General features: G+C 38.8%; 3 protein-coding genes and 1 non-coding gene across 4 annotated transcripts; 2 read left to right on the top strand and 2 right to left on the bottom strand.

Moving 5' to 3' along the window:
• Positions 1 to 35,031: 35,031 nt before the first annotated feature.
• Positions 35,032 to 37,179, bottom strand: LOC106417657 (transcription factor bHLH80). The gene is made up of 5 exons (XM_013858436.3): positions 36,592 to 37,179; positions 36,031 to 36,165; positions 35,863 to 35,928; positions 35,426 to 35,494; positions 35,032 to 35,254 (listed from the first exon to the last, which is right to left on the bottom strand). Exons 1-5 carry the CDS (start codon positions 37,021 to 37,023, stop codon positions 35,201 to 35,203), a joined length of 756 nt encoding a protein of 251 aa, XP_013713890.1. The 5' UTR covers positions 37,024 to 37,179; the 3' UTR covers positions 35,032 to 35,200.
• Positions 37,180 to 40,883: 3,704 nt separating this feature from the next.
• LOC106361247 lies at positions 40,884 to 52,239 on the top strand. Its single transcript, XM_048740246.1, has 6 exons — positions 40,884 to 41,791; positions 41,891 to 41,959; positions 42,053 to 43,248; positions 43,384 to 43,806; positions 43,932 to 44,315; positions 44,412 to 52,239. The coding sequence occupies exon 6, from the start codon at positions 45,741 to 45,743 to the stop codon at positions 46,851 to 46,853; it is 1,113 nt and encodes a 370-aa protein (XP_048596203.1). The 5' UTR covers positions 40,884 to 41,791; positions 41,891 to 41,959; positions 42,053 to 43,248; positions 43,384 to 43,806; positions 43,932 to 44,315; positions 44,412 to 45,740; the 3' UTR covers positions 46,854 to 52,239.
• Positions 52,240 to 56,691: 4,452 nt separating this feature from the next.
• On the top strand, positions 56,692 to 60,143 carry BNAANNG23210D (O-fucosyltransferase 9). The gene is made up of 9 exons (XM_013859379.3): positions 56,692 to 57,306; positions 57,377 to 57,514; positions 57,609 to 57,697; positions 57,851 to 58,048; positions 58,424 to 58,628; positions 58,730 to 58,897; positions 58,984 to 59,151; positions 59,421 to 59,611; positions 59,713 to 60,143. The coding sequence occupies exons 1-9, from the start codon at positions 56,932 to 56,934 to the stop codon at positions 59,873 to 59,875; spliced, it is 1,695 nt and encodes a 564-aa protein (XP_013714833.1). The 5' UTR covers positions 56,692 to 56,931; the 3' UTR covers positions 59,876 to 60,143.
• Positions 60,144 to 67,318: 7,175 nt separating this feature from the next.
• On the bottom strand, positions 67,319 to 67,424 carry LOC125578751. The gene has a single exon (XR_007316834.1). It is a non-coding gene; the product is annotated as a small nucleolar RNA R71 (small nucleolar RNA).
• Positions 67,425 to 72,089: the final 4,665 nt, after the last annotated feature.

The raw sequence follows: 72,089 nt of genomic DNA, 5'->3' as shown, positions 1-72,089 counted from the left end.
GGGAGCTCGGTTCCAGGGAGCGAACTCAGGCTTCCTTCTAGCGAGGACCTGGAATGTTCCCTTATCTAGGACCCGAGGGTATGGGTCCTGCCTGTAGGCTGGAGGAAATGATACTTGAGTATTTTTCCCCAATAGTTTTCCCCTTATTTCTCGATTTTGCCATCCAAGTCGGGGAATAACCTGTGCACTCAAGTCAACCGGAATTGTTCATTCTCAGCAGGCTCCCCTTAGGCAGAACCCCGTTCCGCTGTGCTTACTAGCCTGGGTTCCACTCAGGCCGGAACTCATTCTGAACCCAGGTGAGGATCTTTCTTTCGTTTCGACCGGAGTCTAGTAGTAGTTTCTCTTGTCTTCTGGAGATGATGAGGTTGGAACTCTGATGTTAAGCTGCGCGCAGGCTGGAGAGAGTCGGAGGGATGATGTTGGTAATGAGTTCTTCAAGGTTATGATCCTTTGCTTTGAGGAAAAATATAGAAACATTGCTTCCCTTGGCGCCTTTCCTTTTTTCAGGCCGACCTTTCTTCCGAAAGGGATTCTTCTGAAGATTTGGAAATATCTGATTTCCTTTTTCCTTGCTCCAAAAAAGAAAGAGTCAGGCATAAATTTGGGGTGCCTGATGCGTAGAGTTTCATCCATCTCTTATTCCAGAAGATGAACTATGATCTTCCTGCTTCACTCGTGGGTGGCCGCGCAAGACCTTGCTGTCTGTTTGCTGATCCTTTCTCCTCCCCTGTTGCTTCTTTCGGAGAAGTTTCTGAAATAAATAGCGAGGTGATTCCCAGCGCGCCTTTGAAGCAACGCGGTTTCCTGGTTTTCGACGATGGTCGTCGTTCTGAAATTCAGGAGGGAGATCTTAAGGCGACACGGAGGAAGTACGGGATCCATTCTTCGGTGCAGATGAGGAGTTCTTTGGATTTTGAGCGCGCTCCTGATGGGGGGCCAGGCGAGATAGCTGTTTTTGAGGCGTATCTGATAGCAGGTTTCCGGGGGATCATCCCTTCGCTCATAGCTGAAGTATCATCGTTCTTGGGTTTCTGTCCTTCTCAACTAACTACTTTATCTTGGAAGACTTTAATGTCGATCCAGGTATTAGGGGAGCTTTACGGTCTTGATGCCGGGGTGCACGAAGTTCTATACTCCTACTACTTTGCCCCATTGACAGTCATGCATGGGTTCAACCACCTTCAGCCTCGTGACGGCGCTCCCTTGGTTAAAGAGCATTCGAGAGGTTCCCGGGATAATTATCCTTTTGGGGATAATTGGACCAGTCGATACTTGTTTATGAAGATCCAGGAGCCCTTCCATTATCCTACATTTTGGCGTACTGTCGGTAAGTCTCGCTTCCGGCGCCTTTTCCTTCTTTGGATGTTTGATCTACTGACAACTGATTTTGCTTTCAGATGTGTCTCACCCGGTATCCTTTCTTGGGGAAGCAATGTTTGATCCCTCGACGTTTCCGTGGAATGCACTTCTTGATGAGCAAGGTGGTCCTGCGTCACAGTCTTCTTTGGGGTAAATTTCTGTTTCATGGTCCCTTCTTAGTAGAACCTTGTCCTGATGGGGTTTCATCTCTTCACCTTTTGCTTCTCAGGGAATATTGTGAGACTCCCTTCTTCTGTCCTTTATGAAAAATATCAGCAGGCTGGAACGCGGAGATGGTGCCCCTTATATGTTCCTCCACCTCGTTTGGCTAGGGCAAAACCGCCAGCTGCCAGGATTAGGCCACTTCCTTCCGGGACCACGATTGGAGATGCATCGCTAATGGGCATTCTGAAGAGGCTTCTTACTGAGTTGTTCCTTCTTCGTAACCGGGTGCGGAATATGGCAGCTCAGCGTGATTTATTGATTACGCAGGTGAGAGCTTCAGCTAGATGGGAGCTTATGAAGGAATGGCTGGAGGGAAGAGCGGAGCACTGGGATCCCGAAGAGGAATATTTCCGTCATCTGCTTTGTTCTGAGGGATTGGATCATCACTTTGGAGGGTGCCCTCAAGTGGGTTCGGGGTCTGCTGACGGAGTCTTGAATCTCAGTCTGTCCACCTTTCTAGATGTTTGTTGCTTTTTGTCGAATCTGTTTTTTTTTTTGAATAATGACTCCTCTTTGCCTTTCTTGATTTTCCTTTAGAACAAGTGCTTTTTTCGTAATGAATTTCTTCTCCTGCAAATCCTGTCTCCCTTCTTTTTTTGTAAGTTCGGAATTGAGAACTTAGCTCTGAGGACCCGGAGGTCTTTTGGGACCCGGAGGCTATATCCTTGGATCCTGAGATCATAGTCGGGCCTGAAGTTTAAGAAGAACATGGAGGTTTACCTTTTCCAGGCCCTGAAGAAATTTGTTCAGGACCCGAAGACTGTATGGGGACCCGAAAGTTCTTAATAACCCGGGGGCATTCAGTTTTACTTTTAAGAGACCGTATTCTGCCATCCTAGGTGAGGCTACTACCGGTACCTGTTGAGATTTTGAATTCTACCGCTCGGAAGCTGGTCAGCATCGAGTTCCCGTGCTGCATGCTGCTTTCTGCAGAAAGCCACTATCAGACTTAGGGTGCTGGTGTGGGTGAAGACCCAGGTGCCAGGCTTTGCTACTTTCCACGTTTGGAAAAGTAGAGTATTATGTGGTGCTCCCGGACTTTAGCACGTAGCGTTTTAATACATATACTTTTACATGTTTGGTATTTTTGTTTGGGACCCCGATATGCCTGAGGCTATACAGGGGTTTTAGGTAATATCGAAGGCATACTCAGGTTTGCGCAGATCCATTCCTACCTTATGTCTCATACCCGTTTTGTTTTTTTGTGGTCATACCACTTATCATTAAGGGTTGGCCAGGACCGAAGGTCTATTGGACCTGATCCAGCTCATTTGCCCCTTTAAGTATTATGGCATTCCTACTACTCTTTTATAGTCGGAACTATTTTATTATATAAGCTTTGTCCGGAGACGTTTCAGCGTACATAGGAGTAGGGAAACATAATGCTTAAATAATAGATAAGATAATTAATAGAACTCATGGTCCAAAAACCTAGTTTTGTTACAAGTTTCATTGGGAGAGAAGATCACTTGTGATTGAAACTCCTTGTTTTCATTTCTTTTCATCTATACTATGAGTTTCTATTCCTTTATTTTTATGAATTGCTTTGCTATGTCTGAGTAGTTCAATTATTAGATCCAGGGTTCAGATAGGTTTGTGGGATTAGCCCCAAACTATAGATCTGCCTTGTTGTGATATTCATGATAGATTTGTATTCATTGCTTGTTTTAGCCTTGCTAACTAGAACTTGATCATAGGATTGCATACTCAAGCAACCTTGTTATCCCATCCTGACATCTATCTATCATATTAGGACTGCTAGAGAGGGTTAACCGCCAATTTAGTATCTTAATAGGGCATTTCATACTCGCGCATAGGCCTGGCTAGAACCCGTCGATCAATGTCCTCAACTAACAATCGATCGACGTTGGCAAAGGTGTATCGGTCGACGTCTTAATAGACCATCGATCGACACTCTCTCGTTGTCGATATACTAACCGTTGAGACACGAGATCTAGTCTGTTAACCAGTGAAACATGCGACAGCTGATCACTGAGTTAAGCGATTGAGCTCTAATATATCATGCATGCAACAGTTAGGCATCTATAGGTATTATAATCTCAAACACCTGAATAGTGGCCCTGCATCTAATATCATTTCCAACCAAGTTACATTTATTATTTACTCGCTTGTTACTATTGCTATTTCATTTAAACCTTTACAACCCTTAGAATTAATAAACACTAGATTTAATTGTTCCCTAGCTCCTTGTGCATTCAATCCCTAAGTACTACATCTGAACCTCTTTTGATGAGAGTAACACTCCTTAGGGTAATTTGAGTGGTATCACTTGGGCATGGATTGGTTATCAGGCTACCGGGCACAATTAGATTGTGGGAAAGGTCGTATTTTGTTAAAGGAGAACGGGCAACGACAAATAGTGTTTTATGGGATTTGTCCAAGCAAGTTTGTGTCTTTAGTAGCTGCCTTGAGAGTGGAAGATTTGCTTAAGGATGGAGAAGCGTATCTGGTAACAGTAACTGCTAGTGAAGGACCCACTAGCAATGGAGTTGAAATTATGGATATTGCGGTAGTACAAGAGTTTGAGGATGTGTTTGCACCGTTGAAAGACTTACCTCCACCTCTATTAACTTGGAACCTGAAGCGAAGCCGATAGAAAAGGCTCCCTACCGCATGGCACCTGCGGAGTTAGCAAAGTTGAAGAAACAACTTGAAGATTTAATGGAGAAAGGTTTCATAAGACCTAGCTCTTCACCATGGGGAGCTCCGGTCTTATTTGTCAAGAAGAATGATGGTAGCATGCGACTTTGCATCGATTATCGAGGAATCAACAATACCATCATCAAAGATCAGTATCCTCTTCCGAGGATAGACGAGTTGTTGGATCAGCTAAGGGGAGCAAGTTGGTTTTCGAAGATCGACTTGGCGTCGGGTTATCATCAGATTCCAATTTCAGAAGGTGATGTCATGAAGACTGCATTTAGAACTCGTTATGGACAATATGAGCTCGTCGTAATGCCTTTTGGCCTTACTAATGCACCGGCGGCCTTCATGAGATTGATGAATGAAGTCTTCCATGATTATCTCGACAAGTTCGTGATAATCTTCATCGATGACATTTTAATATATTCCAAGACAGAGGTAGAGCACAAAACACACTTGAAGCTAGTGTTGGAACGGTTAAGAAACCAAAAGCTGTATGCCAAGTTCAGCAAGTGTTCTTTCTGGAAAAGAGAGATCGGGTTCTTGGGCCACCGAGTGTCTGGAGAAGGAGTTTCCGTAGATTCGGAAAAGGTGAAAGCCATCGAAGAATGGCAAAGGCCATCAACGGTAACCGAGGTAAGAAGTTTCCTCGGGTTAGCCGGGTATTATCGAAAGTTCGTCAAGGACTTTTCTTCGATTGCTAAGCCCCTAACTAAGTTGACTGGAAAAGGATTTCCGTTCATCTGGGGAAAAGAAACGGAGGAAGCATTTCAGAGACTGAAGAAAGCTTTGACCACTACACCGGTATTGGCATTACCTGAACAAGGTAAACCTTACACTGTGTACGCAGATGCTTCTAGGGTTGGGTTGGGTTGTGTGTTGATGCAGGAAGGCAAAGTAATTGCTTATGCATCAAGGTAACTCAGGAAACATGAAGAGAACTACCCAACACACGATTTAGAAATGGCGGCAGTGGTGTTTGCGTTAAGGATTTGGAGATCTTATTTATATGGAGAAGTCGTGGAAGTATTCACAGATCATTAGAGTCTCAAGTACTTGTTCACACAGCCTGATCTGAACCTCCGACAAAGGCGATGGATGGAGTTTGTGGCGGATTACGACCTAAAGATTCAATATCATCCAGGCAAAGCTAATGTGGTTGCAGATGCACTAAGTCGTAGAAAGTTAGCGTCCGATGTTGGAAAGGAAGTGGAAGCATTATCAAGTGAACTCAAATTGATGACTTTATGGGCAATTGAAGGGGAGCCAAGTGAGCCTTTAGGCATGCGTGCCGTAAACCTGGCAGGTTTACTCGCACGGATCAGACAGGAGCAACAACGTGATGAAAATTTGAAAGGGATCATCGCAGAAGTTAAAAATCAAGAAGCTCCAAACGCAAGTGGCTATCATGTGGCGGCAGATGATACCCTACTATTACTTAATGGGAGGATATCAGTACCACAGGGAGAAGGGCTACGAGATGAGATTTTGAAGTCGGCGCATCACTCGTTACTCAGTATCCATCCCGGGAGTACGAAAATGTATCGAGATATCCGAAGGTATTATCATTGGCCAGGAATGAAGAAGTCAGTGGCGCGATGGGTGGCTAAATGTCAAACTTGTCAACAAGTCAAAGTCGAGCATCAGATTCCAGGAGGGTTGTTACAAAGCTTACCAGTACCTCAGTGGAAATGGGATTCCATATCCATGGATTTCATCACTGGGTTACCCCCGGCCCGAGGAAGATCAAATAATGCAATATGGGTGATTGTCGACAGACTGACGAAGGTGGCCCACTTGTTACCTATGAGGGAAACCGATAAGGTAGAAATATTGGCAGAGATGTACGTGGATCAGATTGTGAAGTTGCATTGTGTGCCAACAGATATAGTCTCAGATCGAGATCCTAGATTCACCTCAAATTTTTGGAAGGCGTTACAAGAAGCTGTGGGAACTAAGTTGTTCATAAGCACCGCGTATCATCCCGAGACGGACGGCCAAACCGAAAGAACCATTCGCACCATAGAGGATATGATGCGGATGTGTATATTGGATTGGGCGGGAATCTGGGAAAAGCATTTACCATTAATCGAGTTCTCCTACAACAATAGCTTTCATTCTAGCATAGGTATGGCACCATTTGAGGCGCTTTATGGGATGCCATGCAAAACACCTTTATGCTGAACCGAAGTGGGAGAAAGAGGAGAGTTTGGACCCAAAATTGTAGAAGATACGATGAAAAAGTTGGAGATCATTCAAACCAATATGAAGAAAGCGCAAGATAGACAAAAGAAGTACGCCGATCAATCAAGGCGAGAAGTGGTGTTCAGTATTGGTGATTGGGTTTACCTGAAAGTGTCAGCTCAAAAAGGAAAGGACCGATTTGGGAAGGTCGGGAAACTAGCGGTAAGATTCATTGGGCCTTACCAGATTATACAACGAATCAGAGAGGTAGCTTATCGTCTCAACCTACCTGAAGAGATGCAAATACATCTGGTATTTCACAATACCTGCGATATGCGCATGCGAACCGACATGTAGAGGCCCGTGTATCGCGATGCATGAACACCAGACATGCTAAAGGACAAGTGAAGGTGTCTTCTGGAATGCCTAGAGAGCATGCAGCAGGGCATCTGGACGCCCATGTGTCGCCACGCATGCGACCAGAAGCATGCACGACGACACACAGGCGAACGGGTGGCTCATTTTTATTGGCCGGCAACTTCTATATATACCCAGCTACCCTGGTTCACTTTTACTCATTCCGACACCAAGGACACTCCAAAACGTGGCTAGAGAGAGAGAGAGAGAGAGAGAGAGAGAGAGAGAGAGAGAGAGAGAGAGAGAAAGAATTGAGATGCTTTAGAAGTATAGACATTTTCGAAGACCGATAAACTGCCAGGAAGTTCCGAAAGGCGCCCAGAAGTGAAAGAATGATCTTTCCGAGTACTGATAAGTCCAGACCAGTTCATTCAAGACATTGAGGTTGGATTTTGGGATTTAACATCACGGTACCAAGACGACGATTTGGAAGGGAGAAAAAGGGTTTGGTCAACATCCGGAATCAAAGAGTCGAGCCACATCACCTAATCACTGTGAGTCACGGTTAATTATTTGTTAACGAATTTTTAATGCAGGTTCCTGACATCGGAGACAGTTTCCGAGCTATGATAGCCGGACCGGTCTAGGTGTCAGTTTGTGGATCCGAGGCTTGAGACGATGTCTGGGCTAAGTGGATAGCAAGACTAGTCTAAGCACCCGGAATATTGTGATTGTGTGATTATTATATGTTGTTATAGTGTGTACCTCATTTTGGTACTGTTGTGTGAGAACGTCGTGGTGGTTCTAGTAGTAGTTTGCAGGTCATTGCTTCCTCAAATGGTCGTGGTACGGAAAGTGGTGGGCTCGGTTTAGCTTGGTTGATCACCAAGGCCGAGTGTCACACGTAGATGTGACAGCCCCCAACGAGTCCGATTGAGGACCGGGGCACGGCGATTCCGATTGAGGACTGTGACCGGGCGATTCCCGAGCGCCAACGCCTGTGTGGTGTAATAGTGAAGGGATTGCCGGTGTCCCTTATGTGGAGGAAGAATGATTCTGTTGGGCCCTAGGAGTATATCTATATATACATGGTTGATTGATATGACACTCATAAAGAGTGTTTCGATTTATTATGGTTTAATGGTTTATTGCTTATCCGATAATGCTTTATGATCTTGAATACTGATTGTTGAACTACCCGTCTTGCTTGTGTTTGGGGTGGGGTTTAGAATGACGGGTTGTTGTATATGCTAGATAGGGAACCCTGGCTCACTGAGTGAAACTCGTTCACTCACTCCTCACATCCTTTTGCAGGTGACCAGTAGAAAGGACCATAGCGCTGGTGGAACTGTAAGAGCTGGTGTAGATTGGACATCTTTTGCTAAAGACTCGTTTTCAAGATATATAAATGTATGTTTTACTTTCGACTGCGTCCATGGACGATATGTATTATATTTTTGGCTTGTGAACTTCATGTTTTATGGAATAAAGTATGTTTTATATTCGTGACGTGTTGAATCTGATATTAGGTTAGTCCAACCTAACACAACTCTATGATCTGGTACGGGTTGCAAAGCCTTAGGTCGAAGATTAGAGGAAACGAGTTTTGAATGGATATTCTGGGTTACAGAATTATGTTTGTGACTTAGATAGTCTATTCTCAACCCGTTGTAACACTTCCGGACTTGGCAGAGGAAAATCGTTTGGGCATGTTCTTGTTTGATTGTTGCCTGAATGGTTGACCAATGTCTAAAAACGGGTCGGGGGTGTTACAAGGTTCACACCCGTTTCTGAGTTGGGTGTCTCCAGAGTCGATATGGGGCGGACCTGAGCCTGGAATTAACGCTTCTTGTTACTCGCCGTGTTGAGGGCTTGTTTTTCGTCTCGAAGGTTAAGATTCTCCGATTTTAGTTGGCTGAGCTTCTCGGCGCTCTGCTCCAGTTGCTTGGAGTGTTCATTGAGATTCTCCTTCAGGCTCTGGACTTCCGAGGAGAGCTCGGTATTAGCCTCCTCTCGAGTTTTATGCAGCTCGGTTACTTGAGTTTGCAGACCATCGATTTGCCTCTAGAGTTTGGCTTCTCTTTGGGTAGCTTCGGGTAGCTCGTTCTGCTTATCCACCGCCATTATCACATAGTTTAGATTACTCCCCTCATTCTAGCGCCTGGTAGGGGATTTTGTGTAGGATATTTGTGAGTACCACAGAACGATGGACAAGGCTTAGAATTCGTATTGATTTACAAGTAAGAAAGTAGAAAGAGACGTTTTATTAGATCCAAGAGCTAGAACTACAACAGTTTTGAGTAAGAACCCTAGTTCTAGCCGCCTAGATCTAATTTCTAAGTCTCAAAGTGTCGATCCCTTACTTTATATAGTCTTCTTAATGCGGGCCTTAGTCGGTTGGAGTAGGTTAAACTCTTCCATATTCGGAAATATGGAAGGTTCTTCTTATCGGAAGTTTTCCATTTCTCGGGGGAAGGGGGCGGTCTTTGGGACCGGACCCGGGGTACTTCGTAGCGGGGACCCAGAGGCCGGTGTCCTGCCTGGGGTCTGGAGAAATTCAATACCTGAGTATTTTTCCCCAACATCTGGTGGGTTATCTGAAGGTTTGGGTTTGGGCATAAGTGCATTTAGACGTGCAACATCTATATTTGGCATATGCACACGGTATGTAAGATGTGCTCGTCGATCGATGGGTGTTGGAGATTGTTTTATGTTGTTTTGCAAAAAATATTGTTTCTCGTAATATTAAGTTATGCATGAAATATTGTTTAATGTTGATGTGATCTTGGCAAGCAAAGGAACTGATGCAACTAAAGAGATAGAACAGCTTGTACCAGAACTTTAGGAAGTCAAAGAATGCGACTCGGTGGATGCTACAGAATGGATGCAATCCAGTGGATACAATTCTATGGATGCAACCCCGTGGATGTCATTCTGACGATTTAAACGTACCACTTGGTCCGATGACTAGGTCTAAGCAAGCAAGGTTCCAGCAAGCTCTTCACCAACTCATACACACTATCCAGTACAGTCTACAGTGTGCTGATCCAACCACACTGGTTGTGATTCAAGCCGCCTAGTTCATTCATCATGAGAGGTGCTGTGACTTGCACTCTTTTCTTTGGTTTGGTTTTGTCCTACTGGGTATTCCAAACAAGGTTTTTAATGAGGCTTGAACACAACACTACACATGAGCCTCTTGATGAAACCATGCCCATTTCTTGTCCCATTTTCGTCCATGAAGAAGGATCCAGAAGTCTATCTTTTAAATTTGAACTTTAGTCTTTGTTTTCATTAATTATGTTGAGTTTCCAAGAAGTTGTGCATGTACAGTCTTCTTCTCTATATATTATGGACGAAATTCCTCAATAAGATTGTCAAACTCTTTTCTTTTCAAAGCATTCTCTGAATCTTGTTTGATCACATCTTGTCTAGTGTAATTCGGATCTTTGATCCTTACATTACAAGTTAATCCGATAGTCTGAGAGCCAATTCCGCAATTCTTAGAAGTATCAAATCAATCCACTGCATATTTTCATCATCACAATCATTGGAGAGCATTCAGGGAGGTGATCATCTTACCCAGGATCACTTCAAATGTGCTATATTTCTTTGATATTATATATATATTGAAATCTGTTTGTAAATTATTAATTCTTAGTAGTCTGATAATATATATATTTTTAACTTTGAAATCAAATCTTAATGTTTACTAACATAATGGCCATGGTTCCATGAGCAAAATTTTTAAATAGTTCAAGGTAATATATATATATTTGCAAAAATGTGATTTTGTAAGGGATTTAATCGGCTGAGAAGTATAAACAAATGCCGGTGTTGAGTCAAATCTCTAATCTTGGTTGCACTTCTCTTTATTAAGACAAGTATTTTATTTTTACGCTTTATACAAAGGTTTATTAGTTGCTTAGATGAAATAGTTTGCATTTAAGTTGACACACATGAGATGAAATTTATTTATTAAATTGATTGATTGATCAATCCTTGTTTAATTGCATGAAAATAGGGAACTAATACATATAATTAATGATTACTATGATAGTATTATTTTTTTCGTAATATAATAGATACTTATGATAGTACATAGTTCTATATTAGTATATTTTATTATCATTTTATACATGGGTTTAGCTTTAAGGCTTGACCATAAAAAACCCATAAATTTTGGAGAACAATCCAAAGAAAGTATAATCACCTGAATATGATTACATAAAGCACATTATATATTTCATATATCTCAATTATATTGGATGTTAAGTTTAAAAGCGAAGAAATTTTTAATGATGCATATTAGAAAGAATCACTCTTATCGGCCAAGAGCTTACAATGAAAAAACAGCTCAAAAGCTCAACAAAATGAATACACTCAGAGATAGTTTTTAAGAAAAATCGCAATACACATTTTCTTAATGAATCTAAAAACTAATATTCTTCCTCTTTTAAATGGTATGTTTCCTCCCCGTAACAAACTTCTCCAACTGCCTCTTCATAAGCTGACACGTTTCCCTCTTTATTGAAACTCCAACGACCTCTTTTTGAGCTGACACGTGTATCAACTCCTTTCCTATAGCAAATGTATTGGAAAATATATTTTTGACACAAGTAATGTTGTCCAGCAGACACATATTAAGAAAAGAGATTAAAAAATTTATACTTGTATCTTGTCTCTTTGAGACTCAGAAAAACAATGAGCTATTGATGTAAGGTACCAAAGAGTTTTTTTTAGAACTCATATTCTCATTTGAAGTTGAGAAAATAAAGATGGTAATAAAGAAATGATATGATTCAATCATCTAAAGATGAATGAAAATTATTGTGAGTACAATACAAACTAGTATAAAGCTTATAGAATGTTCAAGAAGAGGATATATGAATGCTCCAGAAGTGTATATAATATTACAGCATAAGAATTTAAAATTCTTAATGCATTGTATTCTTATAAGTCTCATAAATTAGAAAGATCCAAGAAAGAATACATGACCCAAATAGGGTATGTTGTTGATTCTAAAATGAGATTCAATTCTAGATTGATAAACTTATTGTATTACATCTCGAGGGGTGTTGGGGTCGAAAACGGTTACGACGAAGTTAACGTCCAAATCTCCGCAAAATACAAGTATGTCTTTCCGCAATAAATCGTGCTCGGTCAAGAAAACATCACAACGTATGTTCCCAAGATAAAGCTTCGTTCAAATTCTATTAGATCAAGTATAAGTCATCGGAAACATACCCAAAACCAGCTACGGATGGGTTCGAGTATGACGATCAGAACACGGACAAACTAAGCTCGGTCGTTATGTAACTACCGCATATGCACTCGCTACGTAGCGAGCCAAGCTCGGTCGCTGCATAGCGACCGAGTGTGCATTTTGTTCGGTCGCAACGTAACGACCGAGCTCTTCCGAAACATCGATACGATACTAGTCCATGCTTTCTTTTCAACCCTTCGATGCTATCTCCCGAAGACCGTAGCGAACTCAATTCATGTTTTTTGCCATTTTAAGTAATCAATCAAACTTTGCAGTAAAAACCGCGGAAAGTTTGTTCTTTATCGAAAGAAGCCGTAGTACACGTGTCGAGTCAGAAGACGGCCCGAAGGGACCTAAGACATGACTCGAGGCCCAACTTACGATTTCTTAACCAACAGCCCGTAAGCCGTATGACGGTTTACGCTTGGTCCGCAAGAAAAGATAAATTTCAATTTTCCGCGGATAAATACGAAATTTTGAAGATAATTACGAAGATCAAAAAAAATAGAATATCTCTATTTTTATGCTATGACGGCTTAAGGGCAGAAGAGGAAAAGCATAAACCGACCTAGGAGCGAGTATATAAGGAGTCTTAAGCGAGACGCATAGGAGAGATTTTTTTCAGAGCAAACTTAGCACTTAGAGCAATTAGGCAAATTTCCGTTTTTGTTATTTCGAGCTGTGATTCAATTAGGTTTAGCCGTCTTAGGGTTGCTAGAACTAGAAATCTCGCCGACAGCTCTTGAGCCCAGGCTTATACTTTGTTGTAAACGCTCATACGCAAATTCGGGATAAGACTTCTCTTTGCTCTCTTTATACGATTTTTATACTTTGTCGTTCTTATCTCGTGTTTTGATTGCTTAACATGTGGTATTAGCAGATATCCGGGACCTCTGGGAAATTAGGGTTTTCCAAGTTTCCTAATTTAGAGGGAAATCGACAGTGCGAATTTGGGTTTCCATAAGGGGAAGCGTTAAAGAATCTCACATTTTATAATAAGTGAAACATCTAGAAGATTATGTTTCCACTCAAATTGAGATTGATGAATCTTCTTAAGCTAAACCTATAGCATTATCATCTCGAAGGAGAGAAATACAGAATCATATCCTTAGTTAGTGGAATATCCATAAGTATGTTCAAACTAGACATAGACTTAAAGAGTCATTTATAAAATAACCAAGGGATTTGGAATATAATATTGTTGAGAAAAGAAGTAAAGGGAAATGTTGAATACCTGCAATCAGAAGTATTGCAAAAGAACTATTGTATTGTACTACACAATGCTAATGGAAATAAATGTAATAGTAAACCAGAAGTTTCCGGAAAGTGTAATATTTGGCAAACCGGTTATGCTATCCCAGTTTAGTAATGATGCGAAAGATAATTATATGGAAATTCGTTGAAGAACCAGAAAATTCTTACTAATGATGTTCTATATGCTGCTTGCTTACAAGGCAATATAAGAATATGATTTTCACCAGTCAATAGATTTGAAATCTATTGATACAAGGAGATGTTTGTGGGCTTGATCACCCATTGGTGGACTGATCATCTATCATCTGTTTATAATTAATGCATCAACAAGAACGTCGTGTGTATCCTTGTCATAGATCTGAAACTTGATGTTTGTGAGACTAATTGGTAATATTGGTGAATTCACAAGCCTTTAATGATTATTTTATGCATGTGGGATACATGATGGACATCTTGTAGCTAATGTTCATATGTAAGATGCAGCAACATTAATTCGCATAATGCCAAAGAACAATTAAACACTCTCCCCCATCAAATTGGTTTTGGATCAAGAACCAAAGATCCACAGCTAGAAAATTTGAATAAGTTATAGTTGCTCCAGCACACCCTAAAAGATGGGACCTCAAAGGAGGTTATAAATATGTTGGATATGATCTCCATTGATGTAGATTTTATAAGATTCATTTAAAGACTCAAAGTTAGTCTATCCAACATTAGGGAGAAAAAATAACTAGCAGCTGGAGAATGAATGAGTTGAAATAAATTATCATTGATCCTCGGACTAAAGAGCATGAATAAAAAGTCAAAAATGAATGTATGGAGATAATTCTATTAAAAAGATTAGCATATGAATTGCCATACTCATTTACTGACCCTAAGAAAGTGATTAAGTCACAAGTACCACTGTAAATGCTCCAGTTATAATGAATGTCTTAGAAGGACAATTTGAAACTGATAATGAGTCTAAAGAGCGCCAGAAGCGTGATAGACCTATTGGTTCCAAATATAATGATCCTCGGAAAAGAAAAGGAGCATGAATGAGAATGGCAGAATCGAGGAACAAAATATTAAGGATCTTGAGAAGAGATAGAAAACATGACAAGAAAGAAATTCAGGTACCTGAGAATAAAAAAATTCAAATAGCTATGTTATGTCTGGAAAAATATGGAACCGATATCAAATTAACGTCGTGAATACTTATGCATGCAATGTAGCAGCTGATGAGAATGAGGATCATGAACCATCTATTGAAAAGTGTACATAATGTGATAATGGCCGAAAAGGAAAGAAACAATAGATGCAGAATTAAAATATCTTTGAAAGAGAGAAGTATTTAGACCAGTAGTCCGTACACCTAATGGTATAAAACCAATGGCACATAAATGAGTCTTTATGTGAAAGAACAGTTGTGAGATCTAAAATAGTATTTGCACAAGAATTCTCACAAAGACCTGAAATTGTTATAAGAAATACATCATGTTGTGGAAGCATCAATTTTCAAGTTTTTTAGTCTGCCAACAAAGAAAAAAAGAATTTGTATCCACTAGAACAATGAAAGTTATGTGAAAGATCCATAAGGATATAAACTGCAAGAAGTAGTAAGTGCTAGTTCTCGAGAACATTACCGCGCGAGTGGATTGAACATATAAAGAAAATAACTCTTGGGCATGAAATACCATGATATTGGAAATATACTGACCTCTTTCATGATTGAAAGATGTAATTTTGTATGACAAGAAGAATGGTCATACTAGTAAAATTTATAAGAAGATGGAGAATAACTCGTATGTATGTAGAATATTAATGTTGAAAAGATTGTTTATAAAAAGAAATTTGGACATGGAGTCCAAATATAGACCAAGATACGACATTTTGTGTCAAAGTAATGTTATGGACATGAAGTCCAATGGTCTAAGAGATTATCTGACATTTGAACGAGTTTACTCACTAAGGATATGCTTATAGTAATTCCTAAAAAGATTATATATGTGATTATAATACATCTCCCCAAGATGATGCTTCCAGGGGGAGAATATGATGATGTGCATTGTTATACTCTTTTTCTTTATTATGGCTTTTGTCCCATTAGGTTTTTCCATGTCAGAGTTTTAACGAGGCAACAAAGAACAAGCAAATGATAGACATATAAGAGGAATGGTATCAATCTTTCAAAGTATTTTTAGAGGTTTAGAGAAGCAGAAGAAAATGAGATAGATCAATCATACTTGAAGAAGAATCAAAGCATGAACACATTCCGTTCGCGAGAAAGAATTGAAGGTTGAAAGTTTACCAATAAAAGGAGACCTTCTTGATGGAATAAAAATATGAACTTGGTGTCCTGAGAAATATCTTTGAGTCTACTTTCATCTCCAATTTGAATCAAGCCATTCCAGATGATCTAACTAGAGATATGGATGTTTTCGTGGGACATGTACAAGTTGTCTCAGAATACCTAATTTCGACTAATATCCAAAATATTGGTTGATAATCCATCTTACCTGAGCTATACCGGTGCCTAAAGTTATACATGGATTTAGCTTGATTTCCAAGTGTTTTGAATTCATTTTAGTGAGAAGTATCAAATATACCAAGAGAAGTGAACCGGTCCAAGCTCAAGAAGAAGGAGTTAATTCATCACATTGGATTGTGTCCTATCAGATATGTCAAGTTATGTTGTCATCAGGGGGAGTAGATGTTTCCTCACTGGATTTTTCTGGTAAGAATTTTAGTGAGACAGCATCTTATGCGATTTAAGATATATTTTTGTACAATGGACATCCAAAAGAGAATGTTATGAATAGTTATGTGAATGTCCATCATAGACCCATAAGCTCATGTTCTAGAAGGTTCTAAACCATAACATTGCATTTTTATGTATATGTATAGTTGTCTATGGACTAATAGTGAGAACAACCAATTCTATGTTTCTCTTGATTCACAACAATGGTAATACTATTGAGTTCCATTCTACATTATCTTATTTTTTATTATTGTTATGTAAGCTAAATCATGGAAAATAATAAAATCTAAGCATTTCTTATAAGATTCCACAATTTTTCAAAAAGATATTAATGGCTGTCAGAGTTTTATAACTAATAGAAATAATAACTAATAAAAATCAATTGAGATAAGAAAATCTATAACTAATAGAGATATTAATCATTTTTTTTGAAGAGGATCTACTCTATTAATTTAGAGTCCTAAATTTTATCTACTTAAAAACGTTGTCACTTAAATTTGAAATGGTCCAACAAAAGATGTAACAGTATTTAAAACATCAATACTATTAAAATAAGATCATCCCTATTTATTAATCTTACTTCATTGTAATATCTTATTATATAAAGAAGATATTCGCTCTCTCCTTATCAAGACACGTCATCAAATAGGAGTATAACAGTTCGACACGTGTCCCTTTAATCATCCGCTGTGTTTTGGTTTTTGACACACTAAATATTTTGTGGGCTTGAATAATTCGAAACCCCAATAACATAGCCCTTTTTGTATTCACAAGCTAGAATTAGGGTTTTCTCTCTTCTTCAAACTCCGCCACCAAGTTATGATAGTCTGTGGTCTATGTCACCTTCAATGGTATTTCTAAAGATTGTCTGACTCAAATCGACATGAATAATCTCTTTGTTGCCTTGCAGTCGCGTCGATTTGTCTTCTTTTTAGTAATCCGAAATGCTCAGAGTTACAGATTCAATAACTTTATCGCCTTCTTAACTCCATAGACCAACGTGAAGCAAGATCTCACATTGATTGAGAGCTATCCCTCTGCAAAGCAGTGTATCCAGAACTTTATAAAGGTTAGCCTTCTTCATTCCAGTATAATCCTCTCATTCCATGAAAACACCCAAGTTCATTTATTTTCTGTGAAATGGCTAACTCATCAACCCTCCTTTCTGTTTTTGATCGAAGATGGCAAAAATCTTTCACCGATGGCGGTTGCTTTCACCGATGAGCAGACCAAGAGTTCTACGTAGCCTTCTGTCTCATCGACAACTCAGATGGTCTGTCGTTGTTTACTATTGTCTTACTTAATACACAGCCTTTTACTTATACCAACAGATCATCGAACTGATGATAAGATGGATTAGTTGATATTTATGTATGTTGTGCGTGTAAAACAGGGTTCATCACGAAGGACAAGCTGAAGAAAAAGGTGAAATCGATGGGGCAGAATCCAAAGGAAGAACTTTGGGAGATTATGATCGATGTAAAAGTTGATGGCAATTGCGGCATCTATATAATGTATATACTAAAATGTTTTAGTTGCAGTGAAGATTAATCAACGAGCGTAGATAATAAAACTACAAATGAAAATTGGTTTAGGAATTGGCATAGGATGATACTAATAGAAATATTCAGAGTGTTTGAGGGGACAGACTCATCTCGGCACTTGAGGTGATATTATTTTCAAATTCTTCTTTTTATGTTTCATATTATGTATATGTAGTTCCTTATTATGTTTAACCAGGGAAGCTTGAAGATCATCAACCACCATCTCTACTTCAAATGGAGTTACAAAACATAGACAGATTCTCAGGTATTAATTGCTTAAACCTCCTCCTTCCTCACTCATTTGATTTCATTCATTTATATTGGCTGATGAATTTTTATTTGTTTTGTTCCTATGTGTCAGAGAGTAGTCGTCCACAAGTACATCAGGAGATGGCGACGGCGAGAGATCAGCTGAAGAAAAAAGAGCGGGATCTAGGATTGTCGAGTCAAAGTGAGAGTGTTACAGGCTGGAAGCTGGGTCGCCCAAATGGTTGTTGGAGGTTTAAATCAGATCAACCCAAGATATGACTGGTTGGTCGATATGGTCTGAAATCGATTGTAAACCTGAAACAAAAGCAAGACCAATGAGATGCGGTTTATGATATTAATAAAGGAACAAATAGAAGAGATAGAAAGGATAGAATTGGCGGAATCAAACTGCTGGATGTATATCACTCTCAGCTTGATCAGATGATGGGTTGAAGTGGATTTGCGGATGAGGGTTTGATTGAATCTCTCAATCTAATGGAATGATGGGGCGATGCGATTGACTCTCTCAATCTGTGTACTGATCTTATTTGATTTGCACAAATAAACTAGACTCATGAAATCAATAGAACAACAAAGAATCTCTCTTTGAATCCTAAAGACCGATATTTTATACAAAGAACAACTTTGATAAAACTGAATAAACTTTTTATTAACTTGGTGATTGAGGGTGTTCTTTACAATGGACATCTAGGAGCTTATATAAGGCTCAGAGACAAAGGTCTTAATTTTCTAAAACAAAAAGAAAAGGAAACAAATCAAGCAAAGTAACAAATTCGGAAACTAGCCGTTGGAGCCTTTTGTGGGATTTTGGCTCCAAGTGAGAAACTTGATTCTTCTTGAACCTGGACGGTTTTAATGGATAAGAGAGCTTCCTTGGGATCATCCTGGGTGCTTGATAGGTTCTGATCTCGTTCCTGATCTGAAAAGAAAAGAGCTGTTGGACATTAATGTCGGCTTGCTCCAAATAACGAAGATTTGAGTAAATGAGGCTCTTCCTGATCCAATGGTTGTTGGTGCATGGTATGAACTTTTAGAATTCCTCCTGGACGCCTAGAATATCTCCTGATTGGTTGAAATGATCTCCTGGTCGCCAATGTCTGGTTTGAAGCTGATTGAACCGGTTAGCTTCTAATTGAGGCAAGTGTAGAACTGGTTTGACCGATTTTGGAGATTGGATCATAACTTCATAATTCCCTGGCCATTTCTCCTGATATTGGGCTTTCTGGAAAGCTGATAAACACATCTTGACTCCTATGATGGGCTTTGCTTCAGGCCGCTTCTTCATTGGGATTGAATCTTCTTTTAAAGTCGGGTACTCGCAGATGAACGGGTTACGAAACCTCTGATTTGTAAAATTCATAACTTTTTGCTCCATGAATATTTTGGCCCGATTCTAATTGGCCTGGACTCCTCCTTGCGTGTAGAATCCAAAAAAAATTATCCTCGTCATTTAAACCCTTCTAGTGTTTAAAAAATATAGCATTTTTAGTGCATGTATGCCCGGGTTGGCGCCTTGGCTGCTTGAGTAGGGCTTTGGGTTGACCTCCGGTTCAGCTACTAGTTTGATGGCCGCATCAGAGAGGAGACAAAGCCAGAGATTCACGAAGAAGACAAGATAAACAAACTAACAAGGGAAGACATTGGTTTTTGTTTCTACATACGCATTTTCAGCTAAATGACAGGTTTTCCTATTTATTATTATATCTACTCTATTATATGCTTCGTGAAAGCACTATGTTATGTTGATCTAGGACATAAAATGTAATTTATGTCAATTTTCTCGGAATAATGAACATGTTGTGAAGAAAGATTTTTGTTTCCGAGGAAACAACAGTTGTAGCTAAATTTTGGTTGCTAATGGATTTGGCTTGACATTTAAAATAATACTAGAGGCACAAGCAAATATCATTTGAAATGGGTTGCTTGAAGCTGTAGAAGCCGGAAAACCGGATCAAAAGAAACGATATAATATAAACGACGTTAAGGAAAATATAAAGACGATTCAAAACCGTAACGGAAATGAAACCATGGAGTCGAGACGAATCTCTTTCCTTAACTCTTAATATTCGCTCCGTTAGTGCGACGGATCTGTATGAATAGGAGTCCCAGGATAAAACCATGATAGGTTATCACGCAGCACTCGTGAAGAACCTCTAACGAACTAATATTTCTACGAAACACTCTCTAGACTTACGCTATAGGATTTGCTGGTTTTTGTTGTGAAAAACGTAAAGAGAAATGAAGGAGGAGACGAGTTTATAAAGAAGAGAAGACGAGTCACTTTCCGTAACTGATGCCGCACGTGCGCACGTTGGCGGAAATCTCGCGAGGATCTCGGAGGTGAGGCGTTACGAAACTTCCTCCGCAAGATCTTTTCTCGTTTATACTTATCGTCAAGAAGAGAGACAGCGTGTTGTTTTTAAACGAACTACGTGTTGTTTTAAATAAAATGCATGTCGTTTTTTCGGGAATTAAATGGCAAAGCATTGAGCTTAACTTTGTCCAAAAAGAATAGTTCATATCGGGCCAAAGGCCCTCCACCCAAGCCCAAGCCCAAGCCCAAGCCCAAGCCCAAGCCCACGCCCACGCCGAGCCGAGCCGGCCGGACGGCGGCGGCGGCGCGCACGTGGGGAGCTCTCTCTTCCTCTGAGCTGTTTACTCAAGGTTAAGTAAGTGCTCTTATATATACAACTCATTCATCTTGTTTCTCCCCGATGTGGGACTCTTCATAATGTCATATTGACATTTCAATTGTTCTGGGCTTGCCTAATTACGTAGCCCATTACATTTCTTTTCACACAACTTTAATCAATGTTCTTTAAGCCAATGGGCTTGAGAATTTGATCCAACAATCCCCCACATGAATAGAAATTACTCTAAACATATGCAGACTAAATGCAGACTCGATAGACTCTAAAAAACTATACTTATTCTAATCTTGACTAGACTAGACAGACTTATCGAGAGTGTTTGCGAAAAATTCACTGTGTTTGAGTTGGTGGCATTTTTAAGCCTTGAACCACTCATAGTTAATATCTGTCGGGTTTACTTTACCAGAAGGTGAACATGATGTCTTGAACCAACCGATGTTTTATGTAAACCGAGACAACAGGCATAACGCAGCTTTATTTCCTCGTAGAACTTAGTTCTCTATTGTGTTCATTGTGGCCCTGAACTATTCCTGGTTTTCATGAGTGAACTTAGAGAATATAGCCTTGCATTCATTCTCCTAGAAACGGCCTCATTTCACACTCATTAGGTGATTGACCATGAAAAGTATTGAGTAATACTCTGCTTAGAAGCTATGGAATCATTAAAAGCTTATGCTTATCCTTCACACATTTGTTAGCACTTTTATCATCTTAGGAGCTGGGAAGAGACTACTTTGTCTCAAGTGCTTTGGTTCGATTCTGTTTGATTTTGTTTTCCCTTTGAACCTACGTCTTGGGATCTCCAGTCATGATAGGTAGGGTTGCAGTCAAGCATCCTCATTCGTTATAGGCTTTAAACCCATTCCTTTTGATGATTTAGCAACAACATCTCGTGGCAAACCTTTAGTAAATGGATCCGCTAGGTTGTCAGCCGATTTGATGTAATCTATTGTGACTACACCAGTTGAGATAAGTTGTCTAATGGTTTTATGTCGTCTTCTGATGTGACGAGATTTACCATTGTAGAGATTATTCTCAGCCCGAGCTATAGCTGATTGACTATCACAATGTATGCGTATAGCTGGCACAGGTTTCTCCCACATAGGAATATCTTCCAAAAAATTTCTAAGCCATTCAGCTTCTTCTGCTGCTTTGTCTAAGGCTATGAACTCAGATTCCATCGTCGATCTGGCTAACACTGTTTGTTTGGTAGATTTCCATGATATTGCTGCTCCCCCTAATGTAAAGACATATCCACTTGTAGATTTTGAGTTTTTAGAATCTGATATCCAGTTAGCATCACTGTATCCTTCTAAAACTGCTGGTTCTTTACCATAGTGGAGCCCAAAATCTTTGGTGTGGCGCAAGTAATTGAGTACCCTCGTTATAGCTTTCCAGTGTGTATGACCTGGATTACTTGTATATCGACTAAGTACGTTTACTGCATGCGCTAGATCTGGTCTAGTACAATTTGTCAAGTACATGAGACTTCCGATCACACGTGCATACTCGTTTTGTGAAACCGCTTCACCTGAATTCTTTGTCAAGTGCATTTGGGGATCTAACGGAGTTTTTGCCGTACTATTAGAGTAATTTTTAAATCTCTCTAATATTGTTTGAGCATAATGAGATTGGGTTAAGATAATTCCGTTTGAATTTCTTGTGACTTTAACCCCGAGAATTACATCTACTAATCCCAAGTCTTTCATCTCAAATGTCCCTTTGAGCATGTTCTTTGTTTGATTGATAATGTCTTTATTGCTTCCAATAATGAGCATATCATCTACATATAGACATAGCAAAACATACGCATTTTTGGTAGTTTTGTAGTATATGCATTTGTCACATTCATTTATTTTGAAACCATTTGACATCATTGTATTATCAAATTTTTCGTGCCATTGTTTAGGAGCTTGTTTAAGCCCATAAAGTGACTTTACAAGTCGACATACTTTGTCTTCCTGTCCGGGAATGACAAAACCTTCAGGTTGTTTCATGTAAATTTCCTCTTCTAAATCACCATTTAGAAAAGCAGTTTTTACATCCATTTGATGGATTTCTAGGTCTCTTAAGGCTGCGATTGCTATCATCAGTCTTATTGATGTTATTCTCGTCAGTGGAGAATATGTATCAAAATAGTCAAGGCCTTCTTTTTGTCGGAATCCTTGAACTACAAGCCTAGACTTGTATTTTCCACCAGGTTTGCGTGTCATTATCCATTTATTCCCTAATGCTTTGCAGCCAGGTGGTAAATCCGTTATGTAATACGTATAGTTTTGCATAATCGAATCTAATTCACTCCTGACAGCTTCGTTCCAAAATGGAGCTTCTGGTGAAGCCATGGCTTCTGCCAAAGTTTTTGGAACATTTTCTACTAAAAATGCCATTAGGAAATCTTCTCCAAAAGATTTTTCCTTTCGAGCTCTTTTGCTTCTTCGAGGTTCATCTTTTTCTTCATTTTCTGAAATATCATTTATAGAAATCTCGACGTTTGTCTCAGTTTCTGAGTTCTTGTCATTGTCTCTTTCTTCTCGAGTTCGTTTTGAACCTTGTTTTTCCTTATATGGAAAAATATTTTCGAAGAAAGATGCATTTCTTGATTCCATGACTGTATTTTCATGAATGTCTGATATTTCAGATTTATGTACCAGAAATCGATAAGCATTACTGTTATGTGCATATCCGATGAAGATGCAATCCACTGTTTTAGGTCCAATAGTGACCTTCTTTGGTGGCGGTACCGCAACTTTTGCCAGGCACCCCCACACTTTGAGGTATTTATACGAAGGTAAATTACCTTTCCATAATTCATATGGAGTTTTGCCAGTTACTTTGTGTGGAATCTTGTTGAGGATATAATTAGTGGTAAGCAACGCTTCCCCCCACATGTTCTGGGGTAACCCAGATTCCTGCAACATAGCATTCATCATCTCTTTTAGAGTTCGATTTTTGCGTTCAGCAACTCCATTAGATTCTGGTGAGTAAGGAGCTGTGGTTTGATGGATTATTCCATGTTCTTTACAGAATGCATTGAACGGACCATCATACTCGCCTCCTCTGTCGCTTCTAACTACTTTAATAGTTGTTTTAAGCTGATTCTCGACCTCGAGTTTAAATTCTATAAATTTTTCCAAGGTTTCATCTTTGCTATGTAATAAATAAACATAACAATATTTTGTGCAGTCATCTATGAAGGTCACAAAGTACTTTTTACCACCTCTAGTTTGTAAGTATTTTAAATCACATAAATCAGTGTGAATTAAATCTAGAGGTTTATTAGTTCTTTCAACACGAGGTGATGGCGATTTTGTGAGCTTAGCCTGTACGCATACTTCACATTTTTGTTTACTTGTTTTGCATTTAGGAATTAGATTTAAATTCATTAATCTTTGTATTGACTTGTAGTTTACATGGCCTAATCTTTCATGCCATATATTAAAAGACTCAACCAAATAACCAACTGGCTCATTCTTATTCATTGAAACTTTTGGAGCTACAACTTTTGGAGTGACTGTCATTACATTCAACTTGACAAGTCCACCCTTAACATATCCCCTTCCCAAATACATCCCATTCTTCCTAATCACGAGCTTATCCGCCTCAAAGCTTGTGGCGAATTCATTCTTGCTGAGCAAGGTTCCCGAGACCAGGTTCTTCCTCATGTCAGGCACATGCTTCACATTTGTTAGAGTGACCTCACGTCCAGATGTCATCTTCAATATCACATTGCCGCGTCCTTCAATCTTGGAGACTGCAGTGTTCCCCATCTTGAGCTTCTCTTCAGTCTTGCTTTTCTGATAGGTGCTGAACATCGCCCTATCGGTGCAAATGTGGGTGGTTGCACCAGTGTCATACCACCATTCCTTGGGGTTGTTGCTCTCAACCATGTTTGCTTCAGTCACCACAGCAACGAGATCCTCCTCAGTGAGATTTGCCTGAGCCTTCTCATCTTTGATCTTTTTGCGACACTCAACAGTTTTGTGCCCCACTTTGTGGCAGTAGTGACATTTCCCCTTGAACTTCTCCACATTCGCATTGATCTCAATACCTTTGTTCTTGAAGTTTTTTCCAGAAGCCTTCAAGGCTGCAGCAGTTTTGGAAGGCTTGGCAGGAGAAAAAGCGTGTGCCTTTCCTTTGCCTTTGTGCTCAGCCATGTTGACACTGTGCTCCTTTGTACCGACCTTTGCAGCAGTTCGGTTTCTGGATTCCATCTGAAGCCTCGTGATGAGCTCCTCGAGCCCCATCTTCTTCTTCTTGTGCTTCAAGTAGTTCTTGAAATCCGCATAGCTTGGAGGAAGCTTTTCAATGAAGCTGAGAGTTGTGAATGTCTCGCAGATGGACATTCCTTCAGCAGCGATTTCATGGCAAATGAGCTGAAGCGCTTCCACCTGATCCATGATTGGTTTTGAATCCACCATTTTGAAGTCGTGGAATTTTGAGACCACATACTTCTGGCAGCCAGCGTCCTCACCTCTGTACTTCTTGTCTAGTGATCTCCATAGCTCTTTCGCCGTGGGGATCTCACAGTAGACACGGTACAATGGGTCAATGAGGCGACCCAAAATGTAGCCTTTGCAGATGAAGTCGGAATGCACCCATATGTCAACAGTTGCGAGGCTGTGAACATCATCAATCCCGTAAGGCATAAGGGGCTTGTCCTCCTGGAGGAACTTCTCCAGCTTCATCGTTGCCAGGAAGAACAACATCTTCTTCTGCCACGTTTTGAAGCCTTTGCCATCAAATTGGTTTGGCATCAGTCCTTGAGTGAACACACTAGGGACAGTCGGAGGAGTTTGAACTGCCACCGGACCACTTGCAGTTGCTGAAATTGAACCCGTCTGATAAAGACCAGCACCGAATAGGGTACGGCGAGTGGTTTCATCAGCAGCATTCCCTGCAGGGAGGAAAGTGCTCGTTGTTGCTGCAGTGGTTGACGCTGTGATGTTTCCAGCGGTTGTCACGCCAGTTGCTGCAGCGTTGAGTGGAGTCTGAATGACATCTGAGGTGTCCATGGGAGTGGGGGTGTCGTTTTCGTTTGTCATTTTCCTGTAGAGAAAACATGAAAACGGATTAATACTCCATTCAACATTTAACATATTATTTTAAAGAAAATAATAGTCTAAAATCGATGTTCATTTTTGGTGTTTGAACCAAATCATATCGATATAGGTCTTGAAAAAACGTTTTGCAAACTCGCTTAAAAGCGTTCGCAGAAACCATTTTTATAGACTTAGAATGTTTCACAAACTCGCTTAAGAAAACGATCTTGAAACGATTCATTTATAGAACGTTTCGCTATACTGCTAGAAAGCAATCCGCAAAGCGTTATTAATAAATAAGAAACGTTTCGCGGAAGGGCTATAAAGCAAATCGCAAACTCGTTTTCACCAAAATAAAAAACGTTTCGCGGATAAGCATATAGCAAATCGCAAACATCGTTTGATTGAACCCCGAAAGGTTTTTTCCGAATCGTATATCAAAAAACGTTTTCCGATAGTGCTACAGAGGAAAACGAAACCGTTTATGAGATAAATAACAAAACGTTTCGCGGAAGTGCTAGAAAGCAAATCGCAAACAGCGTTCCAAAACCTGTATTTATAAATCGTTCTTCAACCCGATTCGAGCTTTAAACGTAAAGCGATTAAGAGTTAAGATTGTAGAAGCCGGAAAACCGGATCAAAAGAAACTATATAATATAAACGACGTTAAGGAAAATATACAGACGATTCAAAACCGTAACGGAAATGAAACCATGGAGTCGAGACGAATCTCTTTCCTTAACTCTTAATATTCGCTCCGTTAGTGCGACGGATCTGTACGAATAGGAGTCCCAGGATAAAACCATGATAGGTTATCACGCAGCACTCGTGAAGAACCTCTAACGAACTAATATTTCTACGAAACACTCTCTAGACTTACGCTATAGGATTTGCTGGTTTTTGTTGTGAAAAACGTAAAGAGAAATGAAGGAGGAGACGAGTTTATAAAGAAGAGAAGACGAGCCACTTTCCGTAACTGATGCCGCACGTGCGCACGTTGGCGGAAATCTCGCGAGGATCTCGGAGGTGAGGCGTTACGAAACTTCCTCCGCAAGATCTTTTCTCGTTTATACTTATCGTCAAGAAGAGAGACAGCGTGTTGTTTTTAAACGAACTACGTGTTGTTTTAAATAAAATGCATGTCGTTTTTTCGGGAATTAAATGGCAAAGCATTGAGCTTAACTTGGTCCAAAAAGAATAGTTCTTATCGGGCCAAAGGCCCTCCACCCAAACCCAAGCCCAAGCCCAAGCCCAAGCCCACGCCGAGCCGGCCGGATGGCGGCGGCGGTGTGCGCGTGGGGAGCTCTCTCTTCCTCTGAGCCGTTTACTCAAGGTTAAGTAAGTGCTCTTATATATACAACTCATTCCTCTTGTTTCTCCCCGATGTGGGACTCTTCATAATGTCATATTGACATTTCAATTGTTCTTGGCTTGCCTAATTACGTAGCCCATTACATTTCTTTTCACACAACTTTAATCAATGTTCTTTAAGCCAATGGGCTTGAGAATTTGATCCAACAGAAGCTTCTATCGTTGTTTCATTATGTATTCTTCTGTTCTTGAGACATCAAGAAAGTGCGTGATACAACTTCCACACATTGTAATTAATTTGCCCGTTATTTATCAATGGTTACATGCTTTCCTAGCTTTTTGGTACCTAGCTTTTCCTTCCTCAATAGTCATGGTTACATGTCTTCCTTAAACTCTTTTTGCTGAAGAGAATGTAGGACGTCTTGGAAGAAAAACATCGGTGTGTGTGTTTTTTTTTGGAAACAAAATGTTGGTGTGTAGAACAGCCAAAGAAAAGTGAATCTCAACACATCAAAGATGCAAATGGGACGCTGAGTTCACATACATGTTCTGTGAACTCAGCAAGTTGAATAATTTTCTTACTTTAGTGATCTTACTTTCTCGCACAATATCCTAATTAATACTTGAGGAAACTGTTGAAAACTGAGGCACAAACCATATAAATACTTTCATACTTGGTTTAGAAAATATTGGTATTAAATTAACACCAATTAATATAAAACTAATTAATAGATTTTTCTGTCATATTTAAGTGATTGTAAAGCATTATAGTATTTTTTTCTCAATTGAGTTTCTAATTAGTATTTTCATTTCATATACTCATGAGGGTGTGTCAATAGAATTTTACTATTGTGAGAGTGACCTTAACTCCGTAGAAAGAGCGATTTAATTGTTTTGTTATATTCAATATCAAACCATAATGTTGGCTAAAGATTTCAATAATGCTAATTAAGAGTTGAATTAATTTGTATGCATTCTTCAGTCTAATTTAATCGTTAGAATTTAAGTTTTTTTTTCTTCTTAAAACTATACTTACTGCTGAACTTAGGATTTAGAAATCTTCAATTAGTTATGAGCTAGCTTACACTGATTCATCATTAACAAAAATCAGGTGAAGCAAAGAGAAACACTCCGTGAAACCAATTTGAAGCAAAAAATGATCCTATGGATGAAAAACAAACAGTGTTCAAGTACATTAAAGTGGTGTTGGATGCCATAGACTCAAGCTGATAAGAGCTGTTACCTGAAAAAAAGAATTCTCCAACCAGACTCCCAACCGGATTTTTTCATCAATATACCATTCTATCCTACTCAGCTTTGTGCTGCTGACCATGAGTCCCTCTTTGACTTTATTAGTGAACTCATCTTCGAGTTCTACAAGTTTCCTCAATGGGTTTCATTTTGTTAAACCAAAAACAAAAATCTTCTAATTCAGTGGTGAGAGCATCGTTCACGAGTTTCAGAAAGAGGTTTAGTATCGTCTCTTCCCGTTGTGTCAGTTTAATCCATGAAACAATATATAACTGAGAAAGAAAATAACTTTACTCTAATCAACTCTATTTTAAAAAAAAAAAAATCTACGTGGCCTATAGGTATAGTGAAACTAGAATAAACATGAAGTAAAAGTAAATAATTAAATTTTATAATAATTAGACAAGTATATAATTTCTAAAATAAACAGTAAAATAAATAATTAAAACTGTCGTAAGAAATCTATGAATGCTAGCCCTAATTTTAGTGAGAGGTAATAATAAAACATTTAAAATAAATTTGTAATATTAGTATATTTACTCGCCCACCCATAGGGCGGATTTACCTTAGTATTACATAAATTGCTACAGATTTTTCTAACATAATTTTTTCCTCCACTGAAAGTATTTTCGTCCAACTTAATTTGGTTTTGTTACATACTTACGAGATCCACTAATATTAATGGACAGAATATGTTTGTCATATACAAAATCGTAAACTTTTAGACTCCATTTGATGTTTATAGATTACAATTATTGCTCCAACATTATAATATAAGTTCTAATTCCTATTACAATAACATGAAATCCGAGACATGAAAAATATATCATCTTCAAATATTATTTCTACCCACCATGGAAAAAAAACTATTGTTTTTATGAGGGTTTCAAAAATCATGTATAGGAAAGTGTGTTTTTTTACAGGCATTTTTTTAACGATGAACGACTATTCAATTACTCAAGTTTGAGATAGTCTCGATAACCTAAATGGCATAGAACAACCAAAATAAAACAATTCTCTATGAAAAAACCGTGCAGACTAGGCCTGGGACGGATCTGGATATCCGGGAAATTAAGGGTACCTGGATCCGGATCCGTCGGATCCGTGGATTAATATTCGGATCCGGATTGGTGGTTTCCGGATATCTGGATTTTGGATATACGTATCTATATTCTATTATCCGCCGATATCCGGATCTGGATCCGTAAAAATAATTAAAAAAAAAATTTATTTTTTAAAACAATACTAAAATTTTAAAAATAATACATAAATTAAATATTTATACAAGATTTATATATATATATATATATGTTTATAATATTGTAAAAACTAAAATATAATATTTTAAAATTAATTTATGTATAAATATTATTATATAAAATATAAATATTATTATATAAAAATAAATATTAATGAAATTTAAAAAGTTAATATGTTTTAAAAATACGGATCCGGATATCCCGACCTAAAAATTAAAATATTCAGATCCGGATTCGGTTTAGACGGATCCAATATTTTACTATCTGGATTTGAATCATGTCACCCCGGATATCCTATTTTCAGAGCGGAACCGGAGCGGGTCTCAGATCGAATCTAGATCTCGGATAATAAGTCTCAGGCCTAGTGTAGACCAAGCTAAAGAATCGACAATTCCATTGCAAGCTTTTAGGATATAGAAAATCTTGAAGTCCAGGAAGCAAATCTAGAGAGTCTTAGAGGCATTTTAGAAGCTTCATTTTTTCTATTAAAAGAGAATTACAATTTGTATCTACCATAAAAAGTCATACTATGTCAATTTAACCAATTACATCTATTTAATTATTTATATTAATCTATTAAATATAAAGCATTTTCTGAAAGTCTTAATAATTATAAGGATATTAATAACCAAACAATTTTAACTGTAAATGTAAATTGTTCTTTTAGTTATAACAAAATTTGTTGAGCAAAATCTAACACAATCTTACTAAAAATTTTAAGTGTTTTTCTAAAATTAATGAACATTGACTAATTTTGTAATTATTAATATAATAATTTTATAAATTGATGTTAAATAAATATTATTATAAAATAAAATTTTATGCTTTTTTATAAAAAATAAAATAAAATTTCTGTCCATATTATAATAAAATATAAGTAAATTAAGAATTAAATACGAAAATTGTATTAAATTGGTAAAGTAACATATTTTAAAAAATTACATTCCTTTAAATTAATAAAATATCATTTACCGGTTAAAGAATAAAAATTTCTAAATTAAGTAATATTTTATAAAAAACAATTTTTTAACATGTGTTAAACTTTTATATCTACAACTATATTATCTATTAATTAATTTTGAAAACCAAAAAAAAATATCTAAAACTAATTATATACAAAATATAATAGTATATAACTAACATTTAATTGAAGTGTTATTTACAAAATATGCCATTTGATATTTTTGAAATCTTAATAATTCATTAAAGATAATAATAATAAATCAGTTTTAACTTAAAATTTAAATTTTACTATAAATTATAAAAATATGTAGAGAAAAATATAAAAATCCTTATCAATCATTTCAGATTTTTAATAATATAATTCATTACTTTACTAACAAAAAAAAATCAAGTCATAAAATTTCCAAGCTCAAAAAAGTTATGTATTAATTTTCAAATTTCTCATAGCCATGGGGTCGGTCGGATCCTTTTATTTTGCTTTGATTTCTTTGTTTGTACAGGTTGCAAAACTTCAGCTTTATCTCTTTAGTTCCAAGATCAAACTTAAATCCTTTTGACAAATATGTTTATGTTGTTGGTTTCATGTAATCTTTTTTTTAAAATCCGGCTTGTCCAATTTCTGAGTTGGTTATGTGCTATCTAGTTTGCTTCTAGGTTTGCAGATGTGTGTATTGGAGATGTGCTCCTCCTTAACTTTGCTGTAATGAACCGGTCTCTTCATTGACTATGGTAATTTATGTCTTTGGTTCTGATTCTTCGGCTCAGGTCACATGATTCAGAACTTCAGTTTTTCCTACTCTGTGTTGTGGGTTGACGTTAGGTTAATTCAGTTTCTTCCCTTGGTCTCTCTGGGTTGTATCCATATGGATTGCACTTGGCTCCTCTCGTTTGTTTGGAACAGTATAATGAGTTTTGGGCTTCAACCCTAATAAAGTTCGACCCTGGTGCACGTCTCCTTCACCTCTTCTACTTGTTTGGCATCTCCGATCCTAGGGTGTTGTGTTAATACTGATTTTATGATCTGTCTTCTGTTTTAATTTTTTTTTAACGCTGATTTATTATGACATTATATTTATGAAAGAGATTACATAGACAATTGACAACCGACAATACTACCTGCGTTATGAAGATCTACGTCTAACTTCATCATCAAAACCGTCCTATGATGATCCATTCATGTCTTCTGTTTTAATTAAGCTTTGAAGCTTTAGTTGGTTTATAGAGATTGAATCTCAAATTGTTAGTTTGTGATTACAGAGATTATATATTATTTCTTGGCTTTTTGTCTTTTGGGGTTTGGTAAAACATGTTGGCGTGATGTTTGTTCTCTCGGTGTAATCTCTATTATATTTCGTGATCTTCCAATATGATCTTTTAGTGATAAAAAAATATATCAACAAAGTTACATTTATACTGGATAAAAAATACAAAAAAAATAAATAACTTTCCCCCTCCCTTCAATATGGAATACACATCCATGAGTTGTATCTGTCCTAGGCATAGGAGGAAATCCAAGATGGAAATCCAAGATGGAAATCTCTACTGCATACGGAGTCAGAAGCGTGGACAGTAGAAAACATGTTGCATCATTCGACATGTTAACATTTTGGGCCAGATTATAAATAAATAATTAATAGCAATGTTAAGGGACTCTAAAACATAGCCAAATTATTGGACAAAGTTGAAAATGATGCAACACTTAAAAGAGCAAATTACGAGATTTCACGTTAAGTTATATTCTTCAGGAATAATGAAATTATAGATCACTTAGCTATGCTCACTCTTTCCTTTCATATAAACTTTTGTTTTGTTAGTTATTTTATTTTAGTTTTGTTATCCAAACCACCTCAAATTTGAATTATACAATGGTTTTTTCTCGTATATCAACATACACATTTTATTGATTCTTAAATATTTTCCTCCTTGTTGTACCAAGATTTCACAGCTAAAATTCATACAACAAATAATCTGTTTTTCTAATTAAATAAAAGGATCATGTTTTGACTTTTCGAACAGACCACCACCATTGAAGATGAAGATCAAATCTCAACTTTTCATGTTTACACTAAACCACTTTTATCAAAGTAAAAAACATTTATAATTCTTTGATTAACTTTGGAAAAAAACACATGGTTAATTAATCTAAACTTAAAAGATCAATTCAAAACCATAAATCATCAACTTTAAACCCTAAACCATGAAACATTAACTCTAAACCCTAAACCCCAAAACATCAATTCTAAACCATAAATCTTCAAATCTAAACCCTAAACGTAAACCCTAAACCCTAAATCTAAACTTAAAATATCAACTCTAAACCCTAAACCATGAAACATCAACTCTAAACCCTAAATCCCGAAACATCAACTCTAAACCCTAAAACATCAACTCTAAACCATAAACCCTATATTTTTCTGAAATTCGAACCCTAAACCCTAAAACCCTAAACCTTCAAATCTAAACCCTATAAACCTAAACCTTCAAACTAAACCCTAAAATATCAACTCTAGGGTTTTAGGTTTTAGGGTTTAGGATTTAAGGTTTAGAGTTGAAAGTGTACAATTTAGAGTTTATGTTTTAGGGTTTAGGGTTAATTTTTTAGGGTTTAGAGTTGATAGTTTAGAGTTTAGTGTTGATGGTTTAGGGTTTAGAGTTGAAGTATAGGATTTAGAGTTTAAAATTGATGTTTTAGGGTTTTAGAGTTTAAAGTTGATGTTTCAGGGTTTAGGGTTCGTATTTTGTAAAAATATATAGGGTTTAGGATTGATTGTTTAGGGTTAAGGGTTCATATTTCAAAAAAATAGGATTTAAGATTGTTGGTTTATGGTTTAGAGTTGAGTTTTAGGGCTTAGGGTTTGAATTTCAAAATAGTATAATTCGAAAAAAATTTAAAAAGTTATCTTTTAATTTTTTAGATTTTTTATTTATTTATATATTTATTTATTAGATATATAAAGAACAAAAGCATAAGAGTCTTTTATCATTTAATGAAGAAGTTATTTTTGAAAATGTCTTTGTAGTAGTGTTATGAAAATTGGTAGCGTAAAAGTGATAAACATAAAATTTCTCCTCGGAAATTTCCAAAAATACTATTTTTAAAATATCACTTTTTATGTTTACACTAACCACTTTTATAATCATCTTCAATTCTAAACATTTATAACCCTCTGATTAACTTTGACAAAAAAAAAACGTAAATAATCAACTCTAAACCCTAAACCCCGAAACATCAACTCTAAACCCTAAACTTTAAAATCTAACCCCTAAAACATCAACTCTAAACCATAAACGAAACCCTAAACCCTAAATCTAAACTTAAAACCTCAACTCTAAACCGTAAACCATCAACTCTAAACCCTAAACCATCAACTCTAAAACCTAAACTCCGAAACATTAACTCTAAATCCTAAACCCTAAACTTTCAAATCTAAATCCTAAAACATCAACTCTAAACCCTAAACCCTATATTTTTCTGAAATTTGAACCCTAAACCCTAAACCTTCAAATCCTTAAAACATCAACTCTAAACCCTAAAACCCTAAACCTTCAAATCTAAATTCTAAAACATCAACTCTAGGGTTTTAGGATTTAGGGTTTTGGATTTAGAGTTTAGGGTTTAGAGTTTAGAATTGATAGTTTAGGGTTTAGTGTTGATAGTTTAGGGTTTACAGTTGAAGTTTAGGATTTAGGCTTTAGAGTTGATGTTTTAGGATTTAGAGTTGATGTTTCGAGGTTTAGGGTTCGTATTTTTTTTTTTAATATAGGGTTTAGTACGCATGGGCATTTTAACCTGTACCCGAAGATCCAAACTGGAACCGACCCAAAAATACCCAACCTGAAACCAGACTGAAAATTTACAAGTACCTTTTGGGTCTAAATTTTTTTTACCACGAGAGAACCAGAACCGAAAAGGAACCGACCCGAATAGACCCGAACCCGAAAAAAATCGACCCGAGTAGATCCGAACCGATAAGAACCAATTTGTATCCGACTTAAAAACATGTATATCTAAAACTATGATGTTTTTGTGTTCTATTTTATATATATTATTTTATGATTTAGTTGAAATATTTTTTGTTAACAACATTTATTATTTTTTAACATTTTTAAAGTAATATAGAGCTTTAAAATGTAAAATTTAGAGTTTTAAAATGTTTTATTTTAATTATTAATAGTTTCATTTAAGTGGTTTTGTAAAATTTTAAATATATATGAAAAATATTCAACTAAAGTTGATGGAATTGAGTATATCATGTCCTTTTCAGATCCTAAAAACCCGAACCCGACCCATATTCGGTTTGGACCCAAAAAAATTAAGGGTATTTTAATTATAGACCCGAACCCGAGAAGAACCGATCCGAACCGAAAATTTCTAAGTACCTATTGGATCTAAATATTTAGGACCCGAAAAGATCTGGACCCGAAAGGAACCGGTCTGAACCCGACCTAAAGACCCGAACGCCCGTGCCTAGGGTTTAGGATTGATCGTTTAGGGTTTAGGGTTCGTATTTCAATAAAGTTATAAGGTTTTGGATTGTTGGTTTAGGGTTTAGAGTTGAGTTTTAGAGTTTGGGGTTTGAATTTCGAATAGCATAATTTGAAAAAAATATTTAAAAAGTTATTTTTTTATTTTTTTAGATTTTTTATTTATTTAAATATTTATTTATTTATTAGATATATATAAAAACAAAGGCATAAAAGTCTTTTATCACTTAATAAAAAAAATTATTTTTGAAAATGTCTTTTGTGGTGTTAGAAATAAAAATTGGTAACATGAAAGTGGTAAACAAAACATTTCCCCTTTAAAGATTAAACAAAAAAATTACATTATATATATATATATCAATTCTAAAGGAAACCTTATTGTTCTTCTTTAGGTGTGCATCTGCACCTCTTCTGTTGCTCTGTCAACTCCTGAATCAATAAAAAAGAACAGAAAAAATGATGAAAACAAAAAAAAAATACAAAATGGTTTATTTTTACAGTTTGTGTTACTCAATTGCTCAATTGCTCTTTCCGACAGATTTTTCTCGAGCCATTTTCCCTCATTTCATATGCTAAATTTATGTTGATATATATATAAACCTGGATCTGGCGTTGAAGAGCTTTCACATACTCCACAGCCTCTTCTAACATGTCCGCAGTGTTGGTTTGCTGCAAAAAAAAGGAAAAAGATAATCAAATCTCAGTCTTTTCATATCTTTAGGAGATTTATTTATCTTTCTCAGCGTTTCAGAAACCATTTCCCAAACGTTCGATTTCTTAAGGTAGAACGAGGAAACTAATCAGATATCACTCAAAGAATCTTCGAATAAAAACCTGCACCACCATAGTTTATGGACTATACCGTAATTTTTATCAGTGCCTTCACAATCATCAACAGTTAAAATCCATTGTTCTTTATGGTCAAGCTTAATAAGCGCACTAAATCTTACCTTAAGCTTTTAAGCATATATAATCCTGGTCCCATTTCGTGATTCTTAGCAAATTGAAAATTAGTATGCAATGTAAAAGAAAACTACCTTATCCATGTTAGGAACAAGTTCTTGCAGCCTCCTGATCCGGTCACTTATTCGTGTTCTCCTCATCTAATCATATGAATAGAGAAAATACATTAAAAAAAAAAACAAGAATGCACACAGAAACAACACAAGTTATGACTGCAAAGCGTGAAGCTTTTAAGCAAATACCCGTTCAGCGATGCTACGAGGATGAGTTGCACAACCGCGTTTAGCACGTACCCTAAAAGGAACCGAGTCGTCAAGAAGCGTATCCATGTTCATATCCATCATTCCTGATACACCACTACTCATTTGCTCTTCTTTCTACTCAAGAGAATAAAAGGAAAGAGTTAATTATCCAAGTCCAAGAATCATATGAACATTTCCCATCTCACAAGAGTAAGGCGAACTTCAGATTTGAGCGCCTTGGATATAAGGGATTTAATAAAGCATGTTTCTTGTTTGACATCTACTAATAGAAGTTTTATGTCAGCCACTGGAAGAAAAAAAATACTGCAACTTGCTGAGTTTTGTTTAAAACAAATGAAAGTTGTCAAAATTGGACAAGACTGCTCTTTTACATCTTTATTGTCTCCAAGACTAATAATTTCATTTCAAAGACCCATTAAACTATGACTGTACTAATCTCAGTCAGAGCCTGGACTCAAAATACAAAATATAATTTCATACAAATTGATAACAATAAGAAAATTAATCAAATAAGAACAGATTATGTCGAAGAAAGGTTACCATCTGGGAAGAGAACTGAGCTTCAATTTCTCTCGACCGTTTACTCCCCGGAGAAATGTTAACGTTCGGCGGCAAGTAATCGTAATTAGCAGGAATCCCAAAATTTGATAAAACCCCATCAGTCGTAGCTCCAGAGCCACTGAGAAAATCCGCTGGAGAGCTGTTCTGACGGTAAAACCCACTTTGGTGATTGTACAGTCCCTGCTCAACGGAACTAGGGAACTCAAACGTGTCGGGACTTGTTAACCCTGCCGAGTTTCCGGTAAGAAGCTCAGTTAAACAGAGGTTGGGTTTCAAATCATCTTCTTCATCGTCCTCGAGTAGGGTTTCAATCCAAGTGGCCGGAGCTGAACGGATCCGAGTTAACCCACCACGACTCACATCTCCACCTCCTCCTCCTCCTTCGCCGCCGCCGCTGTGAGTGGATTGCATCGGATTTTCACCGGCGACTGGTTAAATCGGTGAACAGAAGTTCTCTGTTTTTTTTTTCAGTGGAGACAATAAGACAAAGCCACAAAGGTTTCCTCTTTTTCCAGTTTTCGTTCTCGCTGTTTTATTATTTTATTTTTATTTATATGTAAAATCTCTTTGGCAGCAGCAGACCAGATTGTTCCCCGATTGTCTTTCACTTAAATTTTAGTTTTTCCTCGAAAAGAAATTAAAAAACTTACCGCGTGTTTATTTTGACACTGAAATACCACGTCACTAGATTCAGAGACATTCTTGACTTTGACTAAGATCTACGGTTGATTCTTGAAATATCACCGGCAGTGAACCACATTTAAACAATTATACCTTTTCCGTCACTGTTAGTCTGTTATGGGTTCTGGTTTATATCATATTATATAATGGTTTTGTTGGATTAGTCTTACATTTTGATTTACTTAACCGGAGATGAAAAGAATGAAGAGAATATGTCAAAAGCTTCACAATTTTTTTTATGTTTTCTCTCTCCACTATCTCTTCATTTTCGAATATAGGCTTTGAATGTTACGAACCGCCCCACTCCGCAGTTAACAGTAACAAAAATTTCTACATATACCATATATCTATATGTTTTTATAACTGTTAAAACCGTACCGCAGTTAAACCGCTTGTCCCGCACCGCTCAAACCGCAGTTAACATTCGGAATCATAATGTGGTTTAGATTTTTTTTAGAAAGCAATTATAAATTTACGCTTAGAATTTCTTGATATGTTGTCTACATTTATTAAAAATCTTATAAAATCTAGGGCAATTGTCCAAAAGAACACCTTTGAAGTTTATGTCACAAAAATGACACCAGGAAATGAAAGTCACAAAAATGACATTCATTAAAGGGTAAAATGTCACTACTACCCTTGTGTTATAAGAATAAAAAAAAACAATTCATTTCCCCCACTCGCGACTCTTCGAACCGTGTCGTCTCCGGCTCGGGAATCTTCAAACCCTCACCGGCACTGTCGTCTCCAGCTCGCGAATCATCGTCTCCGACTCGGGAATCACCGTTTCCGACTCGGGAATCATCGTCTCCGGCTCGGGAATCATCTTCTCCGGCTCGCTAATCATCTTCTCTGGCTCGCTAATCATCTTCTCCGGCTCGCTAATCATCTTCTCCGGCTCGCTAATCATCTTCTCCGGCTATCTAATCATCAGCGTCACACTCTCTACTCTCAAAATCGGACACAAATCACTATGTAACTTTTTAAAATTAGGGTTTTTGAATTAAAATTTGGGAAGCTTGCGTTTTGATTTTGATTTGTTTGTTACTCTTTCTTATTAACCAGCGAAGCAAATGAAAGACTTTTGAATTGTGGGAACACAAAGTTGTTGGAGCGTAATTCATCTCTTTGAGGTATGTTGCAGATTCAACCTTCTGTGTGTTTGTACAAATTTATAAAATAAAAGTTTGTTGTCTCTTGCTGCATCTATTGAATGTTTTTAGAAGATTTCCAGAAAGCATTTGTTGCTGCATCTATTGAATGTTGAATATTGAAACTCGGATGGTAACACATTTTGAAACTTTTTTGCTTGGAGTCTTGTTTTGATTAGGCATGTTGATATTTTTGATAGGGTCTTGAATTTGCTTATGAGTCTTTTGTTGCTTGTGAAACTGTCTAGTGTTTATAAGAATTTCAGGAAGCATTTGTTGTGTTATTTCAGGAAAGCCTTCCAGAAAAGTTTGAAATTTTTTTTTCCTTGTTTACGCAGGATAGAAACAAGATGGGAGATTCAGTACCTCTAAAACTAGCACTGCCAGAGCTGAAGTATCCTATTGGTTCACAGCCAAAGGAAAAGTCAGCAATCAACCAATATTCCGGCTCAGAGTATATCTCCATTGTTGACAGCATCCTAAAACCAGATGAGATGATAAGAGTCTGAGGATCATTTCTGGGACCTATAATGAAGCTCAGTGAGAGAGGATTGAAGTTATCAGCAAAGATAGTCTACGCCATTCTCACTAGAAGCATCGTTTCTGTCAAGGAGAATGAAGCCTGGTTCCATTTCGGTGCGCAGCCAATGAGGTTCTCTATAAGAGAATTTCATATGATGACAGGCTTGAAATGTAGTGGTGCATTAGAAGGACCACGAAGGGAAACCGAGAGATTTAATTGGGAATTGCTAAAGGGGCGTACTCATAAGTTAAGTGACGTGGTGGACCAGCTCAGAAACACAAGAGAAGATGCTTCTGAAGAGAGAGTATGCCTCGCAATGCTCATCCTGGTAGAGAGCATATTATTGCGGAAGAGCAAAGGAGGGAGTTTTCCTTTGGAATATGCGAAAAATGCACAGGATATGACATATCCATGGGGAAAAGAGGCTTACATTGTGCTCCTGAAGTCAATTCAAAACGCTGTCGCGAATCATTTGGAGAATAAATCCAAATTTGAGTTGCAAGGTTATCCTCTAGTATTCCTTCGTTGGATACTAGAGTCGATTCCTTTGCTAAGGAATAAGTTCAGTAAGTGTGTACCAGCAGTTGAGGTTCCTGGGCCGACTTACTTGTGTGAAAAATACACTGAGGTAGAGAATCCATCACTTGATAGGGTTTTACAGGTTGAAGCTGATAAAAAGGTAAGCTTTTCCAAGTATATGTTTCTCAGTTTATTTGGCTTCTTCTTTTTAATATGTTTCTCATTGGTCTTTTTTTAAATACTCTCAGCTGAAGGTCCATTGCATACTACCTTCTATTCCTCATGATCCAGAAGATGATATCTCCATTGAAGACAAATATAGTGACGAGCTGGAAACAGTGAAAGATGTAACAAAGAAAGGGTACAAGTTTACAGCCGATGACTGGAAAAATAGGTGTGTAGACACATTTGACACATTGGATGCTCTTATTCAAATGATGGCAAATATGGAGACTGGCCAAGCTTCTACTCCGATTGATGAGGATTCAGTAAATGAAAAAGTGAACAGGATCATCGAGGTAATGGAGGAGAATCTGAAGAGCATGAAGGATCGAATGTCATTACTAGAAGAAGAAAACATGCATCTTAGAGCCCGTGTGTCAGAGTTGGAAGGAAACAACAATGTTTTCCCACTAACGTGACACAACAGGTAAATTCTCAAAAATTCTTCTTTTACATTTGCATTTTCAAGTATTTTTTGGAAGATCTTGTACATATTCTTGAATGCCTTCCTAATATTTGACAAACAGCGATCCAGTGAGATACCTTTATCTCCAATGTGTCAACAGCCTGACACTCACCATTTCACTGATAATTTGACACATGAGGTATATGCTCAAAATTTTTTAAGAAATATTTGGAAATTCTTGTACAAAATCTTGAATGCCTTCCTGATTTTTGCAGGATTACACAACCATCGAGTGAGACGCCTTTATCTCCAATGTCTCAACAGCCTAATTTGACACATGCGGTATGTAACCAATAAATATTGTTGAGTTTTGAAGTAATATTTGGAAGCTTTTGTACTTCTTGAATGCATTCCTGATTTTTGCAGGAGACAATGATTGAATCAGCTGCATCTCCAAAGTTTCAACAAAATGAGGTATATGCTCAAAAAATTTTAAGAAAATATTTGGAAATTCTTGTACAAAATCCTGAATGCCTTCCTGATTTTTGCAGGATTACACGCAACCATCGAGTGAGACGCCTTTATCTCCAATGTCTCAACAGCCTAATTTGACACATGAGGTATGTAACCAATAAATATTCTTGAGTTTTGAAGTAATATTTGGAAGCTTTTGTACATATTCTTGAATGCATTCTTGATTTTTGCAGGAGACAATGATTGAATCAGATGATGACACTCCTGCCCTTGATACTCAAGTATTCTCTCCTAATCTGACAAAAGAGGTATATGCTCAATGATATTGTTTTCACAGTTGGAGTTTACAAAATTAGTTTTGGGTGATTTTTTTTACATATAAAGGCTTTTCTGATTTTTGACAGAAAGAAACAGAAACGTCTACCGATGAGAGGCCATCCAATCCTAATCAAGATGGAAAACCAGATGATGAGGTAATATTTACTCTAGAAATTATAGTTGAATGTATTCATGATGGCCTTTCCTGATATTTTTTTGCAGATTGTGAAAGAGAAATTAACAAGTGAGTCACCTGCTGCTCAGAGTCAAGTTTTGCAGAAAGAAACAGTGGAAATGAATGAGACACCTTCTTCTCCAATAGCTCCAAAGAGTATTGAAACTCCCGTTTATACTCCAAGTCAGACTCAGCGGGTACATGGTCAAAAAAAATCTTGGATTTTTAAGTTAATGTTTGGAAGCTTTAGAACGTACTCTGGATTGCCTTCGTGATAATTTTTACAGATTGAGAGAGAGCCATCGGATGACACGCCTGCCCTTGATACTCAAGTTTTCACTCCTAATCTGACAAAAGAGGTATATGCTCAATGACAGTTGGAGTTTACAATTAGTTTTGGGTGATTTACATATATAGACCTTTCTAATTTTTGGCAGAGGGAAACACAAACCTCTACTGATGAGACGCCACCCAAAACTAATCAAGAAGAAGGAAAAACAAATGATGAGGTAATATTTACTCTAGAAATTATAATTGAATGTATTCATGATGGCCTTTCCTGATATTTTTTGCAGATTGTGATTGAGTCACCTGCTGCTCAGACTCAAGTTTTACAAAAAGAAACACTGGAAATGAATGAGACACCTTCTTCTCCAATATCTCCAAAGAGTATTGAGGCTCAAGTTTTTACTCCAATTCAGAAACAGCAGGTAAATGCTCAAAAAATCTTGGAGATTTCAAGTAATGTTTGGAAGCTTTTGTACGTGTTTTTGATCCCCTTCCTGACTTTTTTTGTTTTTTTTTTGCAGACGGTAACAGAGGGAACGTATGAGGCTACACAGCCATTGACTGAGATCATTTCAGCAAACAATAAAAAGGTAAGCATAGAAATGTCTTTCATAAGTACAACTTGAATTTTAAATTGTAGAAACTTCTTCATAACTACCTATTTTATTTTATTGTTATTACAGGAGGATACACATGCTGTGCATCACACACCTTCCTCTCCATTGTCTTCACTAATTGCACTAGTTATTGAAGAAAATAAAAATGCTTTGGTAAGAAGAAATATTTAAAATGTTTATGTAATATTTTTCTATTCAACTAACTCTTACCATTTACTTTTGTCTTATAGAGTGAGACAGAAACTGTGACCCAATATTTTTCTCTAAGTGAGGGAGAGGAGACACAATCAAGCAGAAGAAAATCTCAAGGATACTACAAAACATACAACTGAGCTAGTTTCCACAGATGTTTCGTAGACACAGCCTCTTACACAGCCTCTTACACAGCCTCTTACTCAGCAAACACAGCATCTTCAGACAAGTGAGGGAGAGCAATCCGGTGAGACACCATCAAAGCAGAATCAAGCAGAAGAATATCTCAAGGATACTAGAGAACCTACTACTGAGCTAGTTTCCACAGATGTTTCGAAGACACAGCCTCTTACTCAGCAAACACAGCACCTTCAGACAAGTGAGGGAGAGCAATCCGATGAAACACCATCAGAGCAGAATCAAGCAGAAGAAAATCTCAAGGATAGTACAGAACCTACTACTGAGCTAGTTTCTACAGATGTTTCGAAGATACCGCCTATTACTCAGCAAACAGAGCATCTTCAGACAAGTGCTATAGATTTTTCAGAAACAAACGAGGTATGCATCGAGTATATTTGATCTTTAATTATTATTCTAACAATTTGAAACCGCTGATGTTACTGAATCTTCATTTTTCATAGGTTGAAGTAAGCAGGCTTCTAGCTCGCTTTCAAATAGGCGCAGAGGTTGAGATTTTGTCTAGTGATTACGAAATATGGTATCCAGGAAAGGTTGTTGATCTTAAACTGTGTGAAGGACTAGAGGAGCTGACAGTTGAGTACACGACACTCTTCGCAGACCAACATAGACTTCAGAAACTTCAGGATACTATCACGGCTGACAAAATACGTCCTGCAACACCAACTAGTGACCAAAAATCCTTTGAGATGATGGATAAGGTAGAAGTCTTTTACAACAATGGCTGGAGCAGCGGACAAATTAGCATGGTACTTGGTGATAACACATACTCGGTGTGTCTCTATACTTCTATGGAAACTATTCTATTCAAACATTCAGATTTGCGAATTCATAGAGAATGGAAAGATGGAGTCTGGAAGATGGCAGATAAGGTAAATCATAACTTGAATTATACTTCACGTGAATTGTTTGATATACATACATTTTAGTTTCAGGAATGGTTTCCAGAAATTCCGATTGCAACAAATTTGATAATATTTTGCTTGGTGTCTATTGTTTGATTAAAGGTGAAGCCTGATAAGAAAAGGAAAGCTGCTGCCTCATCACAAAATTCAGGAATGGATAATGTTTTCCTAAGAAGGAGCGAGAGGGTGCCTAAACGATCTAGAGACACAAAAACTCCATTCAAGTCTGACAGAAATCCGGCTTTAACTGTAATACCTGAGATTATACCTGCAGTTGATCCGTTTTCAACTCTTGCGGAACATAAGCTTTCAAGGCTTCAAAATTGGATGACATTAAAGTCCGGCATGCATGAAACGTAAGCATGTTTCTGTCCTTGTCTATATATTCTTATATTTATGTATAAGAGGTTTAGTAATTCCTTTGAATCTTTAATCGACTGCAGATCCCTATCAATCAATGATAATAAGATAAGGAAATCTTTCTTTCAAAGCATGGAAAATGCAAAAAAGGACCTTAAGAAAGAGGTAAGTTGTTTACATATGCACTTGCCTTGAGCTTTTTTTTTTTAAAAAAAAATTCAGGAAGGATTTGTTTAGTTTCAGGAATTAGATAGTAACAAATTAGATAATGTTTGCCTTTTTTTTTGCAGCACATTGATGGAGCCTTTGCAATGCTAAATTGCAGAAGAAATGAGAATGCTGCTTGGTTCCACAACTACAAGATTCCAAAGGCGTGCTTCCTACCTATGGAGTTCTTGCATTCCTTGCTCTCTCATGATTTGGCTTACAAAAAAGAAAAGGTCAAAGGTAAAAAGATTTTCAACGATTTATTTAAAGATATTGTGAGAGGGAAGGTATATCCAGAGAAGACATGGGGAGAAGATGTTGATGTTGTGTATGGGATTACTCTTGGAAAAAAAGCAATGTCTGGATTGGGATGGAAATTCATTTGAAGAAGAAAAGAATCACAGTATATGATTGTTTTCAAAAGGAAAGCAACAACATTGATATTCCTCAAGTGAAAAAGTTGGCAGGTATGTATAAACAATTTGTATTTGATGTATTCAACTGTTTCTTGGTTTGAAATATTCAATTGATTCTATCTTGATAATGATTTTTAAATATGACAGTGTTGATTTCTGATCTGCTGGTGGAATCTTCTGGTGATGAGGTAGATAAAGTGAAGATGATTCCATTTGAGGTTGAGCAGGCACAAGGTTTACCCAAGACAAAACATCCTTTCAACTGTGGGATATTTCTTGTCAAGATTCTGGAGTGCCAGTCACTGAAGATAGGAGACATGACAAAGATTAATGATGACAATGCATTGGAGCTAAGGAGAACCTTGTCTTGTGAGATCTTCAACCAATTTGTGGATAAGAGCTTTGGGAAATGAGAATGATGCATGAAAACATTTTTTGTTTTAGTTAGACTCGGTTTTAGTTATGACTGTTTATTTTGTTATGTTGTTGGCGTCTGGTTACATAAGAAAGATTGGAAGGATATCAAGTATTTTTTTTGGGTATCATATATCTTGGAAGGTTAAATAATGTTTCTGGATGGGTTTCCAGAAAAAATTGTTAGAGTGTTTCAAATGTAAAAAAAAATGAAATGAGATTATATACTAAGGATTTGACATGTATATGGTAAGCTTAAAATTGTGATGTTTACAGACAACAAAAAAAAAATTTAGATCCACAAAGGATCGAACCCAGAGGGAGAGAGTTTGCGTATTTGGATAGTGTGGGAGTTTAGCCACTAGGCCAAGAAGAATCATCTGTTAATGGATTACATTTAATTGTATTTAACTCCAAACTGTAACACAAAAAAAAATTAAAATTGATTTTGAATCCACCACTTATCGAACCCGAGGATAGAGAGACTTTTGTGTTATGAAATGCCTCGGTTTAACCGCTGGTCTGAGGAGAATCATCTGTTAAAGAATATTACATAAGCATACTTAAACCAATTAATATAGGATAGGTTTCCAAAACAATACATTTCGATTGAAAAAAGACAAAACTCTTGCCGTCTCAACACTCTCGCCGTTTCAAACTTCTCGAATCTCACTCGTCTCCGCCTCTCGAATCTCTCTCTCATCTCCATATCTCTCGATCTCCGACGAAAACCCATCTCCAGAACTCTCTCTCTCTCGATCTTTTACGCGAGCTCTCTCTATTCTCCGAGAAAAACCATTTCTAGAGCTCTATCTCTTTAAGATATGTTGCAGATTCAACCTTATGTGTGTTTTCTTTCTGAGAGATTGGTCTCCTAGTTTTTGCTTGTGTATAGACTTGCTCGTTTTAACCTAATATGATTGGTAGAATTCTAGTTCATGTGAAAGCATGTGTATAGGCTTCAGGAAGGATTTGTATTGTTTCAGGAAACCCTTCCTGAAAATTGGATTTTAATTAATTTAGACAATAAAATTTTTCTTGTTTACGCAGGATAGAAACAAGATGGGAGATCCATTACCATTAAGACTAGCACTGCCTGAGCTGAGGTATCCGATTGGATCAGAGCCAGGGAAGACGATATCGATAAACCAACACTCGATAGTTGCTTATATCAAAACTGTTAAGGAAATTCTAGGAAATGATGAGTTCAACAGAATAAGAGGGACGTTTTTGGGACCGGTGATCAAGCTTGGAGAGAGGTCTTTGAAATTATCAGCTAAGATAGTGCACGCAGTTCTCACCAAAAACATCAAGACAGTGAAGAGACACGAAGCCTGGTTCCATTTTGGTGCTCAGCCAATGAGGTTCTCTATAAGAGAATTCCACATGGTGACTGGTTTGAAATGTAGTGGTGAAGCAAGAGAACCACGAGAGGAAACCGAGAGATTTAAGTGGGACTTCCTAAAAGGGCGTACTCATACAGTAAAGGACGTGGAGAAGCAGCTCAGAAACACAAGAGAAGATGCTTCTGATGAGAGATTCTGCCTTGCAATGCTCCTCCTGATTGAGAGCATACTACTACAGAAGAGCCTTCTCGACGGTGGCACAACTTTTACTTTGGATTATGTGAAAATAGCGCAGGATATGGATGTCTTGATGACATACCCATGGGGGAGAACAGCTTATAATTTGCTGTTAAAATCACTTCAGAGAGCTGTCGACAAAAGCCTCGACAAAAACAATTATGATTTGCAAGGATTCCCTATGGCATTTCTTATATGGATACTTGAGTCAGTACCTTTGCTACAGTATGCATTCAGTCAAGTGGTTCCTATTCTGAGCGTTCAACTGTCTACCCCAATATTTTTGTGTGAGAAGTACCTTCAAATAGCTTCTCCACAGCTGATAGATGTTCTCCTAATTGAAATCAAAGATCATGTAAGTTTTTACATTATTTTTTTCTTGTTTCTGTTTTGCCTTATGATTCTCCATTTAAAAGCTAATTATTTTTATGGTTTCAGCTTAAGGTCACATGCATCCTACCTCCTATTCCTAATGATCCAGAAGCTGATGTTTGCATGGAAGACGAAGCTAATAAAGATCTGGATGACATGGCCGATTTATCCAAGAGAGGTTATAAGTTTAAAATTAGAGATTGGCGAAACATGTCAGTAGACCTATACGGTGCTAATGAACAAATAAGAAGATCATCTTTACTGTTTGGGAATGGATGGATGAGTCAAGCTTCTTCTTCGTATCAGGAGGAGTCTTTGGAATCAAAGATCAATAGAATCAGCGAGATGGTGGGAGATAATTTAAGGATCATGAACGATCGTTTGTGTTTGATTGAAAAAGACAGGAAACAGATTAAAGAACGTGTGACAAAACTAGAGAAACTACAAAGAGTTACTTCATATGAAACTCCAAACAATGAGGTAACTTTTTTTTCGGAAATTAAAATTAATGTTTATCTAGTTCTTGATTCAGTTTTTTTTTTTTGAGTTGTCAAGTAATTTTGGAAGATGTTATACATATTTAGGATTGCCTTCCTAATTTTTGTTGTACTTGCACAGACTGACACAACTCCATTTCATGAGACGGCTTCCAGACAAGGTGAAGCCAATACAGATCAAGCAGATGAACAACTTAACAATGAGGCAAGTATAATTTTGAAAACTGTTGGTATTTATAAAATTATGAATTTGGTTGTACTTCAATTAATTTTTGGAAGTTCTTGTACGTGTTCATAATCCCATTCCTGACTTCAGGATACACGAGAGCCTATGAATGAGATCACGAAAGAGACACCTGGTTCTCCAATAGCTCAACAGAATATTGAGACTCCAGTCCTTACTCCAATTCATACGCAACAGGTACATTCTTTAAAAAATTGGACTTTTCAAGTAATTTTTGGAAGCCCTTGTACGTGTTCATGAAACCATTCCCGAATTCAGGAGACTCACGAGCTTATGAATGAGAACATTTCACCAAACATTCAGGAGACTCACGAGCAAAATAAGGTATTACTTTTATTTTAAAACCTTTAATAAATATACAGCAACTATCAAAATGACTAGATATCCTTGAATCTAAACAATCACAGGATGTAGAAAGCAGAGTTCAAAATACCTTTGAGATCGGAGCAAATGTGGAGATTTCATCACAAGATGACAATACTTGTCATAAATGGTATCCAGGAAATGTGTTGGCAACATATTTGGTTGATGGGGTTGAGATGGTGAAAGTTGAGTACTCTGCACCGTCTCTGGACGAAAAGAAGAGGAAAAGGAGTGTTCAGACACGTGTATCAATTGACAGAATACGTCCTCAACCACCACCTGAGAGACCTGGAGCGAAGAAAAGTTATGAGCTAATGGATGACGTGGAGGCGTTCGACAATGGTGCATGGTGCGCTGGAAAAGTTAAAGTCATTTTGTTTGATGGCACGTGTTTTGTCTCTTTGAACAATTCTACTGAACAAATTTACTTCAACCATTCTGAGATGCGAAAACCAAGAAAATGGGTAGATGGTGTTTGGAAGATGACAGAAAAGGTAAAACAAATGCCTTGGATCACTTGAATTGAAAAATAATGTCATTTGTTTAATATCTCGGTATTGTTTTTCAGATAGAAGAAGAGCAGACGCAGAGTGTGAATCCAAGTGAAGGAGATGGTGATAAAAAGGTATGAAATATTTATATATCATACTAGAAATTAAGATATAAATGTATCTGAATTTTTGTCATTCAAAAAGGGGAAGGCGAAGGCTATCGCTTGTAAGAAGAAGAAGAAAGCAAATGCTCATCCAGTAGATTTGCTTCCTTTTCTACAGCGAGAAGAGAAGAGGCCAATACGACCTAGAAACCCTCCTATGCCTGTAACACCTGAGATAATCCTTCCAATTGAACCATTTGTGACACCTGAATTTCCTCGGTTTTCAAGGCTTGCACACTGGATGGATCTACGGGGCATATATCGTGTGTAAGCAACTTTTTGTCCTTGCATAAATATTCCTAATTTATTTTGTAAAAGTTTCGATTGATACTAGTTAATTTTATCAACTACAGACCGTTTTATATCAATGGAAGAGAAATTGAAAAAGAATTCTTTCAAAAAATGGACGATGCAGAAAACAATCTCAACAAAGAGGTAATCAACACTCTGTTTCTGTCTTCTATTTATTTAGTGTTAATAATTAATGTGGTTCTGGATGATGCAATGTGATTAGGAATAGGATATGATTGAGTTTTGTATTTACAAACTCTGTTTCGATTCTTATTGAGTGGTAATAATGCTTTGTGGATATTTGATTGTGTCATATGTTTAGGAAGAGGTTGAGTTGAGCTATGCTAGATGTCCATGTTATAGCAGTTCTATATGAAGTTTCTAACTATATTGTTACATTGGCAGCACATAAATGTTGCATTTGAAATGCTAAATTGTAAGAGGGTTGAGCAAGGTGCTTGGTTCCGCAACAACAATCTTCCAGCAGCATGCTTTGTACCAGTCAGATTCTTAGAAGTGGTTGGGTACGCTTATGAATCTGTCAGGAAGCCACATAAGAAAAAACAAACGTTATTAGAGGGCTGTGTAGGCGAAGTTGTGAAAGGTTTAATACATCCAAAGAAGGTATGGCTGGAAGATGTTGATGTTATATATGTTGTCATTGAAGACAAGTTGAGCTATCACTATATTGGAGTGGAGATACAATTGATGGACAACACAATCACACTCTTCCATTGTGGTCTTCCAAAAGCAAATATCAAACGTGCTCTTAATCAAATCCAAGAACTGGCAGGTAAAAACTCTTTGTGATTTATTAATTTTATCATTCAGTGTAGAAAAATCAGTTTTATTTATATTGTTACATTGATAATGGATAGGATTGTGAAAGTATGCGTATACTGAAAAAAATAATTTTAGCTAATTTAGAATATAAAAGTTTGTCTCTTGCTGCTTGTGCTTGTGATGCATTTTTACATATTCATTTTGTTGTCTGTTGGTGATTGATTTATTGTATAATTTTGGGTATTTATGACAGTGTTGATTAGTGCCATAAAGATGGAACTTCTTGCTGAAGAGGTTAATTTCGAAGATATCAATCCATTTCAAGTTAAGTTTGCAGAAGGGCTTCCAAAGACAAAATTTCCATACAACTGTGGTATTTTTGTTGTGAAGATGCTGGAATGCAGGTCACTGGGATTGAAGAGCATGGCTAATATAAATGATGAAACTGCGATGGACTTACGAAGCAAGCTATGTTGTGAAATCTTCGACCAGTTTATGGATAAAGATTTCCAGGAAGATCAAAGGAAGTGAAAAATGTCATATTTGTTCTGTTTTCTACTCTGTTTTTCTACTTTGATGTTAATTGGACAAGTTTAAGTTTGTAATGAATTATCCCTAACGTTTTTTTCATTTAGATTGTTATTGAAAAAATTTTAGGATGTCTTGATGAATTGTCAAATGCTTATGGTACTTTTAGGATGGGTTTCTAGAAAAAGAGTGAGAAAGCAAAATGCACCATAGCCTAGCAAATTCCTTTAAAGTTTACAAAAAAAATGAAAAAGAATGTGATCCACTATGGATTGAACTCTTGAACTCTCGAAAGATGAATCAAAGTGTGCAGCCGTTGTGCCAAGGGTGTTATACTTGCCAAAAACTATAATAAAACAAATATAACCTTTGAATATTTAATTAAAAACAGAAAAAATGTGGGTGTACACAACAGGGATCGAACACGGCTTATTGTGTGATAAGGGTACACTAAGAGTAGAAGGGCTTGCCACTAGGCTATGGTGGATATTCGATAACAGAGTAAATGTGAACTTATTTATTCACAGACGATAGATTTATATAATCTGGATATCATTTTAGGTATTCAGGATAGCTTTCCAAAAACAAATTCCTTTAAAGTTTACAAAAAAAAATGAAAAAGAATGTGATCCAATATGGATTGAACTCGTGAACTCTCGAAAGATGAATCAAAGTGTGCAGCCGTTGTGCCAAGGGGGTTATACATGCCAAAAGCTATAAAAAACGAATATAACTTTTGAATATTTAATTAAAAACAAAAAAAATGTGGGTGTACACAACGGGAATCGAACACGGCTTATTGTGTGATAAGGGTACATTAAGAGTAGAAGGGCTTGCCACTAGGCTATGGTGGATATTCGATAACAGAGTAAATGTGAACTTATTTATTCACAGACGATAGATTTATATAATATGGATATCATTTTAGGTATTCTAGATAGCTTTCCAAAAACAAATTTCTTTAAAGTTTACAAAAAAAAATGAAAAAGAATGTGATCCTATATGGATTGAACTCGTGAACTCTCGAAAGATGAATCAAAGTGTGCAGCCGTTGTGCCAAGGGTGTTATACTTGCCAAAAGCTATAAAAAAAACAAATATAACTTTTGAATATTTAATTAAAAACATAAAAAATGTGGGTGTACACAACGGGGATCAAACACGGCTTATTGTGTGATAAGGGTACACTAAGAGTATAAGGGCTTGCCACTAGGCTATGGTGGATATTCGATAACAGAGTAAATGTGAACTTATTTATTCACAGACGATAGATTTATATAATCTGGATATCATTTTAGGTATTCAGGATAGCTTTCCAAAAACAAATAAGCAAATCAGATAACCCAGATACAAGAACACTAGGCCAAACCCTTACAAAATAGTGAAAAACATTGAACAAGTTTTTTTATTTAGGTTGTTAATTGAAGAAACAACACAAGAGAAACAAAAGTACTTATTCATTTAAAAGAAAAACTGAAAATCAAATATAATGTGGTCCTTAAAAACATAAAAAGAGAAGATGATAACATGAAATTACTCATGATACAGCCAACTTTCGCCAAGTTTATCCCAATCAGGGACTTTGACCTTCACATCAGCAAGCATTCCTTCCGCTTCCGAGTGCTCTTCTTTGAGTTTCTCCAACTCAGCAGTTAAATCAAATTTTCCATCAGCTTTGATAATATCTTCAAGCAACTCGATTTGGACAGCAATTGAATTTACTTTGCTGGATGCCAGATTCCAATCATTCTCAGATAGCCTGTATTCGTTGGACAAACGAAGAAGAGCCCTGTAATGTTCCACAGTTTCCTTCTTTCCCTTATTGAAACCTTCGGCGGCATCACATCCGTAAACCTCCTCTATGGGACGCTTCATCATCTTCTTTGAACTTCCTTCCATTGAAACTTTGTCCTGCAACAAAATCGAAACTAAGATGTTACGATAAAATAGAAATAGAAAAAAGTTCATGAATTGAATGGAAAATGAGAAAAATCGAAAACTAACTTATATTGCAAAAGGATAAATCAGAAGAAATGAAGTGAGTGAATAAAAGGTCTGATATCGTCCCTTATATTTATAGAACTAAAAGGAACTCTTCGATTATTGAAGTCAGTTAAAATAAACTCTTCGGTTACAGAGATAACCAATCATATAACAGCCAATCTTGACGAAAAGAAACTCTTCGGTTACTGAGTTACATGATGTCGTTTGGAAGAGACTCTTCGATTCTTGAGATATATGCTTGACCAAAAAAATTAAAATCAACCCTTACTTGTAGGAGCGTCGAACCCAGGTCGAACAAATGTTTCGGTATCATAGGTTAGGTGGGTTAGCCGCTAGGCTGAGGAGAATCATCTGGTAGTTGCTTCCACATAATTGAATTTAGCCATACAATTTATAGTATAATACATTGGAAAGATCTTTGATAGTTCAGGATAGGCTTCCAGAGTATGCATGAATAATATACATGAATATTAGTGTGCTTCTTTCTTAAACTAGAAAAAAAAATGAAATGAGATCAAAACTAAGGATTAATATCTATACATTTGGAAAATTTGATAATGTGATTTGCAAATTTTGGAGGAAAAAAAAAATATATACACATCTCCTAGGATTCGAACCTGAAGATGACCAGGAGGAAAGAGGGAATTAAGGTGTAGCCACTAGGCTAAGTTGATTTCAGTCATTACATGTTGTAAGTAAAGTAATATATTTCTTTTATTTTTATTCATCTTAAATTTTTTTTAAAAAGTCTGATTAGTAGGGGCATCGAACCCGGGTCGAGTCAAGCGTTACAATTTCGACAGATAGGTGTTTTAGCCGCTAGACCGAGGAGAATCATATGTTACGCTTTTCCACATAAATATTCTTAACAGAAAATGTTGTATTATAAACCTTGGAAAGGAACTCGGGATTTTTGGATGGGATTCCAGAATAGTTGAATATTACTGTGTTTTTTTTCTAGCAAAGAAGTTTAAACTAAGAATTGAAATGAGATCAAAAGATAATGTTGTATATTACAAAAGTTGGAAGAAATGATACTTATTCAGGATAGGGTTCCAAAAGAAAAAATGTATATGGTCTGGTGCATATCAGATAACCATCAAATAGCCAACATCCAAATAATGATCAATAAAAATGTAAAAATGTAGAACTTCATCCTATAGGCCTCTGGCATGTGCTCTTGTTGTGCCCTCCTATGCCACATCTGCTGCACTTGTGGGACTGAGATTTAGATCCAGGAACCCCAAACTCGCCAACGGATCTCTTTCTCTTTGTAGGAGGACGTCCACTTTTCTTTTTGGTAGCTGGAGGTGGGCAAGACAGTTCATCAATATTCTCTGGATAGGTGGACGTTGACAACTCTCCACCAGGATGTATGCTTTCAGCATAAGATGGCATGGATGCAGGGGATCTTGTCAATGTCGAAAACATTATATGTGCAATGCCACTTCTCCAAGTCAACAACAAACTTCATTGTTTCATTCTTCACCTCAAACTCGCTTCGATCAACTTGATACACATTCAACAACATTGCGGCCCCTAACCTAGATACCAATTTCTGCACAACTTTTGGAGTAACCAGGTGCTTATGTTTCGCAGCCGCTTAGCGTCGCTCAAAAAACCAAGTGGTCATCGTCAATTTGATAGTTTCAAGGAGAGAGATAATGGGCAACTCACGAGGCATCCTCAACATAGAATTGAGAGACTCTGCAATGTTGGTAGTCATGATATTATACCTGTTCGCAGGCGCATAGCTTCGTGCCCACTTCCTAAAATCAGAATCTTCCAGATACTCAGCCAATTCAGGACATTTATCCTTTATGTCCTTGAAGATTAACCAGAACTCGTGACACGTATAGGCATCAGCAGCGCTTTCCACCAGAGGTAGCAACCCAGTCTTCGCGTATGTAGGAGTGATGTTGCAGAGCAGATGGATCCTGCAAATTCCATGGTGAGATAAGGGATATACATCCTCCAACGCTGAAGCAATGGAGTTAGCCCTGTCTGATACAAAAACAAGATCCGAAGCGTCCGGGATCTTCTGGCTCAAACCTCTAAAGAACCATTTCTAAGAGGCGGCATTTTCTGCGTCAACCACTGCAAAGGCGAGAGGATATAGATGATAATTCTCATCTTGAGCACAAGCTGCCAATAAAGTCCCATTGAATTTTCCCTTCAGAAATGTACCATCTACTGCAATAACTCTCCTCATCAATGAGAATCCCCTTATCGATAGACCAAAAGCCACCAATGCATACTTGAACTTTCCTTCAGCATCCACATGTTGATAAGTCAAGGAACCAGGGTTTGTTTCTGTGATTTTATACAACCACCTAGACAAATTGTAATAGCTGTCTTCAGAAGTCCCTCTAACCAAAATCTGAGCTTCTTTTCTCACTTTCCAAGCTTGTTTGTAATTGATGTGAACACCATGCAGCATCCTGACCTGTTCAATGATCTGTTTCGGTTTGAGACCTTCCTTTTTTTCTCCATAATTGCTGCAAATCAAAGAACCCAACAACTTTGCAGATGCTTGTCTGTGGTTGGCATTCCTGTGTGTTGTATCGCATGTATGCTCATGAACATACTTTTTAACAACGAAAAAATCTGGAAGAGGTAGCTTCATAACACGCATCCTCCACATGCAATTTTCATCAACACAACTCAAAAGCACTCTTGACTTGTTAGAAGAGACAGTCTTGTACTCAAACTTCCACTCTAAAGCCCATTTCTTCATCCTCAACATCAACTCTCTCTTTGTCTTAAAATAGCTATTCACCTTAATATCGCTAGCTCCTCTCGTGGTTGGTGAAAGTCCAATATGGACAGGGCTAAAATCCGGAAGAGCATTCAGAGGAACTGTAGAAACACTTTCATATAGAAGACTCTGCAAAAGTCAAGTAGTTCTGTAAGGCATAATACTTGATTAGGAAGCATATCATGCAAACACAAACAGAAAAAGGGAATTAGGGACAATGTACCTGTTTTTCTCTCTGCACAGTAGGACGAATCACTGGATTGGCATTCAATGGAACAGTAGAAGCAAATGTATCAGAAGCTTGAGTGTTACAGATAGCTGAATCAGTACTAACCTGCAAAAGTCAAGTAGTTCTGTAAGGCATAATACTTGATTAGGAAGCATATCATGCAAACACAAACAGAAAAAGGGAATTAAGGACAATGTACCTGTTTTTCTCTCTGCACAGTAGGACGAATCACTGGATTGGCATTCAATGGAACAGTAGAAGCAAATGTATCAGAAGCTTGAGTGTTACAGATAGCTGAATCAGTACTAACCTGCAAAAGTCAAGTAGTTCTGTAAGACATAATACTTGATTAGGAAGCATATCATGCAAACACAAACAGAAAAAGGGAATTAGGGACAATGTACCTGTTTTTCTCTCTGCACAGTAGGACGAATCACTGGATTGACATTCAATGGAACAGTAGAAGCAAATGTATCAGAAGCTTGAGTGTTACAGCTAGCTGAATCAGTACTAACCTGCAAAAGTCAAGTAGTTCTGTAAAGGCATAATACTTGATTAGGAAGCATATCCTGAAAAGTCTAAGGAAGAAAAAAATCATACAAACCTTAACACACAAACGACAGGTTCCATCAAATGCTCTAGTCTTGGTAATGAAAGTTCTGAGCTGACGAGTATTACCTATCGAGATTGGGCGGAAACTTTCAATAATACATTTCCTGTCCAATGAAATACCATAACTCAAACTGATTTCTTCCTCTTTAACACTAAAATCTTCAGAGACAATCTTCATCCAATCTTCATACAGTAGATCTTCTTCTATGGAAATGATTGATGCATTCCTCTTCAAATCAACAAGAAACTCCCACTGGAGAGATTCTTTTGAGATCCATTGTCCACAGATGCACAAAACTTCCATTGTTCTACAAAATCAACTTCAATTCATCAACAAATGAATAATATATAACAAAACCTAGATAATGTATAACAAAATGAAATGATTCAAACCTTAATCAAATCAGACACACGAGAGAGAGAATGAGATGAATAGACGTAGAAACGACAGATCAATTGAGAAACGACGACGACGGATCAACGGAGAGGCGAAGACGACGACGGATCAACGGAGAGGCGATGATGACGACGGAGAGACGACGAGGATGACGACGACAAAGAGACGACGAGGATGATGACGACGGAGAGACGACGAGGATGACGACGACTGAGAGACGACGAGGATGACGACGACGGAGAGACGATGATGATGACGACGACGGAGAGACGACGACGACGAAAGACAGCGATGAGGAGAAGAATAAGCGATGAAACGAGGACGGCGACAATTGATTTCAAAATTTTTTTTATCACTTAAAGAAGATGGCATAATGGTAAATTACCCCTTTAATGAAACCTATTTTTGTGACTTCTAATCCTGAGTGCTAGTTTTGGGAGAAAAACTTTGATTGGTGTTCTTTGTGTCATTTTCTCTAAAATCTATAACTAGGATTAATCTATTAATTTTCTCCACGTAATAAAACTTAAAGTCAAGGCTATAATAGTAATTTATCTTTGTCCTTTTGCTATAGTTAAACACGCTTTGTATTCTTATGGGTAGATAATTTTCATGTTTGATAAAAAAAAAAAGAAAAAAGGAAGTGAAAGAAAGGTAAAAATGCAAAGAGGGAGCACTCCCATAAAAAGTCTAAATCTCACGCGCCACTCTCTCGACCTTAGTGGATAGTCACTGCTTCCTTCATGTGATGACGTTACTTTCTCGAAACGACGCACTCTTTCTCTCATTCAATCTCTCTCGTCTGTTTCTCCCTTCCTACTGTATTTTTCTTGAATTTGTGATCGATTGGCAAGGAAGCTAACCACACACCAATGCTACAGCTGCCTGAGATCTTCTTCTTTAATCTCCGTTTCTAGGGTTTACCTCCATTCCATATCATGCACGGCCTCAGCCGCCTTGGCAACGGCAACGGAAACGCTAGATCCCTTGCTTCACCGCCTTCTTCGCCTCGGATCCGCCACCTGAGGGGAAAAACCTCCAACCAAGACCAAGGAATAGGAGAGAGACTCGTCTTCTTACTCTTCTCAGTTGTTTTTAGGCGGAAAGGTGTCTTACTATTGGCGCCTCTTCTATACATCGCCGGAATGTTACTTTTCATGGGCTCCTTTGGCTTCACTATCCTCGATCTAGGTCACGGGGTCGATATTGTGTACAGGCGAGCTCCGCCGGGTTCGGTTTACCGGAGTCCAAAGGTTTTCAAGCGTCTCTGGCCGGTGATGGAAGCTGATGCTAATCGAAGCAGTCACAATGCGGTAAAATTGTCAAATTGAATTTGATTGTAGATCTGGGTTGCTCTTAATAGAGTGTTGCTGATGAATGCAGCTTATGGAAGCATGGAAGCCAAGAGTTAAAGGCATGTGGAAACCTTGCATAAGCACTAACGTTTCTGCTCCAGGATCAAATTCTAATGGTTTCTTCATAATCGAAGCAAATGGGGGCTTGAATCAACAACGCTTGTCAGTATGTTTTACTCTTCTCAATTGCTACATTCAAATTCACTTTCGTTTTAGTTGTATGTTGTGTTTGCTGATTAGAGAACTCTTGGACGGTGCAGATATGTGATGCAGTTGCTGTGGCTGGACTGCTGAATGCTACTCTTGTCATTCCCATTTTTCACTTAAACAGTGTATGGCGTGATTCCAGGTTATTATTTGTTTAATTAAATCATATTAAATTCCTTGCTTTAGATATTGACAAGGTCAAAATGTAATCTTTAGACCAAATCTGCAGCATGATTTGCTAACGTATTTGCTCTCTTTTTTTCTTTTCTTTTCTACTCTTTTGTGTTGGTTACAGCAAATTTGGTGATATATTTGATGAAGACTTCTTCATATATGCGCTTAGTAAGAACGTGAAAGTAGTGAAAGAGCTCCCTAAAGATGTACTTGAGCGGTACAACTACAATATAAGCAGTATTGTTAATTTGAGACTAAAAGCTTGGTCGAGTCCCGCATACTATCTCCATAAGGTGCTCCCACAACTATTGCGTTTGGGGTATGCCATTCACTGACTGTTATTTTAATTTTTTTTTTCTTTTTTCGTCTCAGTAGTTTTATTAGGAATTGTTGGTTCTTTGTATGCTTGGTCTTTTCTGTTGTTCCTGTACAACTTCCTAGAGTGTTTGATAACGTCTTATGGAATTGAATACGAGATAGCTCACATGCAAAAATGAAATGGAATGATAGCTTAAGGTAGGGTACTAGCATTCTCTTTTGATAAGCTTGTTCTAAGGCTGTATGGGCGTGAGAGGGATAGTATATAAAAATATCACAGGCTCTGTTCTTGTCAAAACTCGATGTGATTTTGATTATTGAGAACCCTTATATGTTTTGTATAAGTTGCTTACCTAAACACACTCTACTTGGTTAGGGCTGTTCGTGTTGCACCATTCTCTAATAGGTTAGCTCATGCAGTTCCCGCACACATTCAAGGACTTAGATGCTTAGCAAACTTCGAAGCATTGAGATTTGCAGATCCCATACGGCTGCTTGCAGAGAAAATGGTCAATAGGATGGTTACCAAGAGTGTTCAGAGCGGCGGAAACTATGTTTCTGTTCATCTCCGCTTTGAAATGGTTTATATACATACCTTCCTGCCATTTTTTTCATTTCTGCATTTCTTAATTCCTGCTTCCCCCTTTTTTAATAATATCTTAATTTTCTCCTCTTATAAAAGGACATGGTCGCCTTCTCGTGTTGCGAATATGACTTTGGAGAGGAGGAGAAGCTAGAAATGGATATGGCCCGAGAAAGAGGGTGGAAAGGAAAGTTCAGGCGGAGAGGCAGAGTGATTAGGCCGGGTGCAAACCGCATAGATGGGAAATGCCCTTTAACTCCACTAGAGGTATCACTGAAAAACTGCCTCGCTTCCCTTAAAATCTTTAAACCAGTTAATCGTGTTAAACTGATTTTTGTAACATCGCTCTGTAGGTGGGAATGATGCTTAGGGGAATGGGTTTTAACAATAACACATTGGTTTACGTAGCTGCGGGAAACATTTACAAAGCTGACAAGTATATGGCTCCTCTTAGGCAGATGTTTCCTCTTCTCCAAACCAAGGATACTCTAGCTACCCCAGAAGAACTTGCTCCGTTTAAGGTAATCAAATACTAAAATTGCCTTGATTTTGAAAATGTTCAACTATGCAATTGCTAATGGAACATATTGATGGGAATTTTGAATTTTATTTCCATGGGTTGGTGGGAATTAGAATGATTAAGTTAGGAGCGTTAGGTCCGTATCAATTGCAACGTACAATTAAAGCCTGTGGGCTCACCCATAACATGCACCTTCAAAATTGAAAGATTTTTAATTGTTGTCTTAATATATAAAAACAAATTGCTGTTTTTTTTTTTGTGAAACTGTAGGGTCACTCATCCAGATTGGCTGCTCTTGACTACACAGTATGCCTCCACAGTGAAGTGTTTGTATCCACACAAGGTGGAAACTTCCCTCATTTCTTGATAGGTCACCGTCGCTACCTTTACAAAGGCCACGCTGAGACAATCAAACCAGATAAGCGGAAACTAGTCCAGCTCTTGGATAAACCGAGCATTAGGTATCTGATTTCCTAACCTACTTTGGCACACCTCTAACTCACAGATTCCTCGATTTTAAAAGCAATTTTCTTCCTTTTGGATGTTTTATGTTTTGGTGTAGATGGGACTACTTCAAGAAACAAATGCAAGATATGCTTAGACACAATGATGCAAAGGGAGTCGAATTAAGAAAACCCGCTGCGTCTCTTTACACGTTCCCCATGCCTGATTGTATGTGCAAAGAACCTGACCCCAAACCTGAAACCGATCCAGCTCAAACCTGATTCTTGCGGTTCAATGTCAGTAATGCAAAGTACGATAATTGTTTATGACTCCAACTATACATGTAACTTATATGTGTTGTATCATGTTTCCTTTTCTGTATAACCGTCTAGTTTCCTCCCAAGTTCGAGGACTCTTGATATTGAATTTTGTGTATATAACATTCTTTGAACGTTAATGGCGCTTGTCCCTTTTGTTGTAGTGTTATTTCACATTTTGTTCTGTATTTGATAATCTATTTAATGGACGACGACAATGGTTTCATTCTAATGACGTATGTTTCTCTCATCTTCTTCTTTTGTATAGAAAATAAGAAATATACTAGAGTTTGACGATCTGCCTAAGTGTTCGATCTGCCCAAGTGTTTGTTTCATTTTCTTTATTGATCCAATTTGTGGGAACCGAAATTCGCACTGTCGATTTCCATTGATTTAGGAAAGATAGGAAAGAGAGTAAAAAGTATTTTATTCCGAATCCCCGTATGAGCATTACAACAAGGTAAGAGCCTTGGCCACGAGAGCTGTCGGCGAGATCCCTAGTTTTAACAACCTAAGACTGCAGAAAACCTAGTTGAGTGCAGGTTGATAACAAAAACGGAAAGTTGCCTAAATGCTCTAATTGCTAAGTTTTGCTCTGAGTAGAAAAATTGCATCCCTCTGCATCTTCAGCCTCGACATCCTTATATACTCCTCCTAGAGGCAGTTTGCTATTTTCCTTTCTGTCCTCGGTCAAGTTTATTGATTCGCGGAAATATTCCATTTTTCTTCGATTTTCCTATTTATCTTTGGAAACTTCACATTTACCTTCCGATATTGATATTTATCTTCTCCTGCGGAATAGAAAATAAACCGTTATAACGATTGGGCTCGATTTCGCATAAAATTGTAAGTGGGCTTCTAGCCGCGTTTTGGATCATTTCGGGCCGTTTCCTGACTTAAGCGTTTTTACGATTTATCGAAAGAGCGCTTCCGAAACGACGTCGATTCCGAAGTAAGTTTGAATTTTCTCGTATAGTGGAGGCAGTTCGAGGTGTTTAGTTAACCATTGCCGTTTTATACGATCAATTTGAACTTCTTACGAGAAAACGAATACTTACGGTTTTTAAATCGTAAAGTTCCAACGGTGACTCCGATCGAGACGAAACAAGAGCAGGTTCAATCCAATCCCAAAGGAGGGAGTTACTAGGACGAGACGAAGGCAGGCTAGTTGATCCGACTTGCCGAATGGGAGAGTTGGACTGTTCGTTCGATCGATCTGTTTGTCTGAGGCCTCGAGTAACCTTTCTTGAAGATTTATTGTGTGAATCTTTTTCGGAGTTGTTACAAAACTCGATTTAGTTTTTCCCACTTATCTTTTCTTTTGAATTTTTTCTCTCTTTTTCAAAGAGGATATTTTCCGAGAAGTTTTTTCTGATATTGATTCCGCGTGACCGATTTTGACCCCAACAGTTAGCCCCCAACTTGTTAGAATCATGGTGTTCTTGCGAGCGGTTTAGGCATGCCGGGTAAGTTAGGTGGAATCTAATGTCTAAAAGTCCGAAGGTGAATAGTGAATTCTCTTGCCTATAAGTATGTGGAGTAAGTTTTCAAATTCTTTACTTGCTCATTTCCACAAACCTTTCACTCGAGACAGAAAGATCCTTTTCTCTCTTCTCTCCCCTTTAATTTTTTTTTCAAGAATCATGACTTTAAGGAGAAAAGCTTTCACCCACTCTCGTCATGATCGTTCGGTTCCCGATGGCTCTAGCGCAACATGATGATGTTGTGCCAAAGGTGGAGTTTGCAGAACACTCGGTTGATCCTGAGGAGGCCAATGCGTAGTGGGCGGCATGGGCGAAGTAAAGCCTCCTAGGCCTGGGACATGGGCTCCTCCTCCGTTTCGCGTTGACCCCGTGGATGGTTGTCCGAGCAAGAGCTGTCTGAATGGGCTTGCCGCCATTAGGAGTTTCTGCAGAATTCCGGAGTCAGTCGAGTTTCGTCTCCCATAAGCTGGGGAAGTGGCCGAGTTTTGCCTGATGGTTACTTTACGTGTTTTGAAGCGTACTTAATGCAATGCCACTTATGGTTTGTAAGACCCGATCCTAGCCTCTCGACACAACTGGACCGGAAGGCTTACTTATTAATTTCTTTGCTTGTTTGATTCATTTAAGTCTCTTATTTACTAAGTCATATTCAAATATGAGGTTCATAACAATCGACCAGATAGCACAGCGGAATAAAAATGTGTTAACTTTGTATTAATTAGAAACATGAGATCCGATACAAAAATTGTTCATAGTTTCATAGACAATAACTAGTTCATCCCTAGCATCATCTAACCACACGTTACACAGCCTCTCACTGACCGAGCCTTCACGGCTCCTTGGCTTGACCAGAACCATCCTTAGTTCCTGAAACCACAACCAGATAATCATTAATCATAACCGAAGATAGAACATATTGATTCTACAATGCTTGGCTTGGTTCCTATTACTTAGATAAACCTCAATCAATATAATCACATATAGTATGAACCTGTCTACCATATCCTAAGTCATTCGACCAACCATCCAACATGACTTAGAACAAATAGACAGTCCAATATAAACAATCAGAATACACGACCAGATCCATATCGCCCCAAGGACCAATCCCACTATCCGGACAGAATCTAGGAGTGACCGGCCAGTGAAGTCCGGCTCAATGGCCCAACGGACTTCCTTACCTGATCCCACCTCGGGCCTGGATCCATACGACCGAGTAAGCCCAAGCCCAATCCGGAAGGCTTAGCAACCGGTCAGACCTTGCGACTCATAACCCGGCTTAGACAGACAGTATGTCATAGACTGATCCATAAGGATCAGACAGAACCTGCATCAACAGACACCGTTTGGAACATGTACCCTCTGGTCAATGGTACCTCTTGGTCCTCGTACCTCTTGATGTTCGTAACCTTTGGTATCTCATACATTTTGATTACTTTCACCTTTTGGCAACTCACAACCCTTGGTAACTCATGACATTTGACAACTCGTGCCCTTTGGGTCATTCCCAAACGTGTGATCCGGACCATCCGCATAACCGACAATTGATTAGGTTTGCGGTTAGGATGCGATCGGCCAAAGCCTAGGGACGTGTCCCTTGGACTCAACCATCACATCCCTTCGTGTATATCCAGAAAGAAAAGAAGAGGGACGATTTGAAACATATAAGGAGAAACGGATGGGACTAAGGAACCAACCAGACCCGCGGCTTGGCCACATGGACCGTTCGTACAAACTGAAGGAGCCACGGCCCATCACATAACTTTTGAACCGTGTCTGGGTTCTTAATGTTCTTCTCCTTGTCTCAATCTCTCATCCTTGATCGGAGTTGCTTTCCCAAACGATCAGAGTCGCCGGAAAACTCACCACCACAAGCGGCCTTGCTCTTGGCCAGATTCTCTCGCTTTCTTTCTTTCTCTCTCTCTACGTTTTCTCTGAGTATTTTTACTCTGGAACTGAATAATGAAATTGACAGAGGGAACCCCATATTTATAGAAACGTGGGGGTAAGTCTTGCCCCACTAACATGCACGGCTTGTAGCGAATGGGCACCATCAGCCAGGGATTGTGCCCACTCGGCCACTTGCATCCCATCGCCTAAACCGACCTGGTTTGGGTCAGACATAAGCCCATACCATCACCCAAGCCCTCTGGACTTAGCCCACGGCCTTGTCCAAGAACCCAACAGCCCATGGCCACATGGCCGGACCCTACGGCCCAAACCTGACCCGGACTCGGACCATCGGCCCGAAACCGGAACAGTTTGTCTAGCTGGGATGAGCTGGCTCTCATCTGACCGAGCTGAGTGAGCTAGCAGTCCAGCTAGTGGAGCTGACTTAGTACTGACCGAGCTGGAGTGAACTGAACCTAGCTTCGTGGAGCTGGTCGAGCTACTCGCTTACTTCGTCCAGCTACCCTCTTACTCGTCCTAGCTGACTTCTTTCGTTCCCACTCTTGTTTGGTTAAGTTTTTCCATGCTTAACCTTTTATTGTACCATAGAATGCTTGTATTTGATCAGACTGATCGACAGGACGTGTTCCCCGAACCATGGTTCGTCCCAATAATCCTACTCAGGATAGGGAGCGTGACAAGTCTCCCCCCCCCCCGGGATGGATTTGTTAGGGGATTTTTTGTGTAGGATCTTTGTGAGTACTACAGAACGATGAACAATGCTTAGTATTTCATGAGAATCAAAGAGAAAGAGACTTGAAGAGACGTTTTATTAGATAAAGAAGCCGAAACTACAATATTTTGAGTAAGAACCCTAGTTCTAGCCACCTATCTCTAGTCCCTAAGTCTTGAAGTGTCGATCCCTTGTTCTAGGGTTTCGGTTCCGCTTATATAGTCGTTTGCAAGTCGGTTTTAGTCAGCCAATAGGGTTAAACTCTTCCATATTCGGAAATATGGAAGGATCCCTCTTATCGGAATATTTCTGATTCCCGCAGGAAGGGGGCGGTCCCTAGAGTGGACCCAAAATGTTTCCAAGTGAGGAGCCGGGGTGTCTCCTAGCGGGGACCCAGAGGTCGGTGTCCTTCCTAGGGTCTGGAGTCAATACCTGAGTATTTTCCCCCAACAGTTTACCCCTTATTGCTCGATTTCGTCATCGAACTCGGGGAATAACCTGTGCATTCAAGTCAACCGGAGTTGCTCATTCTCAGCAGGCTTCCCCTATGTAGGACATCCCTCCAATAATCCTGCCATCCCCGGTTCCTCTCAGGGCGGAGCCACACTCTGAACCCGGGGGAGGACCGGTTCCCTCGTAATAGACTGGGATTTGGCGGCATCTTCTTGAACCGCTGATTCTTGTTGAAGGTGGTGAAGCTCGGGGCTTTTAGCGGTGTCTTGGAAATGATGGAGCCTTGAGATCTGAAGATTTTCGAAGAGGAGACCTTTGCATTTTAAGCGTGATCCGTAGGGGCAGGTCTGGAGGCTTTCGAATGAGCATATCACATGCTCGTCGGTCTTGAGATTCCGGACCAAGTTCAGGACCTGATGGAGTTCCCGGGTCTCCGTGCGTAGTGAGAGAGGACATGTCATTGATGAAGCCTCGAAATTTGTTCCCCCGCGTGATATTCTTTTATGGCGCGTGGAGATCTCACCTAGGGTTTACGACCCCATGCTTCTTTCGCCGACTAGCGAGACTCTCCATTTTCCTCTCTCTCTCTCTCTCTCTCTCTCTCTCTCTCTCTCTCTCTCTCTCTCTCTCTCTTTCCTAAAGATCTTTGGCGACTAAAGCTCAAATCTTCATATCTTCCAGGTAATATTTTCTTTCCTCTTCCTTATCCTTTACTTCGAATCTTTAGAAATGATAGTCAAATCGGATCCCGCCCTTGGTTCCTCCTCTATAGGTGATATACCTTGGATTTGACCCGTTTTCATCCATGGTATATAGGTGTTTTACTATATATATATCTATGTTTTCTACTCTTCTAGGTATGTTTTCAGGTTCAGGTGCATTTCGGAGTAAAGCTATGACTTTGGAGCATTTTGGAGCTTAAAGGACATTTCACCCGAGCTGACCATGTAGAGGTCGACGAGAGGAAGAACAATCGATCGATGCGCATCAGTGCTATCGATCGGCACCAAGGGTTGCCTCGACAGATGAAGATTAATATCGATCGATGTACAGAAGTACCATAGATCGATGTCGAGACATTAGACACGCGACATTTTGGATCCAACAGACTTAAAACCCAAGGCCAAGCCAAATTACGAAAATGCCCTGACGAGTTTTTAACCTAGTAGATTATATACTGCCTAAGTGTTTTGACGGCAGAGAGAGCTTTTTGTTACAAGTTTTACTTTGAGAGAGAAGAGACTTTTGGAGAGAAGATCACTTGTGATTGGAACTCCTTGTTTTCATTTCTTTTCATCTATACTATGAATTTCTATTTCTTCATTGTTATGAATTGTTTTGCTATGTATGAGTAGTTCAATTATTAGATCCAAGGTTCAGATAGGTTTGTGGGATTAGCCCCAAACTATAGATCTGCCTTGTTGTGATATTCATGATAGATTTGTATTCATTGCTTGTTTTAGCCTTGCTAACTAGAACTTGATCATATGATTGCATATTCAAGCACCCTTGTTATCCCATCCTGACATCGGTCTATCATATTAGGACTGCTAGAGAGGGCTAACCGCCAATTTAGTATCCTAGTAAGGCATATCATACTCGCGCATAGGCCTGTCTAGAACCCATTGATCGATGTCCTCAACTGAATATCGATCGACGTTGGCAAAGGTGTATCGGTCGACGTCCCAATAGGACCATCGATCGACACTCTTTCGTTGTCGACATACTAACCGTTGAGACACGAGATCTAGCTTGTTAACCAGTGAAACATGCGACAGCTGGTCACTGAGTTAAGCGGTTGAGCTCTAATATATCATGCATGCAACAAATAGGCATCTATAGGTATTATAATCTCCAACACCTGAATAGTGGTCCTGCATCTAATATCATTTCCAACCAAGTTACATTTACTAGTTACTTCGCTTGTTACCGTTGCTATTTCATTTAAACATTTACAACTCTTAGAATTAATAAACACTAGATTTAATTGTTCCCTAGCTCCTTGTTGATTCGATCCCTAAGTACTACATCTGAACCTCTTTTGATGAGAGTAACACTCCTTAGGGTAATTTGAGTGGTATAAAATTTGGCGCCGTTGCCGGGGAGCTTTGATCGCCATTAGATTTAGTTTTATTGATTATTATTCTTTTCTTTACCCCCTTTCTAATAATCTTTTTCTTGTTTTTTTCAGGTGCATGCCCAGCGGTACCAGAAGCAACAAGGAGAAAGACTTGCTGTTCTCAGACGTTCCTGCTCACTTGGAACGCACCATTCGTAGAGGTCAACGTTCCACATCGCTCGACACAACAACATCGTCGTCGATCGATACGCACAACCAACCGTCGACCGACACCAGACCTTCATCGTCGATTGATCCCAATCGTTCGACAACGATCGATACTACACCGCGTACGTCGATCGATACCGTGTCGTCAAAAATGGTAAACATTATTATTCTAACATAAGACGAGAACGGAAACCTGTATGACCAGGACGGTCATCTGCGTAATGCAACAGGTCAGAAAATAGACGCTCAGGAGCCTGTAATCCCTGATGCTAATGCTACAAGAGCTGCTCAACCTGTAGATGAGGACGCTCGATCGAAACCACTGGCCGACTACAATCGCCCAGATGAGTACTATTCCAACAAATCAGCTATTCGACTTCCGGAGATCCAGAAGCAGAATTTCGTGCTGAAGCCACAATACTACACTCTCGTGTCGCAGATACACGCTGAATAGAGAAGCGATGCACTGGCTTAGGAGCAACCCACAGGATCTTTAACATCCTGGGCCGACATCAAGAATGCTTTCTTACAAAACTTCTTTGATGAGGCGCGCTCTGAAGAACTTCGGAACAAAATTTCCACATTCTCGCAGGAGGCTGGAGAGTCCTTCAAAGATGCGTGGATTAGATTTAGGTTATTCCAGCGAGACTGTCCACACCACGGATTTAACGAAGTGCAGCTGCTAAGCACTTTCTTCCGAGGTCTCGCCTTACAGTATCAAATGGCTCAGCGATTGAAGGAACTTCACTACTCGGAATTCGTTGGAAGCTGTGAGACTTATCGAAAACCTTGCTAACAGCAGCACCAAAAACACTGACTCGGAACGGAAGAAGTCTGTAGCCTCTATCGGGAAGGAATAGATGGACGAAGTAAGAGCTAAGTTAGATGTGGTGCACGAGCTTCTTAGGAAGCAAGTCTGTTCAGCTGAAGGAGAAGTAGCAGATACGGAAGGAGAAGAAAATGTGAACTACATCGGAGGTACCGGATTCCATAAATTTGGAAACCAGGGCGGAAACATAAACTTTTTTGGAAATGGTCAAAGAAGTAACCAGAGTTCACAATTTCAAAAACCCTTCGACAACAGCAAGAGCTATGTTGGGGTCAAAAACGGTTACGACGGAATTACCACCCGAAAATCCTCGGAGATCGTATTTCCGAAAGAGTTAGTAAAAGAAGAGATGTAATTTTCGTAAAAATAACCTATACGAGGTTTTTACGAAGAAGTATCCTTTGGGATTCTTCCGAACAAACCAAGCTCGGTCGCTACGTATACACGCCGTCCGGTCGCTACGTAGCAACCAAACCCGAGCCAAGCTCGGTCGCTACGCAGCGACCGAGCGATCGTCCCGCTCGGTCGCTACGTAGCGACCGAGCTCGAGCCAAAGCTCGGTCGCTACGTAGCGACCGAGCGATCGTCCCGCTCGGTCGCTACGTAGTGACCGAGCTCGAGCCAAAGCTCGGTCGCTACGTAGCGACCGAGCGCTCGAGTGCTCGTCCCGCTCGGTCGCTACGTAGCGACCGAGCACTCGTCTCACTCGGTCGCTACGTAGCAACCGGGCTTGAGCCAAAGTTCGGTCGCTGTGTAGCGATTGAACCTTTCCGAACATCGATACGACACCAGTCCATGCATTCTCGTCAAACCTTCGAATGCTATCTCCCGAAGACCGTAGCAAGCTCAGTCCATGTTTCCCGCTATTCTAATTCATCGATCAAACTTCGCGGATTAGAAACCGCGGAAAACTCGTAGTAAACGTGTCGAATCGGAAAACGGCCCAAAGGGACCTAAAACACGATCCGAAGCCCATCCTACGATTTTCCTAACCAAAAGCCCGTAAACCACATCATAGTTTACGCTTGGCCCACAAGGAAGGATAAATGTCAAGTTTCCGCGGATAAATACGGAAGTTTCGAAGATAATTATGAAGATCGGGAAAAATGGAAAATCTCCATTTTATGCTATGACGGCTTAAGGGCAGAAGAGTAAAAGCGTAAACCGACCTTGGAGCTAGTATATAAGGAGTCCTAGGCGAGGAGCAGAAGGAGAGAACTTTTTTCAGAGCAAACTTAGCACTTAGAGCAATTTAGGCAATTTTCCGTTTTTGTTATTTCGAGCTGCGACTCAATTAGGTTTAGCCGTCTTAGGGTTGCTAGAACTAGGAATCTCGCCGACAGCTCTCGAGCCCAGACTTATACCTTGTTGTAACGCTCATACGCAGATTCGGAATAAGATCTACTTTGCTCTCTTTTCGATTTCTTATTTTTATCGTTGTTATTCTCGTGTTCTGATTGCTTGACGTGTGGTAATTAACAGATATCCGGGTCCTATGGGAAATTAGGGTTTTCCTAGTTTCTTTATTTAAACGGAAATCGACAGTGTGAATTTCGGTTCCCACAGTTTGGCGCTAGAAGGAGGGGGACTTACGGATCAATCTAACCCGCAAAAGCCACACACAATCTGACATGTCAACCAACGACGCGGATAACGTGCAAACTCCTCTTAATGGAGGCAGGGGCACCGATCTCCACACTCCAGTAGCGGACGTATCCGCGGCCAACACGCAAGCCCACGCCGCGACGCTCGAGGAGTTCAAAAAGATGTTCGCCACCTACGAGAAAAGGTCGGAAGAACAGGATAAGCTCGTGAATACCTTAACCAAACAGGTTGAAACCTTAACGGCAAGGACCCAAGCTATCCGTCCCCGCGGAACCACCAAAATCCGCGGGAAGAGGCTCGACTTCGCCACCCCACTCGATAGAGCAGGACTTGCGCGGGAACGACCTTCCGGTCAAAACCCTAGCGATAAATCTCCCGTCGAAAAGGGGAACTCTGAAAATCTTCCGAACACATTGACCTGGATCCTAGCAATGTCTCCAACGACACCGATGAGGATGTCGACAGACATCCAAGAAGAACCAGAAGCCGATCCGCTCGGGAAGGCTCCCCGTTCGAAAAACCAATGATGGAAGAAGAAGAAGTCGCCTATTGGAACGAACAAGAAGAGCTGGCCGAAAGGCAAACCGAGCTCACTCGCAGTAAACGCCGACAGGCTCGGAAATCCACTGACGAGACATCGGATATCCGCGATCTTCGTGACTACATCACTAAGACTGCGGTATGATGAAAACACCTTCTGCGAGTTCCACTAATCCCGAGGACACTCCACGACCAATTGCAAAGTCTTGGGAGCAAGACTGGCCGCGAAGCTACTCGCTGGAGAGCTTTCGGAAGTAACTAGCGTCAAGGATCTCATCCTCGATTCTGATCGGCCTCCAAAGACGGATAGAAATCCGCCCGCTGAAAAAATCCCCTCAACGAAACCATCCTGGGGATAAACGCGGTAGGAGACCGGATGACAAAGGGAACGATAACAATCGTCGCAGAGTGAACATGATCATCGGAGGATCACAATACTGCGGCGATACCGTGTCGGCTATCAAGGCTTACCAACGGAAGGCAGAGTCAAGTGCAAATTGGCCTACATGGTCTCCTCCTCGAGACGGCCAAAGTTGCTCGATCACCTTCACGGAGGAAGAAGCCGGCGGTATCGACCAACCTCACTGCGACCCGCTCGTCATAGATCTCGTCATACGAGATTTAGAAGTCGGAAGGGTACTCGTCGACACGGGAAGCACGGTCAACGTAATCTTCCGTGACACTCTCAAGCGGATGAGTATCGAACTCGGAGAAGTAATCCCGACGCCAAAACCGCTCACGGGTTTTTCAGGCGAAGTGTCGATGACTCTCGGATCAGTCCAATTGCCAGTCATGGCCAAGGAGATCACGAAAATCGTCGAATTCGCGGTAGTCGATCATCCCGCTATCTACAACGTGATCATGGGAACCCCATGGCTCAACGCCATGCAAGCAGTTCCGTCAACCTACCACCTGGGTCTCAAGTTCCCAACGCCAAGCGGAGTCGCGGCAATCTGGGGATGCCAAAAACAGTCGCGACTATGCTTCCTCGCAGAGCACAAGTTAAGGCAAATCACGGCTTCCGAAAACGGCAAACGCACAAAGATAGATCGATCTTCAGCCAAAAGCGCCCCGGGAGAAGACGAAGTAAAATCGTCTATCAACGCAAACGCATCGGACGTCGAAGCTCGACATAAATCCGAAGCCCTCGCGACAACTCAACCGGAACATCCGGAAAATAGCGTCGACCCAGCCACGATCGACACGGTCAAGGCGGACATCGCGACATCTACCGCCGAGTAAGAACACTCGCGGCATGAAACATAACTACGAGATGGCTTGATCCTCGAAAGGGGTACGTAGGCAGCTCGTCAAAAAACGAGTTCAGCTATCCCCCTCTCTAAAAAGGGGGGGGGGGAGTGGGTGCGTATACTCGTATACTCCCACTTAGAAAAATCTTCATTATTGTAATCAAGTTTTTAGAAACTTCAAAAACTTTTACTACAATATACGTTGTCCTTTTTTTTTATTATTATCGAAAACGTTTACGCTTCAGTAAAACACAAAAGAAACTTTCAGGACACGCCTGAAAACGTTAAGACTCTTGTCTGTGGCCCCTTCCGCCCCAAAAATCGAAAAGATTATTATCTTTCAAACACGCAAAAATACACGCATAATCCTCGAAATAACTGCGAGGCGTCGCAAAAGTTAAAATTCGAGGACAATGCTAACAAATTGTCCGAACGCGACCACCAAAAACCTTATACCCCGTTCGTCGATTGGCCCCGACGAACACGCCAGCCGTCTTAAACAAACGCAATCCGATCACTCTTTTGATCTTTAAAATCGTCCAGCACAAGGACAAAAGCGCGCTACAACAAAAATCCGAAATTTTGGTTTAGCACTTCCAGTTGATTCTGAGAAGATGCTCGATTCGTACCATACAAGTCATATAAGCCGAGAACATATCGCGGACTTTAAATCGGTGCGAGTCAGGAAGAAATCGCAACAGGAAAAACGATAGCCGGCTAGTCACCGCACAAACCTTAACCGAAAGTAAACCTAGGTCTTGCCCTAAACCCAACGCTCTGGTCTCAAACATCTCAAGGCATGATATCTAAAAGATACGAGATCCTAAACCATGTCTCTCCGTTCATATCTCAAGGTTCTCGAAAATCGTAAAGATAAGTAAATTTTTACGAAAATCACGAACGAACCGACAGATTGAACGTCTAATCAGAACTAAATACGAGACGACAACTCGTATTTACTTCAACCCTACTCAGGAAAACTCGAAACAAAAACATTTATCATATAAATAAACCGCGTAAAGCGGCAAGGGATTCAAAGCTACCAACGGCTAGTCCCGGTAAATACAAATACAGCCATCTAGGCCTAAACGAAACCCAAATTCAAAA

Source organism: Brassica napus, chromosome A9, assembly GCF_020379485.1.
Source record: "Brassica napus cultivar Da-Ae chromosome A9, Da-Ae, whole genome shotgun sequence".
NCBI lineage: Eukaryota > Viridiplantae > Streptophyta > Magnoliopsida > Brassicales > Brassicaceae > Brassica > Brassica napus.
This window is presented reverse-complemented; position numbering and strand designations above follow the sequence as displayed.

Excerpts from the sequence above, each read along its gene's own strand:
- LOC106417657 (XM_013858436.3), bottom strand. The coding sequence starts at position 37,023 with ATGCAATCCACTCACAGCGGCGGCGGCGAAGGAGGAGGAGGAGGTGGA. Across the intron at positions 36,166-36,591 it reads CTCAGTTCTCTTCCCAGATG|AAAGAAGAGCAAATGAGTAG; the intron begins GTAACCTTTCTT and ends TCTCTTGAGTAG. Across the intron at positions 35,929-36,030 it reads CTCGTAGCATCGCTGAACGG|ATGAGGAGAACACGAATAAG; the intron begins GTATTTGCTTAA and ends TCATATGATTAG.
- LOC106361247 (XM_048740246.1), top strand. The coding sequence starts at position 45,741 with ATGGGAGATCCATTACCATTAAGACTAGCACTGCCTGAGCTGAGGTAT.
- BNAANNG23210D (XM_013859379.3), top strand. The coding sequence starts at position 56,932 with ATGCACGGCCTCAGCCGCCTTGGCAACGGCAACGGAAACGCTAGATCC. Across the intron at positions 58,049-58,423 it reads CCACAACTATTGCGTTTGGG|GGCTGTTCGTGTTGCACCAT; the intron begins GTATGCCATTCA and ends CTACTTGGTTAG. Across the intron at positions 59,152-59,420 it reads AAGAACTTGCTCCGTTTAAG|GGTCACTCATCCAGATTGGC; the intron begins GTAATCAAATAC and ends GTGAAACTGTAG.